Here is a 71,875-nt window from a genome sequence, read left to right on the forward strand (position 1 = left end):
CTTGCTACTATTGAGAAAAGAAAAACGTCCAAGACCGAGATAGCCAGAAAGCCCCACAACTCTAGTCTCATGGTTATGGTATCTACCTGAAAGAACACTCCCAGCACTGATCAGAAATTCAATCCTGGAGCTGTTTGCCACAAACACAGGCCCATCTGCAGGAGCTGGCACTTCGGTTTTGGTGCAGTCCTTTGGTTTCCACAGATGGGTGAAAAACCGAGAAGCAGCACTTCATGTTACAAACACTCAAACCTCCTGATTACAAAGGAAAGATAAAAGCTCCTCAGCTTTCTAAGTCACAGCAACAGCACGGTGACACACCAGACACTGCCCAGATGAGGCCTAGGGGCCGCTCTCCTGGGGCGCGCTGGCCTGGCCGCTACCGCACCCACTGAGGCCCAGCCTGGCGAGCCTGCCCCTCTGCCTAGGCCAGGTTCCTCACCGGCTGCTGCTGATGGAAAAGCGCCCCGGAACCTCGCCATCGGAGCTCGGCTCGGAACGGAGCCCGACCCTCTACTGCAGGCTACCGCCCAGCGCACGGCCCGCTCCTACAGAAAAGGCGGAAATGGCCGCGCCCCTCTGGGTGGGGCCGCCGCCTGACCCGACTTCCCGGCTCCCATTGGCTAACTGGCCGTTATCCCCTCTCCGTATTGGTCAGCGCTTCCACCTCGCTGTGTTGCGGTTGGCCGCGCCCGATGCCTTTCCCCTCTGCCGCTGTTAGTCCCTCCTCCCGGGCAGCCTGCGCCGCAGTGGGGCGATCGGGCGATGCGGTGACGTCGGTGCTGGTGGGCGCTGCCATTGGCGGCGGCGGGGTGACAGGCGATGTGGCGCGTGCTGCAGAGGGCCGTTACCGCCGGCCGTTACCGCGGAGCCCCCGTCCCTCAGGGGCGTCGCTGCTTCCGCCGCCACCAGTCGCTCCCGTCCGCCGCCGGCCTGTGCGGGGGGAAGGCCTGGGCCGAGAGGTGAGGGGACGGGGATAGGGAGAGAGGGAGCGGGGCAGCCGCGGAGGGAGCGGGCCCGGCGGGGAAGGGGGCGGTGGGAGCTGAGGGGGGCGCACCCACGGCAGGCAGAGGCCGCCACCACAGGGTTTGGGGGGTGTTTTGGAAGTGCTTGGGCAGGGAATCCTCGTTACTTAGTTCTTACTGATGGGGAGGGAAGTACACGTGCTGTCTGGCAGTGTATATGCTGTGGGATCGGGCAGGGTGGTATCTGTTCTGTGTGGAATATGGAATTGGATTTCTTATACTATCAGTCCATCAAAATGTTACACTTGGCACGCCTGGCCTGCAGCAGCCACTCCACTGCATGGAGTTTCAGAGGAACAAAAAGAAAACTTTTAGGCACCTACACATCACATTGCAACATTTGGTATCATGGGTAGGAAGTTTCAGAAATCCAAAAGCATGTAAAACCCCAGAAATATAATTGGTGCACAATTTACACAGTGTTGGAAAACCCAAAAATACAGTTGGTGCATAATTTACACCATGTCGGAATACCTAGCCATTTGATTATTTCTCACACTCTACCCAGAAAGAACCTTATAGATGTTACTATTACTGAATGACTCTTCTTCTTGTTTATTTCAGTAGAAGGTGTGCTACCCTCACGATGCCTGAAGTAAACACCGACCACCTGGATGAGCAGCAGGTGCAGCTCTTGGCAGAGATGTGCATCCTTATTGATGAAAACGATAATAAGATTGGAGCGGATACCAAGAAAAACTGTCACTTGAATGAAAATATTGACAAAGGTACAGCTTGCTTACTTTCTCAATGAACCATTAAGTTAATAGAATATTTCCAGAAATATAGTCATGATTAATTTAAAGCCTTAATCTCAGGTGGGTGTTGGATCAAACCAGAGCAAGTTCTTCTGCACACACCCCACCTCCTCCCAGCATACAATATCTAATTTCAAAAATACCGCGATATGGAGGAATACACAGTTGGAGGCAGTAGCAAAGGGGAGAAATGTGGGATTGTGGATGTAAGCTGTATGTCTTGATAAATATTTTTTGAAGCACATTTTGATGATAAAATAGTGCTATATTTCTATTACAGATACCTGATTCTATGTAGCTTTTTTTAAAGCATGACACTTGCTTCTTTGCCAAGTTCTTTTCAAGTAGAAGAGACTTTGATTTTTAAGTAGTTCACACAGAGTTCTTCTTCAAATACTGCTAATAGGAAAGGGATTTTGCTGTTGCTGTCATTCGATTGATTGTGGAGTTTATTTGAGGTTGGTCAGATTCGTGAATCTCTCACAGTAGTTTGTAACCTCCTTTTCCGTACTCATGGGAAGCATCTTCCTGAAGAGTGAGGAATAACAAACTCAAAAGTTGCAGAAAACAGCAGTTTTACTGTTTTTAAGGGATTTTGTACTTCTTCAATTCCTGAAGCTCTTGAAATTCCATACAATTTTTTAGGGCTTTTTGAGTCATCTCTTTTTGATAAGAAATTATGGATGCTGAGCCGTCCTTAGAAGCTTGCTCAAATGTGCATCTTCAGAACAGTGAACTGACCGAGTTTAGTAGAACTCCTCTGTTGCATTGTTGTTCTTAGCTCTTTTCTAATTGCATAATGTTTTGCACAAGCTGACAGAGAAACCTAAATAACTCTGAGATTTTTATCAAATCCTTGTTTTTTAAGATGTATGAATTTTAAATTTAGGTTATGCAAAAATTAGGGCATTCTAAGCACTTAAACTCTGTCTTCATATGTTCTGGGTTTTTCTCCTTTTAAATAGCTCTCCGTATTTTGTTTTGTTTTGTTTTTAGGTTTACTGCACCGAGCTTTCAGTGTTTTCTTATTTAATACAGAAAATAAACTGTTGCTGCAGCAGAGGTCAAATGCAAAAATTACATTTCCAGGTTAGTACTGAAATACATTGCATTTATAAAAATGCTTTGTTTAAATCAATATTTTTAAAATGTGCCAGTCTAATTTTACAATGTGACTTATTCTGAGTTTTTAGAATTTACTTCTTTGGAGAGAAGACACTTTTAAGAGTTTGGGATGTACTTACCTGATGGATGGAGAAAGATAATGGGAACACTAGCTTATTGTTACACATACTCCTGGGAAATGATTGTTCCCTGACTCGTTTGATCGTGTTTGTGCAAGTGCAGAGCGTGCGTTGTTTACCTCCTTTGCTGCAAGACCTATTTAGTGGAGTTGAAGCAATTGCTGTAGTAGCTGTGGAGTGTGTTCTGGTTCCACTGGTAAAGACACGTAGTTGCCATATAGTGGAGCCCCACTGCTTGGAAGCAGTTGTGCTGTGTGGAGTTGTTTCAGTGAGATCTGCAGACCTTTATCTGCATAGGTATTAACAAACGCTTTTTTAACTATAGAAAAAGTGAGGCTGTGCGGTCAAAGTACATAGTGTGTGCTCTCTGAAGACTCCTGAACTATTCCTATCAAATGCAAATGGAGAGGCATAAAAATAAGAAGTGGAATGCAAGAGAAATAGCTTACGCAAGGTGTGTTTGAGGAAGCATAAAGCTCTCTGTTTTAGGATTCCAGCTGGAAAACAAATTCGAGTGTTTCTAACCCTCTTCAACTCAGAGAAGAAAGACCTTTTTTTTCCTTCCAAGGGAATCTTTAGTGATTTTTTTTTTTTTCCTGTGAATGCTAACTAATCAAAATGCTCAGGTGTAGTTTGTAGGTAATCTGACTCTATTTTAGGTAGACTCTTAGGGATAAAAGGCTGGCCAGAGTTATTCTACATTACTGCAAAATAATTTTTTAATACCCTTGAAACAGAGAGTATAGACCATCTGTTCTTTAAACACAAGCATAAACTGCTTATTTACTTCTACTTACTGTCAGCTGGTCTTGAAGCTCTGGGAGTATTTTCAATAAACTGTTGCATATAAATTCCCAAAAGTAATTTTAATTAGTGTTTGGAAGATAAACAAACGCTTTTGAAACTGTCTCTCTTAAGTAGATGGTGTCTTGAGTATGGAGTGTATGTGCTCATGTGTATCAAACACTAACCTGCAAAGTAAGGCTTGGTACAGACAAATCTTGCTGCAGAATACGGAAAGAAAAATAAGAAATGAAAACATCCTCCTTCCTCTCTGACCCTTCTCTACAAAAAGAGAAACAAAGCTGTGATATGTTGAATAACTGTCCTAACTTTTAGGGTTTTTCTGGTGGTGGGTGGTTGATTTGGGGTGGGGGTTGGGTTTGGTTTTTTTTTTGCAATGCGTTATACATGTCAGAAATGTACTGATACAAACTTCTTGCAGATTGTTTCACCAACACTTGTTGCAGTCACCCTCTAAGCCACCCACTAGAACTGGAAGAGAATAATGCCATTGGTGTTCGGAGAGCAGCACAGAGACGTCTGAAAGCAGAGTTAGGAATTCCCATGGAGCAGGTAAAGGAAGGAAGGAGAAATAGGAATTCTTGACATTGTTTGCCCGTTTACAGGCTAACTGCATCTGGTAGACAGGGTCAGCCTGAAACCTAAAAATGACTTTAACTTTGGAGATGTAGAGAACTTAGTGATTTTGAGACTTCTTCATCTGTACTCCAGAGTCTCAAAAGCTGGTATCGCTAAATGGTATTTTGGAATATTCCACTGCTCAAACTAAATATGACCCAAAGACTAAATGGCACAGTAATGAAGGATTGCGTTGCTTCAGGCCTGACTATGGGTGCCTGTGTGTTTTCCAGCTGGGCGGGCTGTCCTGCTTCCCCGGGGGAAGGCAACGTGCCCTCCTTCCTCCAGACCGATGGCAGCGTGCTGTACGGCTGCTGCTCCTGGAGGGCATCGCTGGGAGCTGCTGCCAGCATCCCGGTACAAGTTCCTCTGCAATCCCCAGTTTCCTATGGGAAGCAGGATGCCCTGGGCACTCGGTGTTTCTTCCAGAGCAGTCACACAGCCCTGGTACCTTCCTTTCTGGTGGGGGTTTGGGAATGCAGAGGGAGCAGGGTGAAGCTGGCCGGATTACACTTGTGGCCGAAATCTCTTTCCACATTTTTGTAGCTAATGACGTTTGTGTTGTGGGACTCAGGAGAAACAGTGTGTCACTGGGAAACCCCATGGTTCGGTTGTCCCCAGAATTAATTACCTGGTCTGCCACTAGCACAGATCCCTGATAGATCAGGGCTATGTGTGGTCTGTCAGTTCACAGTTCTGGCCTTGGCTCCAAGTAGCTGCCAGGTCTTTTCCTTGGGAGGCAGGTGCCAGTGCTTGTGTTCATCGGTGCTTCGGTAAGTGTGGGTTAAGGTCTGGTAAAGGTTATTTAATAATTACTGTATAGAAGAAATCCACTCAAAATGTCACAGGGTGAGTCTGACGAGAGAAATGCTGTGTAATTCATGTCATCAAAGTACAACAAATTTTTTTTTTCCTAGTAATTCTTTGTGAAGAAGTGCATTGCAGTTGTACACTTGGGGGAAAAATAATTTTAAGAGGGCAACAGTCGATAATTCTTCGGTGATGCCGAACAGCGCTGATTACTCTGCTTTGGCACCGGTTCTGACAAGTGTTTTGGTTGTAGGTAACTCCAGAAGAAATCTCCTACCTGACACGAATCCACTACAAGGCCAAGTCTGATGGGATCTGGGGTGAACACGAGATAGATTACATCTTATTTGTACGGAAGGACGTAACGCTGAATCCCGACCCTAATGAGATCCAGAGCTACTGCTACGTGACACAGAAAGAACTGAAACAGCTCTTGGAGAAAGCCTCCAAGAATGAAGTTAAGATTACTCCGTGGTTTAAACTAATTGCAGAGACCTTTCTTTTTAAGTGGTGGGATAACTTACCTAACTTGAACAAATTTGTTGATCATGAAAAAATACACAGAATGTAAATAGCCGGGGTAGAAGATGCTGAAGGCTACAGTGATGTGCTGTCTTGGTAACTGCTGACTATTGGGTGCAGAAAAGTGATCTGCCTGGAGCATGTTTAACAAATAGCTTTATACAGAGATGGCTATAACCAGTGGTTTTTTTCTTCTCTTCCCCTCCTCTTCCCCCCAGCCCCGTTCCTCCTGGGCGAGTTAAGCTTCATCTCATGTAAAAATGGGTGACGGTAACATAAGAACCCCCCTGGGTTCATCTTTCTCCATTGCCTGGTGTGACATGAAAGACCCTCAGCCCGTGTGTGCCCAGCTGCTGTTAGGTCCCGGCACAGGGACAGGGACTGCAGGGGAGGTGGGCGCCTCCTCTCCAGCTCCTTGGGTGGAGCTGGCACCTTCCCAACCGAACGTGACGCCGCCTTCCAAAATAGTGATTGCAAAAGAGCTTGAGTTCTGCATTGCTGTTGAGAAGGTTAGCTGTCTGAAGAAAACGCAATTAATTCAAAGTAATCAGGATTATTTTTAATTGCAGAAAGCAAATCTCTTCAGCTACTGTACTCTATAATTAACCAAACACATAAAAGCGTAAGTAATTGGATTGTCTGCATGGACTGAGTTTCACTTTGAAGTCCTGCAATACGTGTCATAGCTCTGGGTAATAACACTGCGGGGTTGGTGGTTGGTTTTTTTTTCCCCACCAACCTTTCCTGGTTAGTTGGTGGCTGAGTAAGGGCATCTCTTAAAAAAAAAAAAAAAAAAAAAAAAAAAAAGAAAAAGGAGGGGGGGTGTTAATTAATTACACCAAATGTAAATGCAGCCTATCTAATATAGGAAGTAGCCTGTGTCTGCAAGAGGGACACACATTCAATGACTCTGCTCCATCTTCCAGAAAACAAAGGCCTCTTGATACAAGTTTTTTTTTTCCCTGCAACATCTGCTGGAATAGTCATTCCCGGAAAACTCAAACCCCTTGAACTCCAAAATTCAAGATTGACAATTTATAGGCTCACATCAGGTCTTCATTTCAGTTAATCAGAAATTGTACCAGAGGGCAAGAGCTAATCCTTTTTGTTCCTGCGGTCAGTTGCTGGTAACGAGGAAAAGGGAAGGCTTTTTATAGTAAGACAAATAATCAAGGGTATCTCAATTTGAATTAAAGATTTTTGTGTTTGGGTTTTTTTTCCCAAAAGAAAAGCTTAGTTGTGGTTTTGTTTTTCTGTTAGCAGACTACTCAATCTAGGTTTCTTAAATTACCTTCTCCCAGAAGTGTCTCGATGAGGGAGGATGTTGTTCATGCCACTTTGTGCATGTAAAACGTGGCTTTAACTGGTCTCGTGTCTGGTTTCGAGGTGTAACTTAACTTTTCCAACGGTTAACGTTCCTCTTTGGCACCGCAGTTGTGGCTGCAGCGCTGACGCTTCCCTGTGCCGGCATCTCCCGTGGTTCAACACCTGACGGGTTTCAGAGCCCAGTTTGTTGGATGTCGCCCTGAACTGATGTATCTATCGTCTTGAAGCAAGTAACAGCGGGTGAGGGAGCGGCGTCACAGCTCTCCCACACTCAGTGTGATCAGCCACACCACCTAGTATATTAGAGGACTTCTCAAATACTTAAAATACTTTTTAAATAAAATTGTGTCTTAAAAGATAAGATGATGATTAAAGTACCTAACCTGAAACCGTGGACTGGTGTTTTCATTCCAGACTTTGAGCCCCACGGGGAATAATCTCTGTGGTGACTACGTTATAAACAAGAGCGTGCCCGTGACACGCCACCGGAGCATAGAATCATAGAATCGTCCAGGTTGGAAGAGACCCTTGGGATCATCGAGTCCAACCATCTACCCTACTCTACAAAGTTCTCCCCTATATCATATCCCCCAACGCCACATCTAAACGTCTCTTAAACACATCCAGGGATGGTGACTCAACCCCCTCCCTGGGCAGCCTATTCCAATGCCCGACCACTCTTTCTGTGAAAAATTCTTTCCTAATGTTCAGTCTAAACCTACCCTGCTGGAGCTTGAAGCCATTCCCTCTCATTCTGTCATTAGTTACCTGTGCGAAGAGACCAGCACCAACCTCTCTACAGTGTCCTTTCAAGTAGTTGAAGAGAGTGATGAGGTCTCCCCTCAGCCTCCTTCAGACTAAACAGTCCCAGCTCCTTCAACCACTCTTCATATGATTTGTTTTCCAGGCCCTTCACCAGCTTCGTTGCCCTCCTCTGCACTTGCTCCAGCACCTCGATATCTCTCCTGTATTGAGGTGCCCAAAACCGGACACAATACTCGAGGTGTGGCCTCACCAGTGCTGAGTACAGGGGCACAATCACCTCCCTACTTCTGCTGGTCACGCTGTTTCTAATACAAGCCAGGATGCCGTTGGCTTTCTTGGCCACCTGGGCACACTGCCGGCTCATATTCAGCCGCTTGGCAATTAGAACCCCCAGGTCTCTTTCTTCCAGGCAGCTTTCCAGCCACACTTCCCCAAGCCTGTAGCGCTGCTTGGGGTTATTTTAATTTACAGTGGGGTGTAAATTAATTTTAATTTACGGTGGGGAGCAGTGGGGTGGGGGGACTGGGGCATGAATTTATTTTAGCAAAAAGTTCTGCTTTTCTAGTTGAGGTGTCCAGCTTGGAGCCAAAGCTGACAAAGCACACCCTGAAGTAGAAAAAGTGCGTAAGGAGGCCTAAAGCTAAGTTTTGTTAAGCAGTTCTTCAAAATCCCTTAAAAGTTTTGACATTGAAGTTTTTCTTGACGCTGAACTTCTTTGCAGTGTTACAGTAGGTTTTTAACACCCAATTTATTACACAAAGTAGATGAGGGAAATACGGATTTACACATAATGCTCCAATATGCCAAAGTTGACATCTGCACACTCTTCACAGTCTTCTTACCCTTTGTATTTAAAAAATAATTATTTAAATATTCTTTCCTTTTACCTTTTTGGGTTTATCTAACACTCGTATTTCATTGGATTCCCATTTAATCTTTAAAACTGTGCATTTTAAGTGTATTGTTCAGGCAACACATTACGATGTGCAATTTTACTAACCTCTAGATAATTCCTATCATGTTCTTGACCATCTAGGGACAAAAAATGGAGTATTTTGCGTTTGACAATATATTTTGCCTTGAACAGATACAGAATTTTTGTCTTCCTAAGAAAATGTCTTCCAAAGCGGAGGATGACAGTAGCGTAATCCATGTGCACTCAGGACAGAATTTCAGTGTGATCCTCATTTTTTCCATACCTGAGATGTTAATCCGAAATATTAAAAGCTGTAAGTTGTGACTCTCCCTGCCCAGGCGGTTTGAGGTTATTGCAGGTGGCAGGTCAGCTCCAGAACTGCAGTTACTCCTCCAGCTCCGGTCCCTGATGGGCTTGGCAAAGGAGCAGCGTTTCTCCCACTCACTCAAAACCGGCTCAGCGCACACACGCTACCTTTGTGCGGTACGTGTCGGTGTCCCGTCACTCCCCCACCCATTCCAGCCTTAACCTACACCACAAACTCATCCTTCCCACGCATCACAGAATTAACTTGCAGACAGGAAACCAAACCTGACTGATGCCGCACCTCATGAAGCTGTGCATTTTTAGTTCTGTTTGATCCATTAACAAATACTTCACATTTCTAGATGTAACCTTGTTTTAAATCTACTTTTACACAGAACTTTAAATGCTTTACTGCTACATGGAAGTCAGTAGTAAGAAAATGGCATAAAGTGGTATTTTTTTATGTCTATTTATAAATGGTTTCTGCCACGGGTATCGACAAATTTGTTAGGATATTGGAACTGCAAGATCAAGATATCGGAACTTTTCCTCTGAGCTTCAGGTATCTTAACCACTAACACAAACCACGTACTTTTTAAACGCCTCATATGACTAAAAAGGAAGACAGGACTAGAAATTAGTTTTAATAAACTTAGTTTTAATTAGTTTTAATTCAGAAGACTGCTTATCTTCTCTGTGTTTTCCCAGATTTTCTCTTTCCAGCCAGCAGATGCTTTGGCTTCAAGTCAAATATGTGTCTGTCCGACTCCCCTTTCCTGCCCAAGCGATTCATTTTCTTTTGAGCCTTCTTTGCCATAGTCTTGACCTTCTTCACCATCTATTTAAAAACAAACAGACAGACATAGAATCATAGAATGGTTAGAGTTGGAAGGGACCTTAAAGATCATCGAGTTCCAACCCCCCTGCCATGGGCAGGGACACCTCCCACTAGACCACGTTGCTCAAAGCCCCATGGAATCTGGTCTTGAACAGTTCCAGGGATGGGGCATCCACAGCTTCCCTGGGCAACCTGTTCCAGTGCTTCACCACCCTCACAGTAAAGAATTTCCTCCTAATATCTAATCTAAATCTCCCCTCTTCCAATTTAAAACCATTACCCCTCGTCCTGTCACTACACTTCCTGACAAAGAGTCCCTCTCTGGCTCTCCTGTAGGCTCCCTTCAGATATTGGAAGGCTGAGCATGCAGAGTAACAGCCTCAGTAACTCAGGTCACTGGTTTTACCTTCTAAACAACTAAGCCAGACGATTTTAACAAGGACGGTAACTATCGCCCAACATACGGCACCGTCTGCAGCTCTGGATCAGTATCGCTGCAACCAACACCGATCCTCCGCAGCGAAACTCTTCTTTCTCCACTACACTAACAACGTGACCACACTGTCCCTAGCATTCCTAACTTCCTAACAGTGGAACCCCACAGTTTGTAGAACTCTTCTGTCAGACTTGCATTTAGAGACAAAAATTTAAAATGCACTTTCTTAGTCAGTCATTACAACTTATTTTTAAGAACAAACTAGGCATTTTTGAAGTACAGAGTGTTCAAACAAACAGAAGACGAAGCTGGAAGAAGAAGATGAACTGACTAACACAACCAGCCTGGTAGGAAGTTTCCCAGAAGCTGGTTTAAGTCCAGTCATGCTGTTTTAATTGCTATAAAGGTAAATAACTTCCAACAAACCTTTTCATCACGAAGACCAGAAACATCCCGTGGTGTGCGAGAGGAGCTGCGACTGCGTGCCACAGACTTGGGGGTTTCAGACTCATCCCGTTTACGTTTCCTCGTAACACTACGGGACCTTCTCACATAATGGGCCTGAAATTCAAAACATCACTTTAATTATTAAAAACAGAAACGATCAGCTCAGACATGCTCCATTTCTAATTAAACTAATATGAAAAACCAAGGCGTGGACTGCTGTGATATTATTTTGGTTATTCCACAGTAACACAAAGACCTTGTCAACCGCTGGTCACTGCCTTTCTGTCCTACAGTAATAATGGATAAAAAGACACAGACAATTAATGGATAGCAACACTGAAGCAATTTTTCAACAGCAAAAAAGCAATGAAGAAACCTACCCTGATTTGCATCCTCTTTACAGGACAAAGCCCTAAGGAATTTCCAACATGAAGACTTACCATCCTACAGCACAAGTATTAAATTCCTCCTCACTGAGGTCGCTCCTAAGTCAATACGGCAAGTCAGCTCTGAGAAGCATAAATGCTCACTTCAGACCCGTAGTGCTGACATTCCTTGTTTCCTAACTCCTTGTTTAGTTAAAGAATTTGAGGTCTCAAGACCTAGATAGCCATAATACTGCTGCATTTGCTGTACAAAATGGGTATTTTTTTAATTTCTGATAAAATGAAATCTGTTTGAAGTACTTTAGCTGCTTTACATCTAAAGACGCCAGTTGCCCTCAAAAACTTCAATTAAAACTCACAGCATTAATGAACTGTAGAAAGGTAAGTTGATCTGTCATTATTACTATTTCTGACATAGTAGTATCTCATCCAACAAAGCAGACTTGAAAATTAAGAAGTACATTTAGCCAAACCCCCTTCTTGAATCCTATACATATTCCAGAAGAGTTCAAATAGAAAGCAGTACATATATATATATATATATATATATATATATATGTGATTCTTGATAAATGTTGTTATTTTTTCAGCCTATCCAAAACATTTTGATCATGTCACTCAAAAGTTCAGGTATTGACTGCCTCATCTGGGTTTCCCATTTTCTCCTGCAGCGATCTCACCTCTCTCTTGTGCCAACTGTAATACACATTTCAAATGGGCTCAAAGAAATTTAGCATGTATTGAAATTGATCTCTTTTAGATAAACATTGTGTTTACTTAGCAAAAACTTACATCATCTTTATTAGTCATGTCGAGTCCAAGATCAGTCATTTCTTTCTCTAACACCTTCCGCTGGACCTGTAAAGACAGTTAAGAAAACATCTTTCTTTCAAAGAAGTATGGTTCCATCTTATTTTTTGTCTTAATATACCACCATAAGTCCATTTATATTCACTACATATTTATTCCGTTGACACAACCCACAAGCAGATAATGAAAGTCATAGCTTCACATTTCATTTATTGCAACTTAATTCTCTTAACCCATAAATCCTTCTTCACAGGACTGCAGTGTCCCAGCATTCACTGAATTTCACTGAATTTTTTTAGAGTTGGAAGGGACCGTATAGATCATCTAGTCCAACTCCCCTGCTGAAGCAGGATTGCTTAGAGAATGCTACTCAGGACTGCATCCAGGTCTTGAAAATCTCCAAAGAAGGGGACTCCACAACCTCCCTGGGCAGCCTGTTCCAGGGCTCTGTCACCCTCACCGTGAAGAAATTCTTTCTCATATTCGAGTGGAACCTCTTATGTTCCAACTTGTGCCCGTTGCCCCTCGTCCTCTCACTGGCAACCACTGAAAAGAGTCTGGCTCCCTCCTCCTTCAACCCACCCTTGAGATACTTATAGGCATTAATAAGGTCTCCCCTCAGCCTTCTCTTCTCCAGACTAGAGTCCCAGCTCTCTCAGCCTTTCCTCATAAGGGGAAATTCCCTAAAGACCTTTCAAATAGTTTGCCTTTTTGGGGGAAGGCGACAAAGAGAGGTATTTTAGTCAGAAACGTTTCCTTCTCCCAAAAGGCACACACTTTGGGGGGATAAAAAATACTGGATGCAAAATCAGCAAGATTCATTTTATCAAAATGTCTAGTTATGAGTTTGTTATTCTGCAATCACCTTGGACTGGCCACGAGAGATTCCGACACTAGAAAGTGTGATACCTAGCTTCCAAAAAGAAATATATATCATCTTTTCCAGCATAGGGAGGGCTCCGCAAGAAATTTTACATCATTTTAAGTATGTAATTCTCCTAATTATTTGCATTTAAATAAATGCATAATAATAAAAATAATACAATGCAGTAATCCAGTTAAATGAACTGAATTGTATTCTTCGAAACTTTTTCTGCAATATATATGGAATCTTACAAAAGACTCAGTTGTGTGACACAAAACAAAAAGGGCTACTATCACTCCTCTGGTTTGGCCTCTGTAACCAAGTAGCGCCCAGAACTCCGAGGGCAGAAGGAGGCAAGAAGCAAGGGAGAGGGCCACACATGAGATAGAGTGATCAGTTCCACTGCCCAATATTGTTGTATGTTTTCACAAAGCTATTACACATCAGCAAGATTTTACTACAGAATGTGTTCTACACTTGCCTTTTTAGCTGTTCTAGGCATCCTCGGACCTCGAGTATCTTTTTCCTTTGACTGCAGGATTTTCAGTTTCTTCTTTTCTCGGATCTGTTTTGCCAACTGTCGGATTTCCATCATTTCTTCATCTTCGCTTTCTGGTTCACTGTCATATTCTCCAGCAGCTTCTCTCAGCTCTTCCTCCTTCTCTAATTCTTCCAGTTTCTGAGATTTTGAAGAGACGAAATGAAAATCAAGACGCTCATAAAATCCTTGACTTACAATCCTCAACATTATATCTTTGCACGGCCCAGGGCCATGACAGCATGGAGACCCTTCAATGGAATGGCGTTACTTGATAATGACCCCTCCAGCCACACTTAACGCAGCTGGTGATATAGATTACCTTGAACCTATGGGGCACATTGCTATGCAGACTGACTTGATCACATCACATTACAGTTTGGCTGTATTTGTGTGACTTCCCCAAAGCTGCTCACTGTGTGAATGCAGACGGACTATACTGTGAACTGTCCAAGCTGTGCAGCTTCTGGAAACATGCTCTGGAAAAAACCTTCTCTTTCTACATGTAACATGAGTCTGGAACACCAGCAATTCACATGAACCCACTGTACAACCAGCGGGCTCCGCAGTCTGCACTCACCACTTCTCCTTAACAACCAGCAAGAAATAAGAGCAGTGCTCGTTATTCAATAAAAATGTTATAAATTGAGAACTGAGTTCTGTTTACTCCAATAGACACAAATTTGATGGGTGAATTACATATTATTAATAATACGTATTATTAATAATATATAAAAGTTTGATAGCTACATTCCTTCTGGCTATAGTCAAAGAATGAAGAAATACAACTTCTCCTGAAAACCTCATATTTTAAGACGGAAAAGATAAGATCACCATCATTCTGACAAGCTAAGGCAATTTTCCATTCTTCCGTCCTTGATCATTCAGAAAACGGTATCTTTTCCCATGGCAAATGCAGACAATGTAAAAGAACTTGTTCTCATGACATACTGTTTTTAATCTAATGAATACAGTCATTTACACTAAACAAATAAAGGGATAGAAAGGCAAGGTAAGCGTAAAAAAGAACGGAAAACTCACTCTCATTATATCCGGATCAATGTAGTCAAGTATATTATGACCTTCCCATATCTCTGGTATCTTATCATATTTTTCAGATGAATTCATTAAGTCCCAGTATTCTTAAAAAAAAAAAGTTAACAGAAGCTAATAAAGAGACAAAAATAACTTCAAAGAATGTTTAATGACAGAAAACAACACTCAGATCACAATAAAAAAACCCAACATATCCCTAAGTGGCAAGAATTTCTGAGTGACATTATGAAAAACGAACAGTGACTGCAGATCACCAGCTCTGGAACAGAATTAAAGGACGGTATGCAATAAAATGGTGGCATTGGTACTTCGTTGAAAGGAGTCAGGTTTAGGTATTGTCTCTTAAGACTGAAATAGTCAACTTTACTGCTTAATAATAATAATGAGTGCTATAGAATACTTACTCTGAAGATCCAAAACATAATCATCTCCCATTTCAACTTCAAGATCTCTCTCCTGCAAAGACATACATGTCCTTATATACCTTCTAATTTTAAAACTGTGTGCTATCCTATTCAAGTGATGCCACTTACCAATTTCCTCCTGGGTGTGTCTACTTCCATGCGTTTCTTACGTGCTACTGCTCCCTCAGGTATAAAAGGCAGCCGCTCCTGAAATTAATGCAACAATCCACCCCAATAAAAAATGGAAAAAATGTTTGAGTAAATTTTTTTATAAGTTTATATATAATCAGCATTGCAGACTCATCTATTTCTAAAGCATACGAAATGCCAAGCTGGCTCTCCCACCAGCAAAGGTGGTTATAGATAAAAAATACGTAAATTGCACCATATTAATCAGTTCACATGTCAATAGGACAGAATTCTTATCCTACTTAAGAAGTACTAGGAAATACATTAAAAAGTGTAAACACGTAGCCTACCTTGTTATCTCTTTTGGTTGGCATGGCCAAATGTAATCTATTCAATACTTCATTCACTTTATTTCCTTTCATTTTGGTATCAACACGATGGGCCAACAGTCTGTCACAGGCCTGAAAGTGCACATGGCAACATTAGGTAAGGAATGAAGCCTTCCTGATACAAGAAATGGCACAGTAGGCTTTCAATCCCAAACATGTAGCTTCACATCTCATCTTCTGTCTAACCTCTTATCTCTCTAGCTCTCAAGAAAGCACTGAATTATTTTATATAAAAAGTATCATGGGAAGATGCATATGATCCTTTTTTCCTTTTTATTTTTTTTTTTTTTTTACAATAAGAGAAGGCAACAGGATTCAGAAAAAATTCCCCAAATGTTTTAAAATTATGATTTGTATTAGATATAATTTTCCATTTGCACCCAAATCCACTGAGGCTCAACAGGCTATAGGATCACATGCTTAAAATTTATCACTATAATGGAGAGTGTAACTGAGATTAAGTTCATACAAATGAGGCAAAATGCTAGCTGTTCATTTGGAATGAAACTGAGAGGAAGGAGACCTACCTCTGTTTTAACTTGGATTACACCTTCTTCTGTTAGAGTACTTGTCTCTATTACAGAAAATCCTTCTGCTTCAAAAGTTTCAAATATTTTCTGAAATAGAAACATTATCCCAAAGAATTATATTCTGCTCATTGCTCAATACACCAATACATTAAGAATAGAAATCTTAATCCAGTATCAATACATCCAACTTGTTACTATTTTATTAGAATGAGTTTCTAAAAAGATTACAGAAACTTTACAAATACAGTTCTATTTAATCTGTTTCTTTTTTTATAAGCAAATAACTACTTTCTATAAGGCATCTATAAATGACCCACTACTTTCTACAAGACACCGATAAATGACTATTTTCTATAAAGCACCTATAAATGACTGACTATTTTTTATAAAGCACCTATAAATGACCCATAAGGAAAAAAAAAAAAAAAGATAAAAAAGAGTGAAAGAAACACAAATTCTGTGTCCTTGGACTTGTAGATACTAAAGAATTAGCCCTGTATATATACAACATGCTGCCCAGCGGGACCTTCTACTGCAACTGTTCAACACCACCTCTCAGTCTAGGGCTCAGTCTCTGAACTCTTATGGAAATGATTATTAAGCAAAGCTATTTGGTCTTACTTCCAACAACAGTAGTAATTGAAAGTTTTCATGTCAGAGATTTCTGACACCACTAAGGACTTGCTTTCTGTTTGGTATTTATGACATTCAGGTAAGGATATACATTAGACAATACTTAAGAAAGTTATGGGACAAGACCTGGAAAGCTACTTTCCATTACACTACGAAACAGTCAGAAATAGAAATGATCATGTAAAAGTCTTTGCCCAAGCCATCCATGACACTTAGTATTTTTGTAAATGTCAGAACACAGAGATAGAGGTGGGAGATGCAGTCTGACCTGACTCTCTTCAGGAAGCTCTGCAATCCTCTTCACATCACATTTGTTTGCAACAATTATAAGTGGCTAATAAAAAGAAAAAAAAAAAGAATCATAATTCAAGTAATCATGTTATAAAAACCTGGGGTTTATCCATAATGTAAAGCAAACCTACCTTGTTAGCAAACAATGGCTTAATATTTCTGAAGAGCTCTACTTGCTCCTCCAGGCTGTGCCCACACTGCTCAGACACATCCATCACGTAAAGCACAGCAGCACGAAGATGTGCAAGTGCAGTTATAGCCTGCATCTCGATGGTGTTCCTATCCTCCAAAGGATGATCCAAAATACCAGGAGTATCTACTACCTAGAAGTAACATAATTAAGTCAGGCCTTATTACAGGATTAAGACGCTATTTAACAATATGTGCTTTCTGGTCTTTTTTAAGACAGTGACATGCTTCCCTTTCAGTCATAAATAAGACTGTAAACTCAACCAAACTGAGAATCTGAATATGGAGTAATGGAAGAACGAGGATTCAGAATAAGCAACACTCCAAGTACTGAAAAAGTAGGGAAAGCCCTGCCCCAACCTGGCCCAGAATTTGACAGTGATTAAAAGTGAGCTGGCAGTAATTCCATTTCCATTCTTCCCTCAGACTAAAAACACACCCATATATGTACCTTTTGAGAATAGATTTTGACTACTTCCCTGATTTGGCACACTGTACCTTGCACAGCAGCTCTCGGACATAGCGTGTCTCATGAAGATACAAAAATGCAACTCACGTTGCAAAACGGCAAACCAGATTATAAACAGTTAAGTCTTCAAAGAAAATACAAAATAATAACAGTTCTTACCTGCCAACGCAGATACTTATAATCCATGTGACCCACAAAGAGAGATTTGGTAGTAAAGGCATAAGGCTGCACTTCTACATCTGCTCTTGTAACCTTAAAACAAGATTTATTCACACACATTTACTGAAAATTTCCTGAAGTTCCAAGCAGTGTATCGTAATTATAATACACTTCCTTTGCTACAAAAACGGTTATTCTGGCAGAATTTATCAGAAAATATGTTAATGAGATACATGCTATTTTGGAAAATAGAATGATTTCTAAGAGTGAAATCTATCATAATTTCCCATTTATCTCTCCAGGAATTTCATTCAACCTCTACTTGCACGTTTGAATTTGCTAGTGCTCATATGAGACAGTACCATAATGATATCAAGTTGTTTAAATGTTACCTTATATTAATTAAATGGTATCTCAGTATTATTTTTGAAAAAAAAAACAAAACAAACAACATTCACATACCTTATTTATAAAGCTAGATTTCCCAACATTTGGGTAGCCACACAACAGAAGAGTTCGTGTATTGGGATCAATGGTTGGCAAACGAGACAAATGTTGTCGCACTGAAATGGTAAAAATTTTTGTAAGTAATTTAAGTTTTACTGAAATGGAATAAAAATTCATATGCTGAATTGTTTATACACAAATTAATAACTTTTCTGAAATTATAAATTCATTGATCATTTATGAAAATGTATAATAGCTTGTAAACTCCCCAAGTATCTACATACAACAAAAAAAGAAACTTAGTAAGTATTTAAAAAATGAAGACCACTGTCTTTGAGCTATAATGACCCCATCAAATCAGGCAACATGACCTGAAGGAATAATAAGCATGAAGTAAGGAGTAATGTTTGGAAAATGTTTAGCACTACTTTTCAAAGATATGTAAGTAAAAGTAACAATAAATAAAACCATGGCTGTGATTTTCAAGCAAATAAAAACATTTTACAATCATTAGTAATACCATAAAATTTAAATAATTTTCAAAGAGAAAACCATTTAGTTAAAAAATAAATTTTAAGTATTTGGGGTTTTTGAAACTATTTCTATGTTTCCTGTGTCAATATGCTACATTAAACACATTCTTCTAACTGTTCACACCTTATTTTAGCCTATTTATAACACAAACCTTGCTCCAAATATTCCAAGCTTTGTTTCTGTCTTTTGATAATCGTGCACATTCGTCCCAGAGCAGCACGTTTCAGCTGTTTGCAGCGGTAAAGAGAATCACCGTATTTCATCAGCCGCACATAGTCTTTACCAACACTATGGAGACAAGAAATAAGAATTTAGCCAACTATCAACCAGGCAGGTACAAAATCAAATAAATTAATGTCCCTTACTTGTCAATCAAATTCTTGGCAATATTAATCTGTCCCAAAGCCAGCTTGTAGTGATCTTTGTCATAGAGAACATTCATCAAATCTGCGTAAAAAGGATGAATATCCTAAAACAAAAGCATAACATAAAATTAAGCCTCATATTTTCTTTAAGATGACTATTTCTTGGCAACTATGTAAGGTAGCAATACAGCAACACATGACGATACAAGCCAAACTACTTTCATTACTATCTTACATAAGAAAAATAATCTGCTTAGTCATTAAATGCATAAATCTTAATTTGAATTTCTTCTGCAAACACATCCTGGGCTCATTCATACAGAGTTCCCATTTCATCTTTTGCTTTGTAAAATACTTTGTATTACAACTCTGAATGCATATTTTTTAAAAAGAAACTGCAAGAAGCCCACAGAAGTAGCTTCTATAAGCAAATTCATACTATACCAGAAACAAAGCAACAATATTAATTTCTCCCTTCTTCTGAGTGTTACATTAAGTTCTGTGTAAGACTGGATATGAAGCGTTTCTTTAATGCCCAAATAAATCCTCCAGATTTCCAAGAAAGCAGCATCTTCGGTTCAAATCTCTTAAAATATTTCAGCTACTTATGTATTTATTTGTAGAAATTTCATCATGTGATGTTAAACAAAATACAAAAGATATTTACGGGAATTCTGCAGTAATACTCACTGGATATGAAAACATCAGGAAAAAAATACGGTCGCAGGTCAACAATTTAAGCATAAGCGGAAAACTGCCTATACGAAAGCTCCACTGGACACATGGATCCAGCTGAAGTTATTAGGAAGTTAAGACTATGTGCATCTTGTCAAAGTGTGTTTCCAACGCTATCCTTTACGGGGCCAAGAAAAATGTCAAACTAACTTCTGACGAATGGAAAATGGGAAGCAATGTATTCTAGTTGGATATTTCTTACTTCCTGCAAATGTTTTCTAAGGAAGACTAACCATAAGCACAATTTACATACACATACACAAAGAAGAAAAAAGCAGACAAAACATACTTAAGAAACCCCACACTTTCTTTCTCTTCATTGAACAGCAACTTCTGGCAAACACATCTGATCAGCTAAAACCTTGTAAAATTAATCCTCCAATGACCATCCATAGGCACAATTTAGACTTCCTTTCTTAGTAAGAACATACTATTTTTGCAGAACAAGTTTGCCTAAAATTACTCCCAGCAAAATCTACTGGGAATCAGTAAAAATCGTCTAACACACTAAATCAGCAAGATGTTGCTCAGGCCAAAATAAACTCCAATAAAATCAACATGCTGTTGAAAAAGTATTCCTGGTGCAGTGGAAGCAAAGTTCCTTTACGACCAAACAACAGAACACTTACATCTAATTTAGGGAAATCTGTTAAGATCTGAGTGAGTCTGTCATGGTAATTTTGTTGAGTATATTTGACTTTTCGCATGTAAAAATGCCGGATCCGATGGATTTGATAATGTTTATGAATAACAGTTGGAGTCTTCCGCTGAGTCTTTGACAATGTCAAATCTATGAAGTCCTGCAATCAAGGAAACATTATTAATTATACAAATTGTCACGTTCTAAAGCCATCAATTTTATTTTGGTGGTGCAGATTAGTTAAGCACACCCACGCCACGCATGGTGTATGTTTTAGGATAGAACACCTGAACCACGGGTTCCCACCTCCGGGTAGTAAGAAGCAGTTTGCACATTCCCTCCCCAGCTTTCCTATCATTTCATTAACCGAGGGCTGGCCTCCCGCCCACGGCCGCCACAGCAGCTCCTCAGGAAGCGACCCCGGCTCCACCGAGGCGTGGGGGAGCCGGCAGGCCCGTCCCAGGGCGGAAGAACAGCAGGCCCAAACCCCGCGAACCAAGCTTTTAACTGAACTTTTCAGTGGGGAGCCATGAGGCTAAACATGACACGGGACGGATTTTTGTGGGGCCACCCCGACACCCCCGCGGGGCAGAAGCGAAGAGCGGCCCCAGCACCCCGCTCTGACAGGACCCCAACCCTCTCTGACAGGACCCCCCCGCCCCCGTAACATGGCACAGGCCGCCAGGCCCAGCAGCACTAGCCCAGGGCGAGTCCACGGGTCCCACGGGGGGGGGGGAGGAGGCGAAGGCCGATGCCACGCCGGCAACGGGGATGGCGGGGAGGAGAGAGGAGCGCTCTCCTCAGGCGGAGCAGGAGCCGCCGCCCGGCGGCGGGAGGGGCTCGCCCCGCGCTGAGGGACGCTGAGGGCCGGGGAAGGGGGAGCGGTGCCCGTACCTTGGCGGAGGGCACCACCGTAATCTTCTTGAAGTTGTAGAGCGCCATGCCGGCCGCCCGAGCCCAGCCGCACGCCGCCGGAAGAGGGAGAAGGGTCGTTCCTCTCGCGAGAGCCCGGCGCTTCCGCCCCGGGGAGGCGGGGCGGCGGCCGCTGGATGGCGGCTGGAGGGGCTGTGGGGCAGCCCACAACCCCCGGGCCGGCTCTACGGCTGGGCAGCCCCGGTGCCGCTCCGCTTGGGGCCCTCCCGGGCTGCCTGAGCCCGGGGTGCTGCGCGGCCTGTGGCGGGGCCGCTGGGGCCCGGGCGGGCCGCGGGGTGGCCGAAAGGGCTTCTGACATGGGGAGTGACACGGGGGTTGAGTTGGGGGTTTGCCGGGGAAACACCAGACCGTCTGCAGGGGTTCACGCCATGGCCTGTTGGCATGACTTGCTGCACGTTTTGTGCCCTGTAGGACCGTGAAGGCAAAATATTATCCTCAGCCTGTTCAGTTATGTGATCGGCACACAGGAAAGGCGAACAACGATGGGGGAAGGCACCCCAATAGCCTGATGAGGGTGCTCTGCCCCAGCTCCTTCCCAGGCCGTCACAGCAAGCAATTGGCTCTGTGGCCCTGAAGTGCCATCCGTCGTCGGATGGGTCAACAGGAGCTGCTGCCTGGGTCACCCTGCAGACCAGGGGTTACTGCCTTCCAGGGTGCGGGACTTTTTATGGGATGCCAGGAAGAGCATTTTGGGATTGTACAAGACATGCTGGATGTTTAGAGAAAGGACCAAAGCTGGGAAATGGGAAGGATTGAGGTGGGTAAGGGAGGAAAAAACAGGGAAAATGTAGATAAAAGGGAGTAAAAGAGGCCAGTAGTACATCAACAGGCTGGCCAGTATGCTTGTGTGGCGGTGGTCTGCACACCCAACACCACAGTCTGTCCTGCCTTATTAAACTCCATTTCTAACCATTTTCCTGGTTGAGGGGGCTGTCTGTTCTGTGCATGTGCTTATGGAACCAAGGGTCTGCCACAGGAAAAGGGGTAAAGCTTCACAGAAGCCATGTGTCTGGAGTGCCAGGAACTAGAGGGACTGCAGTGCATCCATGCTGTATGTCAGTGTATGTATATATGCACACACATATGTGTGTGTAATGTGTGTGCAACTGGGAGACCAGGGGATCCAGGGGCCAGCTCCTGGATAATCTGAGTGCCAAGGGTCTGTGTGGCTGGCCGTGTGCACAAGCGTATCTGCTCTGTGCGTGTGTGTTCCCACTGTGGGTACAAACCCGGTCGTCCTTCAGCTGGGCCTGGGGCTGTGGAGCTGCAGCAGCCTCACCTCTGTCAGGCTACTAGATTCCCAGCCCCAAGCACACACTCTTACTTCCCTTTTTCTTTCTTTTTTTTTTTTTCCCCTTTTTTTAATATTAACCTTTGTTGGCTTGTCTCATAGTAAATTGTAAATTCTTTCAGATAAAGGCAAAGCCCGAGTGAATTCTGGAGCAGTTTATGATCTTGACTGTACCCTGTGCATTGTTTTTTTGTGTATTATTTCCAGCAAATGTGAGATCCAAACAAAGACCTAAGACAAACTTGGAAGACATCCCAATGTAGGCAGGTACTGCAGTCTGCATGTCTATCCCTTTTTTCTACTTGACACTAAGTGGGCATGCACTGAAATAGATCAGGTTTAAATAAATTACAAATTACCTGATATACTTTGGAAGGCAAGTTTGATTAAAAATTAAGAATTCCCTTGGCTTCCACCCTTTTTTTTTTCCCTCTCTCCACACAAGGCGTGACGTTTTCCACTTGAGAGAATTTAGTCATGTATTACTCTGTCATCGCCCATTTTTCTACAGTACTAGAAATTTAAATGCATAACTCCTTCCACATTTCCTTTATTTCATTGCACTCCCGGTTTTGCTGAAATGCTCCAAACAGCTGTCCAATGCGCTGGAAATTTGTAAGGTATTTGAAAAGTAAGAATTAGCCTTTAATCAGCAAGCCAGTAGCTAATCCTTTCCAGAAATTAATTTCAGTAATGACTGTCTGAGCACTATTCAATCATAAACATGCTGTTAGAGCCATCCCTGCTTCTATAGTCTCTCGGCGGTGCTGCAGCTGCCCAATTATGAAGGGGTGTGCTGCTTCCTAAACATTTTGATAGGACCACTTCAGGCTGCTTTCTTGAAGTGTTCTTGAGTAGTGAGATTTGACTTCACACTTTTATTTATGCTGTGTTTTGCCTGCAAAAACATTGTTTTCTAGAGCAGAAGGAGCTCGTCTCTAAGCATATGCCCACACCTCCCCAGTTTCTGGAAAGATCCCTCCAGTAGCTGGTCTAGGACACTCGGGCTGCCCAGCAACTGGGCCCAGCATCCCCAGTACCCACCAGTCTGGCACTCTTAGGTATGAGCCTCTGAGGCCGCAGCCCGCCGCTGCTACTCAAAAGCTCTCTCACACTCAGACTTGCCCCATGCACCCCTCCACAGAAGTCACCTCGACAAAGAAGTCACCTTGATTATCCAGTAGCTGGCCCTGGGGCTACTGGCCTCACACTGCACATATGTTACTACTTCCTTGAGCAGTTTTCAAGAGAACTAATTCCTTCCAAGGCAAAATTTAGGTACTGTTCCGGGTATTGTGTCCTCTGGAGGCTTATTCTAGGAACTAGGAGAGGTAAGGCTGTGTCAAGTTATGTTTCTTTTGGTCCACACAGTTCCTTATCCCACGTGGTTTTCTGCTCTTGGACACTCTCATTCGTATTATTTATGACAAACTCCAGGCATGTAACATATTCTCCATTTCATGTTTTAAAAACATCATTCCAGTAGACTATAACTCATATCACTTTGAAATTAAAAACAACACAAAATTATTCTTATGCCTCGTACAAGCAACTGACGGCACCCAGCGAGCCTTAGACCACCATGTGCTGTGCTGATCGTCCAGAGAGGCCTGGGGAAAACGGGCATGAGAAGGGACATTGTCCAGGAGCCACCCAGGCATCCCTCTGTAACGAAAGCTTCTGCAGGATACATGTGGCGTTTGCATTATGCCTAGATATGGCATTGGCTTAATAGCCGTAGTTTCTCTAAAGTGTTAGCTGAAAATTCCAAAAGTAGCCTCAGATTTGGGGTATCCAGTCTGAATGTGATTTGAGCAGGGGTTGATGGACTTGGACATACTTAGCAAATTGGTGTATTTCAATGAGATAGATGAAATCATCGCCTCCCAGTCCCACAAAATGAAAACACCTGTTCACGTAGGAGTCTTCCATCTGTAAGTGCATTATTCTGTAGAATTTCACCCAAATTCAGCTAAAGTCTAAATCAAGATTGTCTGCCATTTCAACAATCTGCTATTGTAAAGCTGTTTGCACTATTCCGTCCTTATGTATATATGCGCTAAAGTTTTAAAGTTATTTTATCAAGCAAACAGTGCACATAATGGACCTTGCCTAAGTGAAAAGCTCAGCTTCCTGTTTCCTTAACACAAAAAGCTTTTGAGGTGGGTTTATTTGATAACCTGTTGGTCTGGCAGCAATATACGATCCCTCTCACCTTTTGATTTCAGCAGTGTAAGTCTAACTAACAGGCTGGTGAGAAAATAATAATTCTGAAGGCAATTTTGCTTCAGTTTGGTTTCTTGGGTTTAAAAAGTTGTTCCATGTCAGTAGCCAAGTTGCAGAAAAATAGTCCCATTCTGGACATGACAACAGAGAGATAAGGGCCTGAACAGACCTGGCAGCTTCCCTCACCTCTTGCTCTGTAGGTTGGATGTAAAAGGTTGGGGCCAAGGGACATTGGTAGACGGCAAATACGGAAACTACTGCTTCTTCTCTAGCAACTTCTCCAGACTTAATCAGAGAACATCAATCTCTGAACTGCCAACCCAGCAGCATTGCGTTAATTAAATACAGGAAATAAAGCTATAAACAGGCAATAGTGCTTACACATACCTGCAGTATCTGAAATATCAAGAGCATAATTTTATTTTGAAACGGTGCCAGTTCATATCAGCACACAAAAGGCAGATAAGGGGAACTTCCAAAATTGAATTATTAAGAATCAGACTCTCTTACTAAATTATCATTACAAAGGGCAGGCACGGTGATGGATCAAAGAGCTTTGGAGAACAACAATACTGCTACAGATGAGTAATGCCTTCTCATGTGTCTTGGTAACATGGGTGAGACATGCTTAGGAACACTCTCTGGAATGCTGTATATGCATGTTAATAGTTGTAGTTACTGTGTAGTCCTGGGAAAACTTTCAAGTTGTTAAAGGAAGTACACTAAAGACATATTGTGTTATGTCTTTCCCAGCTGCTCCTCTTTACATTTGTTGGAGGAAGGAGACAGCTCAACCAAAGTGGAGATGGGGGAGTACATCCTTTTGTTACGTGATTTGCGTGTGATTTGCCGGAGCACCACAAAGCAGTGATGGCAAGTGGAGGATTTGCCCTGTGCCTGGCAGCTGCCCCTGCTGGAGTCTAGAGGGGGTCGCCTTATGGAAGGAGCCCCTCACCCTCTGCATCAGGGTAAGCAGGGGCACATCTGTGCTGCAGGTCAGAGTCACGCTGGCAGGGAACGGGTCATGAAGAGCTGCTGTCTCCTGTGCCCACTCCTCTGCAGGCATTCCACCAAGAACACAGGCTGTGAGAATCCTCCAGAAGCCTTAAAGAGCCCCAAGAGGAGCTTCTGAAACATCTTGGTCTCACCCACCTTCCCTGAGGAGTCAACAGCCAAACTGAAAGAGCGGAGAGCCCCAGCAGATCACCTCCTGGCACTTACTGCACCATACATTCCTGAGATTAAAACAATTTCCTCTGGACCCATCTGCAATCTGGTGATTATTATGGTCAGGAAAGAGTTGCTTTGCTAATCTTTCTGAATATGGACGCTCAGTCTTAGGGCTGGCAGAGTTTCATCATGCTTTAAGGAATAGGTAATTCATCTGCAAAAATAGTGCCTCATGTCAGCCCCGTCAGCGCTCTGGCCCCGAAGGAGCGGCATCAGTGGGTTACGTTGTCAAAAGGAGCCACATCCAGCCTTGCTTTGCTGGGAGAAGGTGCTCACAATGTGCAGCACAAGGCAATGTGCCTTGGGCAGCTCTCTAGGACACCTGACCATCATGGTGGGCTATTGCCTATCTCTTAGGTCCAAAAAAGGGTGTTTATGCTCACTTTCTAATATTGAATTAGTACCCTAATTTTAAATTACTTTACATCCTAGGTTGCTGACCCGTCCATGACTCGCTGTAGCTCCATGGAAAATGGAGTGTTGGCAGAGACAGCACTGAGACTGCTTGTGATCAGAGGCTCTTGACAGAGAGGCCCAAGGTGTGGAATTCATTGGCACTAATGACTGAACTGCACTCTCAAAAGGCTAATCACTTCTGCGAGCCTTCCTTCCCTGAATGGTGACGGGAGGAATCAGCCCAGGAAAATTTTCCATGTGAGAGAGAGAGAGAGGAAAAGGAGAGAAAAGACAGAGGGATAAAAAAAGATCAAAGAGTAACAGCAGTGTTGGGAAGTAACATAGAGGAGGGCCATATTAATATTTTATTTAATTATGATTTTATTTGTCCTTGTTTAAGACTTAAAAGCTTTTAAGATCCAGGAGTGTAAATATCAGAAGGCTCCGAGATTACTGAGTTGATATCCCTTAAAAGTACAAAAGCAGGATGTGCTTTCTACTCATAATAGATGTTCATGTTCTACTTTTCTCAAACTTCACGTGTTTGGAACTGATTTCGAGTGTTCTCAGATTTTCGCACTTGAGAACATCTGCAGGTGTAATTTTTGCTGGCATATGGAATTGCAGGCACATTTTGTTGTACTTAGATGCTGATTTTGTTTTGTCTGGAAAGCGAGCGGTTTGGCATCTGAATGCCCCTGCAATCAGCCATGACATAAACTCTACAGGTTTTATTCTTGACATAAAATTGGAAATTAAGCTGATGTCCTTTCCAAAAGTAATGTCCTCATCCTCACATTGCCAGGCTGAAGGTAGTAGGTTTCAGGTTTTATAATAATACTAAATCTTTGTCAGCATATAGTTAAAAGGTATTAGCGATGACATTTTAAAAATATCACCCTGATATTGCTAAACCCATTGAAATAGTCAAGTAGCTGTGAGGAGATAAAACAATATTTGATGAAGATGGCAGTTTGGGAAGTTCTGCTACTGTGTGGAGAGTCAGCAGGTGGTGCTTTTGAGTCATGGCGTGGCCACACTGCTGAAAGCAACCCTTCTGATTCTCCTGCTGGTTTCAAAGAAGATTTATGGCATTCTGCAGGATCATTTGGTTGTAGCGTAAGGCACAGTAGTAGTAATTTTGCCAAGTACTGTATTGTGAGCTATTGATATTGTTACAATTTGCCCTAACCACTCTGCACGGACCTAACTTCCGTAGGTGGTCCCAGGGTCTCACGTGCTTCTAACCACTGTGCATCTGGGTAGCAATTGCTGGAACAGTCAGTTGTGTTCCCTGGTGCAGGTCCCACCACAGGATCATCAGAGCTTCTGCCAGCACCACTGGGTTTTTGCCCTGCAAGCCTCTCTACCATGTCAGGCCATCAGTGGTCTGAAGACCGAGCATAGTTGCCATAATCAAGAACATGAAAAGGTTGGCTGCAGCCTGGTTTTTAGCCAGCCAGCAATATTTCTGCAGTTCCCTATTCTTGCAGCCACAGAGGCAAGAGAAAAGACAGAACATTTCTCCTGAGATGAAGCAGAGACTTCTCAGATGCCAGGAGCTTCCCCTCCTCGGAACACAAGGCCACCAAAGCAGTCTGCGTTCCACAATTTTAATTTTGTATTTTCTTTACTTTCTGCTCACTGACCTCCCTCTCTCACAGCCCTTCAGCTGCCAGTCTCTCCACCCATCACAAACCCCTTCTTTCCACATCTTTCATTCCTGGCTCTGCAGATCCATATATCATTCACACCAGCATTGACCTTTTCAATCACAAAAATGCTGACTGGTGTTCTTTCTGAAGAAAAACTAAAAATACCTGCTAATGATGTGGCTGTAGAATCACTCCTTGTTTTATGAATTAATTTCTTTCATTTTTTGTTTAACCTTTCATTGATTCTCTTTCAGTGTGAAAGTCCTTGCAGTATTTTTTTCTCAGCCATTAAATCAACACAACTCCCTGAGACATAAATGTGAATTGGTACTCAGCATTTCGGGCTTTCCTTTGCTGTCGCTTTTCCTGTATTTGCATATGGCACCACAAACACACTGTACTCTGAAAAGATGGCATTTGTATCACAGTGGGATGGAGGAAAGAAAAAAACCTTCCTTACCAGTTTCTGTCTGGGTTTGTATAAGGTCACCTTGTCACCGAGCTGTTACAGAGCCTTTCACAAGTACCTGAGTGTCTTCACAGTTTCTTTAAATAATAGTGGGTGAAATCCAGGAGGGCCTCCGGGAGCAAACTATGATGAGGACTGATTTAATGTGTATAATTTACTATATAATATCCTATTTGCCATGAATCATTGCTGCTAAGGTAGTGTCAGAAACACAGGAGTTGTGGACGTAAAGGGACCTGCATATTTTTCCTGGGGGGATGGATTACCACAGCGTCATCTGTGAAGAATTACTAAAACTTCCCTTCATCATATTGTCCCCAGGCATATATACATACATATACATATATATACACATACATGCATGTATAAGTAGGTGGGTATGTATATATGTATACACACACGAGGGGTAATGGTTTTAAACTGAAAGAGGGTAGATTAGATGTAGCAGGAAGAAATTCTTTACTGTGAGGGTGGTGAGGCACTGGAACAGGTTGCCCAGAGAAGTTGTGGATGCCCCATCCCTGGAAGTGTTCAAGGCCAGGTTGGATGGGGCTTTGAACAACCTGGTCTAGTAGGAGGTGTCCCTGCCCATGGCAGGGGGTTGGAACTAGGTGATCTTTAAGAGTCTTTCCAACCCAAACCATTCTATGATTGTATGATTCTATGAAATATATATATTATTATATATTGTATATTATATATATACTTATATAATGCCAAAACAGTCCTTGTCTTTAGAATTTACTTTACACATTGTTTATTGAACTATTACTCTTAATTGAAATTTGTGTGGTACAGGTTAGGAAGTTAAAGCTGCAAAGAATATCAGAAAAAAACCCAAGGTTGTGAACCATTTGCCCAAGCCACACCACCATTACTCTATAACACTTAATAATACTTAGGCACACTTAGATAGCACTTTTCATTTTCTCAACTTAAAAAAAACCCCAAAACTAATTAATTAATCTTTGCAACATTCCTGCATAGTAAGTGCTATTCTCAAATAATACCTTAATTAGCAGATTTCCAAACAGCCCAAAAGGAGATGGAGCTGTAGTGGTCGCAGAGCAGTGCTGCTGTGTGCCCGTGGTCTGACCCAGACCGTGTGCTCCCCGAGACTGCAAAGTGCAAACAGAGTAGTAATGAGTGTTTAATTACTCCTAGTCTCAATGTATTAACACTAATGATTGGGAAGTACTTCTACCCTGTGCATGTGACACAGAGAAATGATCCTGAAACATTCGGTCACGGGCATTTTGTTGAAAATAAAACAACTGATGTGCAAGTTACCGATACAGAAGAACTCTTCCACTTGGCCAGTAGGCGAGTGCCATGCTGCTGATCCCAGACCTCCTGGGTTACAAAGCCTGGGTTGCCATCTGCTCCCAGTTAATTTCCTGTGAGCTCTCATTCCTTACACCATTTCCAGTGGTTTTCCACATGTTGTTTTCCACAGGCTCTACAGGTAGGTGTTGAGCAGACCCTCCCTCCTCTGTTCAGCCACCCCTTTTTGCTGCTTTTAGGAAATTAGCTTCTGTAGGAGCAGAGCCCTCTGGCAAATTCGCTTTAAGCTGACCAACAGACATCTTTCATTGGAGGGTCTGGGAGAGACAGACAGGCAGCATGTGGTTGCAAAGACCTGCTATCTTTATGAAACTAGGCTTTTTAGGGATTCAGCTTCACTGCCTCTGTCTGCCTCAGTGTCCACTTTGTTCTCCTCAGCCGGAAAAGGACAATCCTAGTAGCTGCCGACATTGCACGCTCAAGCCAGATATCACCCACCACGCCAGGGAAGGTGCAGCAGATGGATGCTATCGCAGTCAGAGTAACAGCATCTTCAAACACTCGAGGTGACAAGAAGGAACTTGAGGCCTCATCTGCACTGTACTTTGAGAGCAATCTCAAGCCCTTGTGTGAAGCCCTTGTTCTCTGAATATCCACTCCATGTACCCTCAGGAACTGGGGCTACGATTAGGGCAAACCCAGACAGATACACAAAAGATAAACAGTGTGCTTTAGGGTGTGCAGAAAGGCCTGCAGTCACTTCCAGAAGGGCTCTGACAGCAGCTAGAAGCACAGCCTGATGGCGATTGACTGAGGCTGCTTCTGAGCTCTTCTGGCAATCTCGGGGTGAGCTCTGGTACCTCAGACACATGTCTTCTGGTACTACAAACAGAAAGCCAGAACCTCAAAGGGGAGCACATGGAGCAGGCTTCAGCAGCTTCCTCCCCAGAAACCACAGGTGTGGGATGCTCCTCCAAAGTACAGTGCTTTTTCAGAGCTCCCAAAGAGTCAGCCAGGCTGTAATGACGGTGTTCACACCTCTAGTGTGAGCAACAAGATGTGCCAGACAACTAAAAATCAGTTGATGTCTCCATTAACCATAACAGTTTGCAGGTGACCCAAAAGCTAGTGAGATCGTAATTAATAAGGTCAGCTCCCATGAGTGATGTGGTGATCACGGAAACTAAGGCTCACCTCAACAGCAGGCACTGTAAGGAAGTTAAAGGCAAGGTCATATGTGTATGAAACAAAAATGTAGGTCATAGTTATAGATCGGTACTAGGAAAAGAATGATTTAGAAAATAATTGTGAAGGTCTGATGAGTCACTAAGAGCACATGAGCTCCCAGTGTGTTGCAGCAGCCAAAAAGCAAAATGTGAGGTATAAACAATGTCATTTCCACTGAAAGCAACGGTACTGATCAGATTATTGGCTCCTCGCTTCTCATTTCCATTTCTTAAAGAATGTTGGCAAGTGTAAAAGGGTTGAGGAGAAGTCTATAATAATTATTTGAGATCTGAATAATTTCTTTCAATGAGAAGTCAAATGAGCTCAATCTCAACAAAGAGAAGATCCTATAAATACCTGTACAAAGAGACACCTGGCAGTAGAAAACTCTAAGCTAACAGGGAAAAGCCTAGAAGCTGAAAGTGTCAAATTCAGACTAAAAGTAGAGTTCATTGAGGGTACGTAACTAGAGATTTCTAGTTGGGGAATTCTTTCCAAATGAGTAATGAGTAACTTTTCATGACATATAGTTTAGTTCTGGAAGAAGCTGCAAGCCTGAGGAAGCCTGAACTTGATGAAACAGTGCAGTCCATGCTATGCAGGACATCAGAGCAGATCACTGCAATGTCTTGCTGGGGCATTTCCATCTCATGCAAGGTGTCAGCTTGCCAGATTGTCTGACCTGCACATATACTACTAGTTCACATCCAGTCTTATTCTGAAGAGAAGTAAGTTGTCTCCTGACCAGGGAACTCAGACATAGATTAGAGAGCACAAAAATCCCATCCTTGCAGTTTGTGTTCATCTCAAAATAACTCCTATTGACTTTTCGTATCTGCTATATGCCATCTTAAGCAAGCCTCATAGTGTCCCATGCCTCTACCTAAGCTCATATACACTATACCATTATCTACATGCTTCACATTCAGAGTTACACTGCAAAAAGCCACATCTAGCTGGCTGGGAAGCAGCTGTGCCTGTGGTCAACATCTGCAAGGACCATGTTTGCACCCACAGCTTCTTCAGTAAGAAGATTTGCCAACAGCAATATGAAGAAACAGCCGACATATAAAGTACAGACAGCTTTTTACAACTGAGCAGTGCTGTTTTGCATTAAAGACGCTGGAAGCTGTATACAGACATGGAAGGTCAGAAACCAGTCTGGCTGCAGGCAGGAATGGCCAGTTTTTGAGCCAAAATACATGTGATACTTGGGAGACCGTGTTGGTATCTCATGTGGTCAGCAACATTTTGCAGTCAAGGCTGTGTGCCAGAGCTTGACAAATGACAAACATCCTCCATTTCAGACCCTTCACTCACTATAGCAGCTGAAAAGAGAAAGATAGAGAGAGGGAGAGGAAGAGAGAGGACCAGGCAGGCCCTGTCTCCCTCCTCCCCACCATCCTTGGAAGCAGCCTTGGAGAAATTAGCTAAGAGCGCATGTCCAACTTATGGGGCAGACCTCTAGCTTCAGCACACTCTTCATGAGGATGAACTCTCCATGTTACTGTAGGATAAAAAGGGAGTGAGAAGAGGACATGTGAGTTGTGCTTAATGAGGCAGCTCCTGACAGCCAGAGGATGAGAATCTTCAAGGCCAGGCTGGATGGGGCTTTGAGCAACCTGGTCTAGTGGGAGGTGTCCCTGCCCATGGCAGAGGGGTTGGAACTCAATGATCTTTAAGGTCCCTTCCAACCTGAACCATTCAATGATTCTATGAATCAGCTGCCTCTAGTGCCCCAGGAGTACCTTCCAAAAGTACTTCACCTTGTCCTGAACTTGCCATCACACACAGAAAGAGAACTGCTGTCTATTCACAGGGGTGGTCTCCTGCCTTGTTTGCTTGCAAATGGTGGTAATGATTTAATACTGCTGTTTGTTGATCTTGCTCATTTTTAACAACTTCTTTTCTTCAGAATAAACAGAATTGAATGGTTGTGTCCTCCACCCTGGTCTTGTACCTCACAGCTACCATCAAATGAGGATAGACCTGCCATAATCCATAGGATGACTTCTACCCTCTGGGATATAGAACATGAGATCCTCACAGGAAGTGCTAATCTTCTGGGAAGGTGGTTGCTGGAAGGTAGTACTTCTCACTCCAGCCACAGACTTGGCAGATATTTGGCAGCATCCTGGAAGGGACAGATCTGACCTTCCTTATTGTTCAGGACAAGGTAGAGGTCTGTTATCCAAAGCACCTTCTCACCTACCACTGGTTGTTGTGTGCCATCCCATAAGATAGGGATCACACTAACGAAACCGATATTCACCTCAGTGACCATCAGCAGTAGGAGCTGGTACAATGAGCAGCAGGTACAGAGGAGAGGCCTTGATTTTTGTGTTGATCGTGTTGGCCATGAATATGATCATGACAAGGCAGATGTCAAGGGCACAGAGCAAACACCCTTGTGTCTTCAAAGTGCAATGTGCAAGAGCAGCTTTTTCACCACAGAGTACTCCTCCCACAGAGACTATAGTTGTACTATTAAACTGAACATTCCTAGCACCCTTCTCAGGCATGGACTGGCCCATCTCCTTGTGATTAAAAGCTCCTTAATCCCCAGAACATAGGCAGTCACAGGTCACCTCTTTGGTATGTGCCCTGTCCCTTACCTGCTTCTGAACTACACCTGGAAGTTGGTTGGGAGATGACTGCTTTGCATGTCCATGTCTAAAACATGCTTTGGGCCATCCATTGTAAGCAGTGTAGGTGCAGTGCCTGCGTACGTTCCCTAGCACTGTTCAGTGTACTAGTACAAACATACCCAATGTGTGTCACCAGCAGGCATCAGGAGCTCAACGCTATGACCACAGCCAGGTCCACACATTGTCCAGCACGTGGCCTTGGCACTGCAGGGTGCATGCCATGGGCCCTCTAACAATAATATGGGCACATCCAAGGGATATCTCCTGCTGGCCCAGGCTCTGTATAAGCACACAGGTGGAAACCAGGACACTGGTTTTACCCCCAAAACCCTAATGGCTTTGGATTTGGTTACCTCAGAAATGTCTGTCTACACATGAGTGGGAGTTCTGTGTAAGGAAGGCACTACTGATGGGCTGTGCTGTCGAAGGGGCTTGGATGTGGGGGTTCACTGTCCTTTACCCACCTCCTCGGAGTTACCACAGCCCAGACATGCATTTCTGGCTGCTTCAGCATTTCTTCCTTTTCCCACCCAAGCCAGAGAGTGGGCAGGACCGGAGCCCCTCTTTGTGAGAGCCAGCATGGGCAATGCACTCAGGAAAACCAGGCTCTCTTGTTAACCCCGGATAAGTCCATTTATGTGTCTATACCCTTCCCTACCCTGCAGTAAAGCTGCTGGGCAGAAGGTCTTGCCATGTCTGGTAGTACCAAGCTCAGCTTGCTTGGGCCCTCAGGTGCTGCACAGTGCAAGCAATCATAGCTTCAGTGAGCTACCCAGTGCTGGTGGCTGTATCAACAGTTAGGTGCCTACTGGTGGTCTTTGTACATCTGGAGACATAAATACAATAAGGCCACCTAAGGATAGAATCGCAGGGCATATAAACCCCTCAGCTTTGTGGTGGATCAGACTGTGTTCCCAAGGTCTGAAGGGATCCGGTATGTCACATCAGTGGTGGCAGTCCCCAAGGCAGCCAGTCACACAGTCCTGTCTATGAGGGATGATGGAGTCTGGTGTATAACAATACCATGTAAGACGGGCTTTGAAGAGGTGGTCTAGCAAACTGTATACAGTTTTATTTTCTTTTCAATAAAGGCACTTTACAATTGTACTGAGGAAACATCTGATCAGATGTTAATTCTTTCTTTGTATTATCAAAATTGAAAAAATATATTAAGCTTCTCTAGGAAACAACTGAAATAAAGCAAAGATTATTATATGTCAAATTATAACTTGCAGTAATCTTTCATCTCCACATTATGAATTCATAAAAACAGTTGCAGCATGTTTTTAATTATTAACTACCACATAATGGAGTAGGCAATACAAGATACTGGAGGGGGTTTTTTTGGTTGGGTGTTTTTTTTTTTTTTTTTTTTTTCCATATGGGAGATCTGAATTTAAATTCTGGGTATGGTCACAAGTTAAAGCAAATTCTCAAATTTCAGTCTCACCTTTCACTATCCACACAACAAAAGCCCAATTAAAAGCAACTCCTCCAGGAACAATTAGGCCTGGGACAGCGGTGCTGATGCTATACAGTTTCAAGTGCAGATCAACAGATCCGTGTGAAGGGATCTTGCACAATTCTTGCATATTAATGTCAGCAACATCACATCACTCATCCAGAAAAAAATAAAAGGAAATCTGATTACATCATTCATCTTCCCTGTCAAGTGACCCACAATGCCTAAATAAATGGGTATTTCATAACAGATACTTGTAACTAGCAATCAGAAACAGCTGGAGTGATGAGTACAATGTTTTCCAACACTGGAGTCTACTGGCTGTGTATTGTAAATTCTGTACGGGTTGAATACATTCCCTGCTCAATTACCTCTAAGTAGGATGGACATTGGATGGGTATGACTATCAGTTAAAATAAAGTTATTTTTTTATGACACTCTATTAAAGGAATCCGGGAGTGAAGGAAGATGAATCTCTCGTGATGCTCTCTGCTCTGAGGACCTTCTGCAGCACAGGGAGGACCTGCACCAGCTTTGCTGCCAGCTTGTCCCACAGAGCTCAGCTGTGGTTCAGGCGTGTGGTGCAACTGCTGAGGACACACCGTGAGCAAGGCACTGTCCTCCAGCCCTAAAGCCAGTCCCTTGCTCCACGCCGTGGAAGGCTGGGTGAGATGGGCATCAGATGACAGCGGTGTATCTGGTCATTTCTGCATTAGAAAAGAAAGACATATTTATTTTCCTACTGTTTGTTTATAGGTAAAATCCAGTTTGAGTGTTTTACATCAGTGGTGCTCAGTGCCTCTTGACATGTTACGACAGCAGAGGGGTAGAGGTTGGCTCTGTCTCTAGTGAAAAAGAGAGACTGGAGCAAGAGTAAGCCAGCCTGCCCTCATCCCCCACCTTCCACCACTGGGATCTACCCTCCAGAGGTGGAGGACTAATATCTAACAATTACATCTCCTTTAATCAAAGAAGAACATGCTGTATTCAGTCCATCATACCCTTTTTGAGAGCCCAGGTTTAGGAAGCTGGGCTGGGTGCTTCAGCCTCAGCACTAAAACCCAGCTGGCAGCAGCTCTGCCTCCGCGCCGAGTATGAGCCTGGCTCTTCTCTCAGGAACCCACAGGGTGAAAACTCAACTCAGTGCAAGAACCAAAAAAGAAATGCAGCCAGAGTACATGAATAGAAGTTGGTACTTAATGACACTTCAGATCTCATGATGTTTTTACTGTGTTTTTACACTGAAAGACAAGTTTCTGGGTGTCTGCAGATAGGATGAGATCAACTTTATGGACCACAGAGTTCTCTTCAGAAGGTTATCTTCAACAGAAGGTTATCTTCAACAGAAACAAAATAGTGACAAAACAAGCTATGCTGATAACCAGATGAATCTTTAGAAATATCATAGTGGTGCCCTCACATCAATCTCACAAAACCTAGAGGTTCACCACCACCACCATTAATTTTGCTTTTTGCACACTAGGAAATAGATTTTAGCAGGACATTGCTGCCCTACCCCTGTGGCCCTGACAAAACCAGTATGGTTAAAAGCCCTTTTCTCAGGATTTAGGTAAATTATAACTCAAGAGAAACTCACAGAGTTAAGGTGAAATGCTGGTTCTACTGGATTCAAGGGCTAGGTCCTCTTCTAGAAGGAACTCTGTATATCCACATACATGATTAGGGACTCCTGAGTACTCAGGTACTAATAAATAAACAAATGTAGTGATTTTGGCTGATTTCAACAGAGGAAGGATTTTACCTGACCTTCTATATACATTCATCTATTCACAAATATATCAATATGTATTGTATATTCGCACTGAGACATTAATGCAATTTTTCTAGGAGTGTCACTGAATAAAGAACATTTTCAGTAACATAGCTAGTCCCTATCTGTAGACCCCGCTGCTGTGGCTAAAAGGAATTAAAAATCTATTTTAAAGTCTGAGATTTGAGATGGCAGGGGTATACGGAATAGCTACTCCATCGCTCTTGGGCACACAAGGGAATTCTGACTGCGTGTGTCTTAGCACTTTTTCAGGTGCGGCTATTAAGTGGTGCATAGAAAAGGTCTCCCGTGCATGGCCAATGCTCCTCCACAGTCCTGCTCATCTCACTGTAAGAAAACCTTCGTGGACATCCCCCTGTTCCTTTCCTCTGCTTTGTCCTACCTCTTACATACCTTATAGTGGAAACTTTGTCATTCATTTTTGCCAATACACCCCTGTGAGTCCTGCACCAGCCAAGGGGCTAACAGTCAGCTCACGGGAGTCTCTGGCCATGGCTCTGTCCCCTTCAGAGAACAGACACCCAAGTAGCTCCAGGCTCTCTCCTTTTTCTTCACTTTGTGGGCACCAGGACTTGATTTAGGAAAGAAATGGAGTTTGCTGGCTGGGCTTAGCATAGCTGTGATTTATCTCTGCTATTTCTGAGGAAGGTGCCTGAGAACACTAAATTCTGTATTAAATTTCCAGAGAACTGACACATCTCAAGGGCACAAGCGTGAATCCCTCCAGTCATTTTCACTGTAGTTTACCAAGAAAGAGTTTTCCTTAATGAATTTTCGCTTGTGAACTTGTTGTGCTCTGATACAGCTAGTGAATTATTATCCCTCTTAATGGTAATTCTTGAGGGCTAAGTTCTGAGATATTAATGATTATGCCCAGGATCACTTGTTTTTTAAAAGTTTGCTATGGTATTACAGTGTACTACCATTTTTTTACTCCAATTTTCTTGTACATACTGTATTTTACATGACTTCTCAAGCATTAAGATGTGTTGTACAGTTTTAAACCTGCCTAAAGATGCATTCTAGTACTTAGGCAGGTCATTAGGTTTTTTTCATACAGGAAACGTATTTGTTACCTAAGCAGCTGAAATCTTACCCCATGCTTTAGAAGTTAGCTAGATGGGAAAGAGAGTGCCCGTATACTCAGTCAGACTGAGTATCTCAGGAGAGCTTCTTCCAATATGGTATGAGTGTGCTGCAAAGAGCATCATGGTAGGACCTAAGCAAATGTACGATCTAAGACCTGGGGGTGTGGACTTCTCTCCCATCCATGTGTGCTGAAATCCACCCAGCGCTTTGTTAGTTCAAACCAAAAACATGGGCTATTCCTTTCAGCATGAAGAATGTCTTTTGTGTCCCCCTGACCATGCATCCTCACATGCTCAGATAAACCAAGTGCAGAGACCCATACCATCAGGTATAAAGGACTCAGAGAACAAAGAGCATGGTTGGGCCATAATGCATACAGGACCTCCAGGTGCAGCATCAAACTTAGTAAAAGCAGCACGTCTAGAGTGACTTTTTTTTTTTTTTTAAAGAAAACTGCCAGACAAAGCAATAAAGAACATTTCCTATCTTTTACAACCTAATGTGATGGCAGTGGCTGTCGTTCAGCTGGTGGTATGATGGGCTGGCTGGAATTCACCTCTCCAGGGTCAGAAGGTACCAGCGCTCCCCCGCTTCATCCAGCCTGCCCCCTCAAAGGGGCTGGTAGGGTCTGCAGCTCCCATCGGCAGGGCAGAGGTTAATGGAGGAACTCATTTCCTTTACAGCAGAGTGCTGTCAGAATTCAAAATTTAATAGGAGAGCCTAATGCTAGGAGAAGAGAAAAAGTGTCAGTGAGTCAGTCCCCTGCTCACTCAGAGGAACCAGCTGCTGGGGAAGGCAAAAGGAAAGGGAGGGAAGGCTGGAGAAGTAGCCCCCCAGGTCTGATTTTACAAGAATAATCAGTAGTGCCAGGAACAGACCAGACACACCAGCCTGAGAGGGGCAGAAATGTTTAATTCCAATTTATTCCGTTTGAATTTTCTGAAGGCAAGAAGCCCTGAATCTTGCTCATCTAAAATGTGTCAGCAGCTGATATTCAGACCCAGTGTTGCAAGGGACAGTATTTATTTGGGATTTTCAGGGTGGTAGGCTTGTCTGGAAGTGTAGCTGGAGATCTGGCATATGGAGGAACCTGCTTCTTCAGGTCGAGAGAAGCTGGCAGTGGCAGCGCCCAGGAAAGGTAAATGTGATGCTAAACCTACCTGAGGTGGGTTGCTGGTCTCCCAGGGACCTGCATTTGCACTGACTGATGTCCCAACACCACCACATCGCTGGCCTGTCGATCAGTATAAAAGCAGCACACTGACATGCCAGACCCGAGCTGTGCATGAAACCGGAGGGGTGCAAATTAATTGACAATAATTTGCTCAGCCAGAAATAATTACCTTTCATTGCACTTGTGCACGGAGGGCAGGCAGGAGCCAGAGGCGGTGGGAGCCAGGCTGGCGCAGGCGGAGATGCTCTGCCCCGGGTGGGCTGCAGATGGCTCTGTGGGAGGTGGGCACTGGTCCCCGGCGCTGCTGCCCCACCAGATCCCAGGGACAGGCCTGGTAGCCTGTGCCTTCAGGCGTCACCGCTAGCAAACTGCCTCTCTTTGTCCTTTTTCTGCATTACATGCTGCTTCATTCGATGCCGCAGCTGCTATAAACACAACACTACAGTGTCATTTCTCCTATCAGTGAAAAGCCCATCCAGCCTGGCAGCCAGACGCAATTTCTGTAGGAAATACAGATCGGTTGCTCTCCTGGTAGAAAACATTCAAAGAAAGGAAGAAACGCAGGTGCAGGGCTTATCAGCAAAGGCTGCTATGCTTCACAGCACCAGGCACTACTGCTAAGAGGGCAGCAGAATATAAAGAACAGGCTTCAGAGAGGCGAGATCCTTGGTAAAAAGAGAGCTGCTTCTCTTCAGCACAGAATGAATCAGTTGGGAGGTGCTTCTGACTGAGAGGAGAGACAACCAGGTTCTCCTGCCAGCACGAAGACCTCTCCTGCGTCTCAGAGGAAACTTGGTTCATCACAACAAGAGCTCACTATAAAGGGAAAGGACTTCTTTAGGGAAGAGCTTGGGTTGTGGGCTTTCATTTTCCCACCCGGGAAGTGAGAAGGGCACCCCATGTTGGTGGTGGAAACCACCGATCAGCACAATTCTCACAATTGGAGGTCTTTTAAAATCAGACTGTTTTAACATTAGATGGAGTGAGAGGCTTGGCCAGCATTGCTGCAAGGAGGGTAAGATCTCTGCACAGACCGAGTAGTGGAGGTTGGTTTGATCTTGGCGGGTACCCAGACTTTTTGTTAACTGCCTTGTTGATCTTCTTCAATGAAAGAGGGCGTTTTTCCTGACACTGCTCTACAACCTCTCCTCTCTACTTCTGCTGTGTCTGCTCCACATCCCCCCACTGTGAACCCTGTACGAAGGATGTGCTCTGAGCTTGCCCAGCCAGATCAAACTAAAAAGGAGTAGCTGTTACCATTTTACTCAGAAAGATGCCATGCTCACTTCACAGGCCAAACGGCGCAATGTGTGCTTACAAGTATCACTGTCGGCAGCCTGTTCCTCACCCACTGTGGACAGCCTGAGAGCCAACTGTATCCTGGGCTGCATCAAAAGAAGCATGGCCAGCAGGTCGAGGGAGGTGATTCTGCCCCTCTACTCCGCTCTGGTGAGACCTCACCTGGAATACTGTGTCCAGCTCTGGAGCCCTCAGCACAGGAAAGACATGACCTGTTGGAGTGGGTCCAGAGGAGGGCCCCAAAGATGATCAGAGGGCTGGAGCACCTCTCCCGTGACGACAGTCTGAGAGAGTTGGGGTTGTTCAGCCTGGAGGAGAGAAGGCTCTGGGGAGACCTTATTGCAGCTTTTCAGTACCTAAAGCGGGCTTATAGGAAAGCTGTGGACAAACTTTTTTAGCAGGGCCTGTTGTGACTGGACAAGGGGTAATGGCTTTAAACTAAAAGAGGGAAGATTTAAACTAGATATAAAGAAGAAAATTTTTACAATGAGGGTGGTGAGGCACTGGAACAGGTTGCCCAGAGAGGTGGTAGATGACCCATCCCTGGAAACATTCAAGGTCAGGTTGGATGGGGCTCTGAACAACCTGATCTAGTTGAAGATGTCCCTCCTCATTGCAGGGGGTTGGACTAGGTGACCTTTAAAGGTCCCTTCCAACCTAAACTATTCTATGATTCTATGACCCTGGCACTAAATATCTTCACTCTAAGTCCAGTCTAATGAAGTCAATAGAGTATTTAATGTTTCCAGTTTAATATGAAATTCAACTTACTTTGCATTGGCTCCTAATTTGTCTTGTGGGATGATACTAAGATGAGTACCATGGCTAAGCTCAGCTGTGCTACAGTGTGTACAGCTCCAGTGACTCATGCTGATAATTACAGTGCATATCACATCAGCAACTGCATCTCTCTCTGCCTCCAAGGAATGTCACCTTGCACATGCCTCGGTAGTGGGCTTCAGCCTGCTCCTCTGCAGAAACAATGATCAGGGGAGAGCTAGTAAAGCTCACGAGGTTGGTCAGCTGGGAAGACTGAGAAAGCGAGGCCATGAGCTTTCCTCTGCCAGGCAGTACGAAGTGACACTTGTGCCCATCAATGATTTCAGCAGCCAGATTCCCATGGTGGCTCTGAGTGCTGGAGCCTGCAAAATACTGCAGATGGGCAAGTCTGCCTTAGTTTACACTCTTATTTCCTTCACTTATTACCTAGACACAACTGTGACAGAGAAGGAAATGATCTTCAGCATGAACCAAAAGTTTGGAGTGAGGAGAAATTATGCCTTGGCAGAAAGGGAACCCCCTCTCTAAAGCTGATCTCCCTCCATTGACACTGTTAATTCACTGCCTGGATTCCTCTCAGCTGTCCTCACTCTATGCACTCAGGGTTATGACTGGAACTTCATCATGCTGAAATGTCCCTACGCTTTGAGGTGTTTTTATATTTAAAACTTGTTCCTCCTGTCTCAGTTTGGCACCCCACGATGATAAATTCAGAGATGTTTCTGGGAAAGCAGCCAGTGCTGTCGAAGCCCAAGAAAAATCAATCTTCAACAAAGAAATAAATTAAATTCTGTCATTATCTATCAATATTTGCCTCTGACTCCACATAACAATTATATGAAAATGGACTGTTTGCTTTAAATATGGAAAAGAAGGGAATGACACACAGATATGCTTTGGAAAAAAAAAAAGTATTTTGCAGCAGAGAGCTATTCCCAACATACCATATTATCTCCTCGTAATGGACACTGCAGAAAGTCAATCCCAAAGAAATATAGTACCGTCACCTTCAAAGTCTTCACACCTATAGAAATAATCCTCTCAATTTTTCAGTGTTACATTTTATAAAAAATTCATATTGACTCTATAGCCTAGATAAAGTGAAAATATAGCACATGCCACTTAACTAGGACAGCAACACTAGGGGGGCATCTCTTAGTGAGTTGGCACAGCTGCACGCTAGTGAACAGCATGGATTCATGCTCCATGAGAACAGACTCAGCCCAGTGTCCATGAGCAAGTGCTAAACGTAAAGATACTACCTCTGGCTCAGGAAGTCCCCGAGCCACAGATTGCTGGAGGCTGGGCTACAATATATTCGATTCAGGGAGGTAAGACTACATGTTGTCTTGTTCTCATACACTTTTCTGGAGATCTGCTGTAAGCCAGTAAAAGAGGCAGAATACAAGGTTAGACAGAGCTTTAGTCTGACCCAAGTGCCCACGCTCATCTTCCTCAAAGAGATACTGCACTTGAAGAGGTGTTCACTCCTGTACCGGCCCCTTGAGCCATGGGGAAGCTGAATTTTACAAATACACCCAAGTTCTGAGGGCTTTCCACTGGCTATATACATATTACTTCTACTACTGTTCGTATTTGCATGTTTAAATTACCTTTCCCCCATTAAAATATATATCTAAATTATCTGAAACCTTCTTCCTTTCTATGCATTTTCGGGTACAAGTTTCATCACTCATCTGATCTCCAAACTGAGAAAAATGTGTTTTTCCTCAGGAGAAGATTAGCAGATAGGTCCTCCAGTGTCCCTGACCTAGATCTGTGACCACGTCTATCCATTGTTCTGTCTTTTCTCTGCTTCTTCTGGGCTTTTTTTCTCATTCTTGAGGGAAGAGGGGATGTATGTAAGGGCTGTATATAAGGGCTGCTTCCACACCTATGTTGGAGCTACAACAGAACATGCAGATGTAAGGGGGAGCATAGATCCTTTTATTTGACCATAAACCAAATAACTTACCCTACTGCTGGAATAAATACAAATGCTCCCCTGAGCTGTTATATGATTTCACCATAACAACCAGATAGACCTTTGTTACCGTTCAATTACTAAACAATTCAGCTGCCAGGAAAGAGAGGGATGGAGAGGGAACTGGTAGAGTTCTGGTAGAGGTCTCGTATCTCAGACCTGTAACACATTCTGGCTTATGTGAATTTCTTCTTCACAGAACATCTGACAAAACACAGCCTGAGGTAATCCTCATCCCCTTTCTGTATTCTGTAGCACCAATCAGCATTTTCAGTAAGATGTTTTTCCATAGCACTACAGTCAGCGCTACATCCAAGGCTGCTCCCTGTTGCATTATATAGTCTGGGCAAGAGTGCAGAGCCAGGTATCTCTCTCCCGTCCCTCCCAGTCCCCTGTTTATTGTGTTATCATGGCTGACTGGGAAATCTAGATACAAAAATAAATAATTTCTCACTGTCCAAAAATAGGTCAAGAAAACCACTGGGCGTGCATAAGAGAGAGACAACTTTAAAGCACTGACTAAAAGTGATGAGGCTCCAAAGTCATGTGGTTGTAATTCTTGATGCAAGCAATGGTGACAGTAATTATAACCACAGTCCTTCAAACGCAGTCAGGTCTCCGGGCGAGCCTGCCAGCACGCTCAGTCACTGGGCCTGCTTTCGTGCAGAGTCTTTATTCAAATTTTACCATGAAAATTCAGGCTTCCTCTGACATGCCCCCGCTCCCCCTCCTGAGGTGAGCCTCCCCAGACGGGGGGGACGCTGGCTCCTCAGTACTGCAGAGGGAAGTTGTGCCATTAAAAAAATGACTCCTAGGTGGGCTTGTTTAGGGGACACAAAGTGGTTCAAACTATAATCTAGATGCTTTCCTTTATTATTTGGCTATATGTGTTACCATCTCCACCAGCACGCTTTTTAGCTGTGTTATTCCGGTTTTCCTCTGGAGCTGAATCCCATCAGCCCACACCAGTTATGTCCCCATAGCAAGCTGTACCCCTGTAGCCCCCAACCTCCTGCGACTCTACCGAAGGCAGCTGTTATCAACAGCCAACGATTAGCAAAAAGTTAGCGATGCAATGGTCAAATGTATTGGCCATTAGTATTTGTGACAGATATAACAGGAGGCTGGGTGGTTCTGGCTGAAGGCTCCAGGCTCCACTGTAGTGTAAATGAAACGCATGGCTACTCATCCAAATGAAGATGAGTGCTAATCACGAACCACCACATCCCTGCCTATTGAGCTTGGTGTGATCAGCCACCAGGAGGAGCCAGTGTAATTTATTTCCCGGCTAATTAAGGCAAGAGCTTTCAGGTCACATAATTAGTTTGAAGGGGGTGGAGCAGGGGGAGATGCTGCCTGGCTTTTGCCTCCTTCTCCCTCGGAGCACCTCGCAGACTGGTTTTGTTTTAAGCACTCGCTGAGGGTTTCATGTTAGAGACCTGCCGTTCTCCGATGGCAACGCTTCCCAGCCTTCTAAACAAGAGCGCATCAGTTCTTGGGTACCAACTGTAATTTGGGTGTTCAGAAGTATTCGTCACACGCACACCGTGATGCAAACAAGCTCAGGAGCTAACATTGGATGATGAATCAAGGCCACCTCATTTGAAGTGTCTCAACCTTTTCCTTTTTTGTACTCAAAGAAAAAATGCGTACCTAAATCCGGGTCTTGGCCTAACCTTATTTTCTTCACACACTTTATATGGATATAAAATTGTAGTGTATGAGAACAGGATACTGTTGTTATAAATACCTTGAGCATTCTAGAGATGATTCTGGACATTTTGGGGGCTACCAGAAACTCTGGTAGCAGCAGAATATTGAACAACAATATTTACACATTGGCAAATTCAGTTAACGCAGTATTTGAGGTCCAGCCATGCCCCTGTGTCTCCTTTATACTTTTGGTTGAAGAGGGATAAGAACTAATGAGGACAATTTCCCTACTTCATGTTACTCGTTGCCAGCTACAGAGTAAGTTTTCTTGGCTGCGGCAGAGCGGTACAGCGGGAATGGCTCCAGTTCCCCCAGCAGCACTTCTGATGTTTGCTCCAAGCCCTGTGCTGATACGACGCTCCTCCATTCGCATACACGGGAGTTCCACCAAGGATCTCGGTTTTGGAGAGGAATCAGATTTTTACTGGTTTATTTGTTTTCAGGTTTCAACCTCATGTGGATAAACAACCATGAGTGAGAGCTCGGCACAGGCTGAATTGTACAGAGGTTGGTGGGGTGTCAGTGGCTCTGGCCACGCGTGGCCTCCAGGCACTGAGGAGCAGCCAGGACCTATCCTGATCCAAAGCCTTCAGCACTTTCTGAAACAACGTGACTTAGGTATGTGCTTTAAGAAGTAAAAGGTTGTGTTTATTTTTAAGTATTTCACTCTAGGGAACTTCGGGGATATTTTTCTTTCTCAAAATGTGTTTTATGACACTGCAGCGTAGCTGGCATGATCAAAACGCTGAAGAACAAGGAAACGTATGACTCCATGGGATTATTTTTAGATGCTGAGTTACATTAATTGTTTTAAAGACAAAGATGCCACTTGTGGTTTAAGGAGACCTAAGCTTCAGATGGCTTAAAGCTGGAATATTGTATGGGAACGCTGCTGTTGGAAGATCATATCGGGTACTGGCTGCTGTCAGGAAGGATACCAAAAAAGCCACCGGTGTGTATGTATATTCCTCGATGTGTCAGGACTTCCATCCCATAAGGACCTTCCTTTTCCCTGTGCTGTTGGGTTGCCCTCTTGATTGACTAGACAGACCAGTCCTACAAATCCTATTTTTATTGTGCTTAATCCTCTTTAATGAGAGTTCTGCATTTGGAAATCACACAGGACCTATATTCAAAACTGAAGTGACCAGCCACAGATCCCAGCCAGGCTGGCTCCTGAGAAGGGAGCTGGGAAGGAGGTGGAAATTACGCCTAGAGTGGTCATACCCTGGCGGGTATGGTGGAGGGCTTGCAGAGCAGAGTCATCTCTGACCACAAATCTGCCTAAATCCAGCATTGACTCATACTGTTGTCCTGGGTCTCAATTTGGGAGGAGGCAGAAAAAGAAATTTTGTAACTGAATACAAACAGAAGACATATTTTGCAGAAATTTCACGCTTACATCCTTGTCCATGAAAAGCCAGCGTGGTGCCTCTGCTCCCTGCGAGGAAGCAGGGCAGGTGAGGGGCAGAGGGGGCAGCCCCAGCCCTGGGCATCAGGCGGCTCCCTGGGGACGGGGCCAGGCTGAGGCCAGGCCACGACATCAGCCCCAGCACCTGCAGGACCTTGTTGCGGTGGCAGGAACACCACAACAGACTCAGCCGGCATCCCCCATCTTTTCATAGCTGCTAGGATTTTATTAATATAGTTGCTGCATCTCTTCTAATTTCACAGTGCCAATTAATGTGTGTATATATGATTATTTGTGTAAAAGCAGTAAGATGCTTTCTGAATCACATCAGAGGAGAGCTGAGGAATTATCAATATCATATCCCTAAGAAATACTGCTCAGGGGATACGTAGGTAAAAGTCTGGGGCTTCTGCCCAGAGCAAGGCTTATCCCTGAAGCATCACCTTGCAGAATACCCAAGAGGCAGAGAAACCTGGTGCCTGGAGCTCACCTCCATCCTGGCCTGGCCAGGGGGACCAGCGCTGCATCTCTTGAAAGGGAGAAAAAGGATTTCCTCAATGCTCAGATGAGAGAAACCCCATCTGCCCTGTCCTAATCATGTTGTCTTAATCACATTGCCCTCTTCACCTTCTCCAATGCAGCGGAGGTTTTAATGAGCTAAAGTGGAGTCAAGTGAATACTAAATGAAATGTTTAGCTTGCTCAGGTTTAAAATAGATTAGTGCTTATTATTTGAAAGCTTTGTGCAGAAGCAATCATTAAATGAAACATATTGTGGTTTTGGTCTGTTGTGCTGAGTTGAAAAAGCAGGTCTGTCCCTTTGTAAACAGCATGTAACTCACTCACGGGGTCACTTCCCAGTGTTTAAAACACCCTTATGGTGCACCCATGAGAGAGAAATCATCCTGGCTTTACAGCGAAGGGGAAAAGGAGTTGATTACATGGCATCATCTTTACAAGCACTGCATACGGCCCTGGTAGAAGTCTCCCCAGAAGAGCAGGAGAACATACTCTGATGAATGAAGTGACACCATTTGCTCCAATGCCACAAATACTCCCGTATGAGTGTGGCTGCAATGCACGTACTCACAATTTAGGAAGTCCCTATTGCAGGCCAGTTCTGACACATATTCCTTTGGGAATGCAGAGTGTTCCAGCACAGCTGGCAGCTGGATGCCAGTTTTGGAACTTCCTTGCAAACCGTCTGGGCACAGTGGTGGACCTTGGCCCTAAGCAGCGCGATGTGTGCAGCTGTGGGGGAGTCCGTAGCTGGGGTTCACACGCTGTTCCTGCAGATGTTCCCATAAGCTGCGTCCTCCTATATGAATGTATTGATGTCCAAGTCCTTGGCTGGGCTGGGTCGTGCAAAGGCTCAGCCGGTTTCCAGCTATTGGCCTAGTCATGCTTTAGTAAGAACCACTCTACTTCCTCTTAGACCGCAACCTAAAAAGAAATGGGCCATTGTTTGGATAATATTTTATTCGTGATGCAGCTGGGTTTGGTGATGGAGTATGACAGAGTGGTCTGCCTGGAGCAGGATCTTCCTGACCCCGGCTCAGAGTGAGAACGTTCCCCATCTTCAGAGGTGTGGGACTGCCACGTCTTTGCCCGAGACACCTGGTCGTCCCTCCGACTCCCTCAGACTTCTCATATTTACAGTTGTTGTTGCCATTTATCTAGGTTTGCAGATGTTTACTGCCAAATACTGAAGGTGAACAAGACAGAGGGAAGAAAGTGGAGCAAATGGAAGTTTTTAGGAGCTAGTACAGAACCCTGGTCTGCCTGGTGTCACTATCCACTGCCTTTGAGAAAGTGATACACAGCTTTTGAGTGCTGTGCCGCACAAGTTCTGACATTCTTAAAAATAGAATGAAGATGATATAATAATTAAAATACAATCATTTTAAATTGTCCTTTTCAACAAATTAACATTCTTTTATTGCTGGAAGATAGTTATCTTAAGTAATTACCCTGTTATCCTAGTGACAGACTGATGGTGACCTTTATACTGCAAGTGAATTATGCAAATTGGTATTTTCATTAAACATTAAATAACTCCCTTGGGAGGAAAAAATGTTACTTACTGTTCGTTGGCTATTAAAGTCTAATGATATGATTTACCACAACTTTGTTTTCCACCTCCAAGGGCTCCAGAGGAGAATGGATTAAAGCTTGGTTTGGAATTTGAGGCTTAGACGTGCGTAGACAGGTCAAATGACGATTAAAAAAAACCAACAAAACCGATCCCAGTTACTTCATACCATGTTCAAAGCATGTGTTCTCTCTAACGGAACATCAGCGTGTCAGTAAAAGTTCTCCAGGCCCGCACTTTCTAGTCCCCTGAGCACCTCAGAGCCAAGGGGTAGCCTTCCCATTAACTTAGCCTACTTCTCACCTCCCATCCTTACTACATACCAACTTATCAGCACGCCACAAACTTTAAACCGTGGCTAGTTCTCCTGCTTTCAGCAGTCCACGTGGACCACACACGGTCTCAAAACCAGCCTTGTGCCACTCAGGCTGAATCAGGCTCAGAGGCAACAAAATGCTGATAAGTAAAGCCTATGGGAAAACTAAATTCACCTGATGGACAGATGGAATGGGAACACTGGAGAGCACGCTTCCAGCACAGTGGGAGTGATGGAAGTTTACAGAGTTATGTCAAAAGTCATTAAGAATAAGGCCAATAATACAGGCTTTAGGAATAAGGATTATTCTGTTTATTTTTAATGGTTCCTGTTGTACAAAATGGCCCTCGGTAGCAGCAGAAGCTATGTAGAGAGTGAAGCAGACTTTGTCAGGGGTGCAGACAGGCTCAGCCCTTCAGTGTTGCCACTCCTATAGATTTTTACAGTTTAAACGTTTTTTTGGAATCTTCTGCCATTGCATTAAAAGGAATCTCAGTAGCAATACACTTTATTAAAGATATCCCGACATCCGTACTGAGAAAAGCAAAAGTAGGCAGGCTTCTGGGAAGCACCATGAGCTACACACAAGGGAGCTACAACTGCATCCTGAAAGAGCTGACTTATTCCTCCCGGCACCTGTCTTAGGATGTGTTGGACCATACTGCAGTGCTTCACGTGAAAAAACAAAACATTGGCTCTATATTATTTGGTGCTTTGTGCTGAAGATAAACCAGTAAACAGATTTCTCTGAAATGTTTCTGTTAATGCGGTCATGGTCTCATCCCAAATGAGAAAATCTGGGTGCCTGTGTATATGTGCACTGTATATTAACACGGGAGAGTTAATTTAATTTGCTTTTCAAAATACTAAAGTACCAACAGTCTGAACAGCGGATGCTGATGGAACAGATTTAGAAAGCATATTCAACTGTTAATCATTTTTTATTTTGAAACAGCGAAGTCTCCTGGCCCATTAAACTACAGTTAATATAAATAAACACACACACATTATTTTAATTACTTAACACCTCTCTAGTGGGCCGTAGGAAAAATTCCACTTTTAAAAATTTTGTGACAGTTACTACAACCCACCATTTAAACAGTTTATTTTAAATGTATGAGGCTGTTAGTACAGAGTTACCGCTGTGTGCAGCCCCTTTAGAAGACTGAGCTAAGCAGGTAGGGCTGCACCCATTGAATCGAAGGGAGAAATGCTGAAGCCTTGGTCACCAAAAGCGTATTTATATTACAGTGGCATCCAGTCTGCTTAATTTAGGGAAGTTCTTGTAGACACTACCTCTGAAAAACCATTAGTTATCTAAGTTAATCTAAATTATTATTTGTTTTCCTTTTAGAGACAACGAAGAGAGGTAATTGCCAATGGTGATTAGGGAACTGTGTTAGGAGAAGAGGAAAGTTTGGCGTTCCTGTTTTTGCCCCCAGGACAGGTCCCCCCCAACCCCAGATCTCCCTCAGCCTGATGGAGTGGTTCAGATACAAGACTATTACAGAAAAGGCCACCATCACCTGGACATTCAAGTGCCTGTTCTGAAGACAAAAAGTAATGGAGAAGGCACCATTGACATTGGGTAATCTGTTCTAATCTTCTTTGCATGTGTTGTTAAAATAGTATTCATTGCTAATAAGGCTTTAACTCTTAGCCTTTCTTCCATGTTATTCTTGTCTTTGCTAGGTTAAACAGCTCTTTGTTTCCAGTGGTTTGTTCCTCTGATAATGCTTATATACTGTAATCAAGTCATCTCTCAAAGTAGGGATAAACCAAACAGCTCCCTGTAAATCTCAGTAGACTGAAATAACTTGTAAGGCAGGAACAAATGATGCACCAGAAACTCATGCTTGTCTCACAAAGAAAAAAGGCAAAACATAAAACTGAGCTTTTGCAACATTTTCAGGTTTATTCAGCATTAACAAAAGCTGGTTTTTATCAATAATATTATTATTATTACTACTACTATTATTGTTGTTAAGCATATAGACTGGTAATTTCTTGATCGATCCTATCACCTATCAATAGCTCATTCCAGAATAAATATATTCTAGAAAATATTATTCAGTCTGGAAATGCTAAAAAGGAGTCTTAAAATACAAATATGCATTTTCCAAATAAATGTTAGTTCATGATGTTTTCATGTAATGAACTTGTACTTTGAAGAAATATAATTGCTTTGATTGCTTTTTCCTAAATAACCTCATTTAACTTCTGTTTTCAGGCAAAGCTATAATAATCCTTTATTGTTATTATGTGTCCAAAATTCTTAATAGAGAGGGAAGATTCCCGCCAGTGCCTGGCACTTTGTCAAGAAACAGTCGGTCTAAACTTAAACTCCGGAAAATGGAAGAAGAGTATTTGTACCAGGGCTACCGTTCTTCCCACTAGGCAGCTAACATCTCTTTGTCCACTGAGGTGGCACAAAAGGAGCGGAGGGGACCGGCACAGCGGTGGCTGGGCTCTGCTAACAGCAGCAGAGTTTCAGGTAGTTCTTTAGCAGAAGAAACGGGCTGGCCCGTGGAACTGGCCCCTGTACCTGCCATGCGCCCTCCATTTTCAGCGTATGTGGTGCGCATCTCTGCCCTTCCATTTCATGTTGTGGGAGGCTCCTTTTGAAAGTTTTGCTTCAAGATCTGGGCAATCTATTTCCAGATTCAAGAGAAAGAATTAATTCTAAATTTAAGTAATGTTAACTTAAATTCCTAGAGTTTAAATGTCTTTCTGGAAACTTCTGACATTGCATTAAAAGAAACCTCAGTAGAAACATATTTTATTAAAGATATCCCATCATCTGTACTGAGAAAAGCAAGGGTACTCAGGCTTCTGGGAAGCACCATGAATGGTGCACAACAAGGGAGATAACAGCAATTGCACTTGACTAACAATTGATTTAAGTAATTTTAACTTGAATCTACAGGTGGGCCATGGTTGTCCCTGGAAGTAATATAAAGGACTAATTAGGCAGAGCTAAGGTAAAAGCATTTGCCTGGTGTGGTAGCACCTCATGTATGACCCATGGCCTTCATCCGCTCCATGAACCAAGGCACTGCAAGTGGACGAGGGCAAGGAGCATCATGTGGTGAGATGAGGCTCACAGTGGGCTCGTGGCCAGAGCTTCCCTGCTGCCAGCCTGGCGCCGTCTTCCCATTCCTGTTTTCCAGTCAGTCCTGTCCCCACCTCATGCTCTCTTGATGATCTTTAAGGTCCCTTCCAACTCTAACCATTCTATGATTCCCCTTAAGCATGCCAACTCAACTGACATGGCTGGGTTTCCAAATACCACTTTTTTGTGAAAGGAACCACTTTCCATTTTTAGAAGGACAGGATTTCATGGGGTGTTACACCCAGCAAAGCCAATAAGCTGGAGCAGGCCTGGAAGCAGGTTCCTTGTCTGGGGCTGGTGATCATAGGAAAGGCTGTACTTATATAACCTGATAACAAAGTGCCTAAGACCTGGCCACATGCCCGGTAAAAACTTTGGATTCCAGAGGAGATACAATAACAATTAAAATACAAATACAAGTAAATACAAAAATGAAACCAGGAAAGGCTCAGAAAGGCAGTTATTCCTCACATGGCCTGGTGATGGCCTGAGTCCTGCAGACAACACCTACTGGAAGAGGTGCTGGCTAGTGGCAATCTCCTCTTTCTCCACGGTGGCTTTATCTGGGACAGCAGTTCAGTCATCAGTGTTGGGCATTCCCTCTTTCTCACCAGCAGTGAGAGCCTCCAGGGATCACAATGTCCAGCCATGGAGTATCTGCTACACTCTGGAACAGGGCAGACATCCCAGCTCATGATGCCACCAACTCATTCTAGGACAGATGGACACCTTACTGTCCCTACAGTCCATACTCCTGTACATCTCTGTGTTCAAACATCAATATGGAAATGAGATACAGGCTGTGTCACTATGTGTACTGCTGCTGGGGGAACTGCTACAGGGTGGCTTTTCCTCATAAAACCAGTAGGCCCGGTACCTCCGCCCAGCTCCAATTTGGATGACAGTAAAAAGAATGAGGCAAATCCAAACAATGTGTAAATGAGCTACCATGAACATGACTCTCACCTGTGGCCCTGGTTAGGCAACTACATTTTTTGAACAAATGCAATCTGTCAGCAGGGCTTTATCCCAGATCAACATCGTGGAGTGCTTGCATATTTTTTTGACCTGGTCCTGGGATTCTGCAAGGTAAGTGCCTACCAGAGCCTCGTAGAGAACAAGTATTTAAGATGAACAAGCCACTGAGGATATCCTGAAACCTACTCTGCTGATGATTAAAAGGTAAAATCCCTTCTGCTCACCCCAGGAGACATCCAGGGCTTGATTCAGTTGCCTAAACACAAGTGTGTTGTGCCATTGGAAACACCATGGGACACCTGAGATATTCACATAGATACGACACAGGACCTATGATAGATACATGTCCTTCTGAACTGACATCCGAAGGGCAGGTTGGATACACCAGATTATCCCAAAAGTTGTTGATTATATCCACCTGCTTGGTTGGTGAATTGTCAAAAAGCTAGGTCATCTAGTAGCTGGTCAGCTGCATCGCTCTTCGTGAATTGTATTGACTAGGGGGCATGATTCAGTTGCCATCACACAAATATGTGAAGCCATTTGAGATGCTCTGGAATATCTTCCTCAAGTTAATTATTCAGATGAATGTAGGTCTTCTATGGACTCTAGAAATGTTGATTGGAAGGGACCTTGTGAGGTCATCTGATCCAGCCTGAACATCCCAAGCCACAATTTGTGGCCCATGTCTCTTGTTGTATTATCTGGTACTAGTGAAGCTAAGAGAGAAAGAGCAACGATTCTCCTACAACACCACTTCTCCCTGGAGCAATGGCCTAACAGCACAGCCTCTAGCAGACAGCCTGTGAAATGCTGCCTAACTCTCTTGGAACAGAGCACATGGACTTTATATGTTGTCTAAACCTTTTTTGATGTGGTAAAAACAGATTTAGCTTAGGCATAGCAAATACAGCTGTCTGTCTAAGCTACATTTAAACACTGCACCTACAGGGACCATAAACTTCACAAACTGCTGTCCTCCCCTCAGCTTTGCCAAAAAGATTAAGGATTTATTCTGCGATATTTTCTTCCCATACCTATCACTACTCCCTGGAGACCAATGACTTGAACCCCATACAGTGCTGGAAATCCCCATGCCACCTATACTGTCATAATGGATAACAGTCAGCGCTGCAGAGGCCTAAGAACATAAAAATGGCCACACAGGTCAGGCCAGATCCGTCTGGTGCAGTATTTCCTCTCTGATATGTGGCCAAAAGTGGATGTCTAGGGAAACATTCGCAGAATATATAAAAATAATAAATAGTCGTGTCTTCTCAGAATAAATGCCCAGTCTGCCACCACTGGTGGCCTAGGAACTTCCTGAGCCAGGGAGGTGGGTTTGGGTATAATACTAGCCCATTACTCTTTATGGACAATTTACACTTAAATCCATGCACATCTAGATACCTCTGATCCAGGCTGGTTAGAGCTGAAAAGTGTGATTGTCCTGGTTTGAGGTAAAACAAAACCAATTTTCTTTTCAGTAATTTTACTTTTCAGTTAAGCCTTCTGTAACTCACTGAACTCTCTGAAATTAACAGCATATATGTCAGACACTGTGCACTTCTAGCAGAGGTAAGGCCTGACGTTTGTGTTAATGCCAAGGAATGGTACGCAGAGAACCTCCTGCTTATACTTACTGCCGTAACAGCCAAGGTCAGCTAACTTTGTTATTTGCCCCATTGGAGTGTGGGAAGCAGGAAAGCGTAGAGGGGTCCCACCTGCAGGGAGGAGCAGACAGGACAGGTGACCCAAAACTGACCAACAGGGTATTCCATCCCATCTGCCCCATGCTCAGTATAAAAGCTGAGGGATCAAAGGGGTCAGCCTCTTTCTTCAATAGCCAGCATCCAAGGAGGACTCTGTTCACCTGCCTTTGATCCCAACCTGTGTGTTCCTGAATCCAGATCTGGAATCCAGTTCTCATCCAGTCTCTGACTTTCCCAGTGCCTGTCGGTGATGTGTTCATCATCCTGGGAGCTTGGTACAATTTTGTATATATTGTATATATTTCATTATTTTCTTTTTATTATTTCATTAATATTTTCATTAAAGTAGTTCAGTTTCTTTTTAAATTCAGATGTCTGTTTTCTGTCTCATGCTTCTCTCCCTGAAAGGAGCTGCTCTCCCTTCTCTGAAGAGGAGAGAAGTAAAAGAGAGCATCTGGTGGTTTTTTTAGCGGCCAGCCCAGCCCAAGCCATGACAGTGATCTTGCAAGTCCCTGCCCAACTACTCCAAGTAATCTCTTCATCGTTCTAGAACAAACGTTAAACCAGGGAGCACACGCAGATGTCACAGTTCAAAGCTCTAGGAAAAATGCAAGCAGTGGCACATTCTTTGAACCCTACCTCACATCTACTCGATGTACATTCACAGATATTGAGGCCAGAATAAATCTGTAGATGATCTAAACTGATTTCCATTCCAAAAAATAACTGTATCCAATAACTGCGCCTATTATTTGGAATGTGGAGTCAGCTTGCAAATTCAAACCCTTTAACGTAGGTTTTTACACCTGAGCTAAGTATTTCAATTTGTGCTACAGTCATTGCCAATGCAGCTCGTACACATCCTGATGTGAAGACCTACATCTGCTGAGCTGAGCAGCATTCCCAGCCCCACCGGTGAAAGGGACGACATTGTCACTACCAAGAATGAGAGCACAGTAAAGCCAGCCCACCTTGGGGAATCTTGGCCTTCCAGGTGAACCAGACTCCTTATGATTGATAAAATCAGCTCCCAGAATGACATCTGAAACTGCCTGGAAGTTCATTTGGTTTTATGCCTGGGTAGCACGTCAGCCTGAAGTTTCAAACTCTACAGCTATTAACTTTTGAAAGGCTGCTTTCCAAAAGGGTTAATGAGTCATATCACTAGCTGATAGAAATGCCAATCAACAGGGATCAGCTGTAGAATAATTAGATGCAGAATGTGAGCATTAGGTATGCACAGAAGTTACAAAACCCAAGAGGATAGTGTAAAATTGCAGTTCCTAGGGAGCTGAATCTCTAGAAATCCTTGGTCAAATTATCCCAAATTTGAAATCCCTTTCCTCTACTTCCACAACAGATAACGGTTTTCAATATAATTAAAATTAGCTTATACTATAAATACTTTTAAGTATTTAGACCCTTAAATAGGCATTCAACATTACCGTAACACAGAATCACTCAATTGAAAATTATTTGATGACTACATCTGGAAAATGCATGTATTTTAGTGGCTGATAACATCTGCAGTCACCTAGCAACATATTTGTGACAGTGAACTTGCAAATTGTTGAATGACATTTTTAACTGTTTAGTCACTAGGCTCAACAGGTTTTTCCCATTTCAGTCAGACCCAGTATTAGATTGCACATATGGAGAAAAAGGGAATTAGGCATATAAATGCACTGAGAGTGAATATTAAATGTTAGAAAAGGCATTGTGGCTTTGGAAAAGTATTTCTGTGATTCCAAGGAAGTAACGCTGAGAAGTTTTCCCCACCTCCCTCTTTTCTCATTCACAGACAAAAATGATTACAGCCATGGATCTGCAATCACCTCACCACGGAACAGCTTTCATCTGCCTTGGTAGCTTAAATTATGTCAGGTATATTGATTATCTGACTTTCAGGCTATCAAGGACACCACAAATCTATTAAAACATAGACTTCAGTTTTGCATGCATTTTCTGTACCTTAGAGAACAGTATTTATTGCTTGCATTTTAGCTAAATAATATTAACATAAAGCATATTAGCATGTAACATGATCTATTAATAGATAACTATTAATATGTATGGATACAGCATGTGGCTCTTTTTGCATGCCTTTATGCTGCATCACTTCAACTTTTTCATATTACATATTGAATAAACTAAATGATGCACTAATCCTGGAAACAGGCATATGAAAAATTCACAAGTTATTGTACCTTCTGAGGCTTAGCTGTAGCAGGTCTGTGCCTTTCAGCTTAAACATAGGGAAATGACCTTTCAGTTACATACAACATGGTTTTCAGCTTTTCATGGTCTGTGAGTTTGCTTCTTTATAGCCTTGCTACAGTGAGCTCAGCAGCAGCAGAGATAAAACTTCCATAAGCACATTGTTACTCTGACTTGCTGACAACACACAACATCTAATGCACAGTTTCAGCTCAACTCACAGGCAGCTGTGTCACTGAACACATATGTCCACCAGCTTAGTAGGCATGGTGGGATTCAGCTCTCCCCAAACTAGACACCAACATTGGTCACCCAACTCGTGCTTTGTGGTCTGCTGCCCACATTGATTAAACTTCCACTGCCTAGAGTGAGTTAAGACGCCTGATGGGTCCTTAGCAAAGGGGAAAGAATAATGAATGCTGAATCATGCATGAATAGTGAATTCATACCCCTCCCCTGGTCTCTTTTAGGTTTCATACAACATACAAAAGGCAAATGTCCCTTCCAGGTCAAAGTCTTAGGAGATTGTTAAACCACAGGTTCCAAGTTGGCTCAATGCACATTTCAACCCACTGCAATTTGTGCATGAATGTTCATTCCTCATTGGAAAAGGAATTCACCCATGAGAAATTATGAATGAACACATAGAGACTGCAAGGTGAAAAACTACTGCCAAAATCTAGCTCACTGGTCAGTGGCAGTGAATGTAAAGCAGGGGTGGGCAGTTGAGATGTTCTAGAACCCCTTGTGAGAAATTTGGATGGACCTTCCCAGAACATCTCAATGAGGAATTGGATTAAAAAAATTTTTTTCTTGTAAATGGTGAGTAATTCCATTGACTAAAACTCTCCTCTTGCAATATAATTGATTCAGTGCCTTTATTTTCTAGACTTAAAAAGACCAGGTTTCATTTTGGTTCAGTCTTGTAGTGCATGTAAAAAGGTATAAATGGGGATGAGTATAGGGAATCTGTGCACAGGAGTCAGGGCCTTATTAAGGCATTACGTGGGCATTAGATGGGAGATCGCAGCACTCAATAAACAGGCAGCACACAGTTTGGATACAACGCAATTAATAGGTGTTACTCTACATTTCATTTCATACTATCTCCTATAAACCTGCATCCATGTGTGGAAAGAGCTTGTCCTGAAAGTAGTCACCACCCAATACCCCTATCATTTCTCTTTACAATCACGTTGTTGCTGTAATGTCCATAAAACTAGCTGACAATGGTTAGGCAGCTGCTGCCATCTGATTGATGCTCGTTACACTAATTATAAGTGTCTCACCAGTGGCTTCTGCTTCCCTGCCTTTAGCTGAGCCGCAGTCTTCTTTTGTCTCTGGAAGTTCTTTGGGGAAGAAACTAACTTCTGAGGAAAATATCCTGTCTTGCACAACAGGACCTTGACCTTTGACTGAAATCTCTGGATACCGCAGCTCATTGTCTAAGAGCACAAACAGCCTGCATATACCTGGACAAAGCCTTCTGGTGAGACAGAACATAGAAAAGAGCTCCCTCCTATGTGTCTGAAACCACTCATAGCAAGAACAAACCATAAAGGATATATGAACATGCAGGATTTGTGCTGTGGCTGTTCATTGACATTTTTTGGCTGAATTTATCAAAAAGACAGGAAATCTTTACCCAATAAAGTTAAAATTCACCTAGAAGAGAGGCTTATTGGCCTTCTTCAAAATGAAGAAATTGATGAGGAGGATATTCCAGACAAAGCCTCTTTAATTTTGATGTTTCCTATCCATATATCTTGACCTTTCTAGCAACAACCTCTCCCACTTCCTTCCCCCCCGGCCCCTTTCCCTTCCCTCCTCCAGCATCGCTTTTAGACTTTCACGTGTATATTGGCTATGGCAGCTTTTCCCCATCCACTTGCTGAAACCCCCATGAGGACTCCTCAGGATCCTCTTGCAAACAGGACAAGGCAAGGGCTTCCAGCATTCCACCCTGCATGGCAGCAGGCCTGGGCCACAGCTCTTTGGGAGAGTCATATCCCAGTATGATTCATAAAAGCATGTTTTGGTGAGCTGCCATAACGTCAGCGAGCCACAAGCGATGGAGCTGCCTCTGTGCTCAGAGCAGGCAGCTGCACGCCAGCTTGCCCACGCTCTGTGTGGCAGGAGCACAACCTGGCTGCATGTCAGAAGCTTTGCAGAAGAGACAGGTGACATCCCGCAGGGTTGTGACTCTGAAAGGAGCCAGTACCCAACACCACCACAGTTATTAGGCACTAATAATACCTGTGGGGCTAGTAGTACTACCTGTAATACCAGCCACTTGTCCTAGTCGGCAGTGCTGAGAGTGGCCCTGCTCTGAGCCACCTTGATGGCACGGTTCCTCCCTCTTGTGCTCCTCTGTGGGGACATGCAAACTGTCTTTCCCTCCAACGCTTCCTGCTTCCTTACCAGCAGCGTTCCTCCCTTTCTTTAATACACAGAAGGAATCAGAGGAGCCCAAAATGGCTGTGGGTCAGGATGACTGATGAATTCGAGTCCCCACACAAGGAAATGGAAGGGTCAGAAGGCAAGAGGTTCCTCCTGTCCCCTGTGACATCTTCTGCTATGGCTTCCCATGATGCAGTCTCCAAGGAACAGACTGTGTGTCCCAGCAAGATGAGATTAGCTAATGAGCAGAGGGTTTGGTGAGGAAGGAGAGCTTTCTATTGATGCCTCCAGCCCCAAAGGCTTACTAGCATTTAGCACTATTAGTATCCCTATAATTAAAGACGCACGGCCATAGAGTTGCAAGAGCAGCAGCAACCATGCGGTGCTACTGAGTTCAACTCAAAAGCAGGATGAGCACAGGCACAGTGACAATACAGCAATATCCCATCTCTTCAGAGCATGAACAGAGGTAGTGCATGACTGCACAAAATTCATGTGCCTCGAGTCCTCTCCTGGTTCAGTTCTGCAGAGGATTTTATGCATCTGTCGTAGGTGAACTGGAGCAAACCCTGAACCAAAAAACCTCAGAACTGAGCATTCCCAAACTCTGACAGGTCCAGATGAATTTGCCTGGCCCAAAAATCCCAAATCAAATCTTCTACAGATTTTTGATCTGGAGATCTAGTCAGAGCTGTACTTCGTGGCTTGGTTCCATCTTTAGTATACAGAGAAAAAAATATGTCTTGCATGACTGCCTTTCTGATTTCAGGACTGCAGTGATGACTAAAGACATGGTTGTTACTAACTTGACCTCTCCCAGCAGAGGCATCTTCTTACCTACATGTTTCTTTGGGAGGCAATTATTTTCTTCCTGCTTCTGAGGTTTGCAATTTTGGAGCTAGTGCTTTCTTTCAAGCTCCCACAACCCCCTCAGGAGCCTCTCCAGGTAAAAGCAAATGTTATCTCAAAGGGGTACTGAGGCTTTTATTACATCCTGACTTCACTTCTGTAACTCGTTATTTGCTGATCTGCCCATCATTTCCCTGAGGCATTTGCAGCTCACGTTGAACTTCACTGTTGAAACCTGGATTTCTGAGCATTTTGCTTCTTTCCTGAGAGAACTTCTCTGATTTCATCCTGGTAAAGTGGTAGGTTCAGACTGAAATTAATTTTCTACTTACCAGCTTTCAATAGGTTCTTTCCACTTCTCATCCTTTTATTTTCCTGTTACTTCATTTGCTGTGTCTCATCTAGTAGTGATGACAGCCTTCTCCTCTCAAGTTGTTTTTCCTCTCCTTTCTCTTTCAGAATCAGTTTTACTGGTGAACATACAGAAAACTCCCAAAGCTCCATACTGTGAGCAGGTCTCCCAGTGACTGAGTGCCCTCCCTGACCAGTTCAGGTTACCCAATGTAGAACTTGGCAAAGAAGGGGATTGACAGGGACTGGTTCCAGCCTATCCTTCAGTTCTTCTGACAGGTTCTTCTTGCCTTTTCCCTCCTTTCTCTCTTTGTCTGTGATGAACACCTGTACAAAACCCAAGCACATGCCTTACTTGTCACGCTGCTGGTATGACAGACAATTTCTGCTTCGGTTCTGCCCAAAGGCACAGATATAACAAACTGTGAAAGACATAAAGGCAAAGTCCATCATACGGACTCTCTAGCAATAGCTGGAGAATCTAAGAAGCCTCATTCAGGGAGACAATACTTATGTAAGGGTAGCTGTTTTGTTGCACACTGAGATTTGCTACAAGCTAATAAACAAAGTTTAGAAAACCTTGCAAAAGACTGCATATTTCTGTGTAAGCTACATACATAAGGTCAAAGTTTACCCCCAGTTCCACTTCCTTTGTGTGGGTCCTCTCAAACTTCAAAGGGAAAAGAGCACTGACTTTGGTCTGTCTAGGGGAGTAGTCAGGAGAATGGTCAAAAAACTAGTGTTGCCTGCCTCAGTCCCTCAGCCACACTGAGCAGGTGGGTGCACCTGGTGGTGACCCTTGTCTGGGACATCCTCCCAGTTGGTGACCAAGGCTGTTCTGAAACTTCCTCTACTCTGCCCCTGGGGGTGAATGGTGGTGGGAAATCAGCTGTGCCCTACTTTTTGAGCATGCTGAACTCACTTCAGCAGTGCTTACAGATGATTTAGCTTCTGGAAGGCATTCAAACAGTCCGGATATGTCTGCTCTCACACGTCTCCACCTGAGAAGCAGAGTAACTCCACTGTCACAGAGACAGATCCACAACACCCCTGTTGAACAACCTGAGGCACGTCAGGTCACCCACTGCAATCCAGCAGGGTGTCGCCAGACTGTGACAGCGGTGCTGAGCACACGTTCCATAGTGCTGAGCGTGGTATAAAAACCTAGTTGGAGACAGTGGAAGGGAGTGGGAAAACTCAGGATGCCATTCCTTAAGCAGGCATATCCACACCATTCTTCAAAGAGGCCTGAAGGGTTTCCAGCCGCTGCCCAGAAATGGGGCCCAGGGTAGTCAGACCTGCCATCTGCTCCAACTTGCCAGAATGCTAAATATGAGCATTTGGAAACCACAGCAGTTTGCTTCTAACCCTACAGGCAGCTGCTTCCCAAGCACAGACCAAAACCACCCAGGCCATTCATTGTGCCTCCCCAGTGCAAACCCATTTGGCACTTTCTTCACCTCGGTTGTGCCTCTGTGAGTGTGGATGCCCACACCCTCCCACAGGACTGCACAAACATCTACCCCTGCCTGGCTTGTTTTGCCTCCATCTCAGGATAAATCTTGCCCACATCTCCCTTTCCTCCCAAACCCCAGACATCTGATTTCATTCCTATTGCCTGGTCCTTGTTGCCAGCACTGCTGAGTTCTGCCTTTTCCCATACTTGCTCCCAAATTAGAGGGGCAGCCTGACTATGGAGACTGCACTGAGCACATCTCCAGATCACAGACCCAGAGGAACAAGCAGGGGCATCTCTTCTGCTGCTCCCTAAGAGAAGTGCGGACCACAGCACGCCACAAGCATCTACCCCAGCATGCCCTGACAGCCAAACGGAGAAACCATGTGAGATGATCATTCTGCACCAGGGGGCTGGCAGGATTCCTTAGCTGTTATTTCCAGATTTTGTAAAATTTGGATGGCTTAGTGAAGACAGTGAAAGTCTGATTTCAAAATCTGGCTGGATTCCACAGGAAAACACTTTTTAAATCAGATTTTTTTAAAGGTGCTTTCACATTTCAGTAGCTGCTGTATTGGTAGCAGCTGGGTTTAGCACCTAACTCCTGACTTGGTTTGAATAAACAGAACGGTTACTGATCACTCCGCTTTCCATCTTTACATGGAAGCAAAATACAAAAATGAATGGTAAAAGGTATACACAAAAGCTTTTTGGGCTTTGCCTTGATTACAGCAACGACGGAATCCATTTGTATTAATATTTTCAAATTTTAGCACTTAGGCATAACATTTAAAAAAAATATGTAGGTCAGATCCGGGTCTCAGTTAAAGTCAGCTTTTCTACTAATTCTGATGAAATTAAAGTTCGATGCATTATCACTGGTGTATCAGTATCCTCCAACACGTATCCAGCATTGGCATTGCTAATAATTTTATGGTGAATGTTATGATCTATAAAAGGATTTTTACATTCAACCCAGAGGGTGGTGGTAAATAGCTTTTTCAAACTGGCAGCCAGTCACATGGGGAGACCACCAGGGATAGATACTGAACCCAATGCTGTTTAATATCTTCATAAGTGATCTGGATAACGGGATCAAGTGTACCCCGATGAAGTTTGCTGATGACACCAAACTGAGTGAGGAAGTGGACACTACGGAAGGGAGAGCCACCCTGCAGGAAGACCTAGACAGGCTGGAAGAGTGGGCTAACATGAACCTTCTTAAGTTCAACAAGACAAGTGTAAGGTCTTGCACCTTGGAAAACATAATCCCAGAGTGCAGCACAGGTTGGCATCTACCCATCTGGAGAGCAGCTCTGTGGAAAAGGACCTGGAGGTCCTGGTGGACAACAAGCTCAACGTGAGTGAACACTGTGCTGCTGTGGCAAGGAAAGCCAACAGGATGCTCAGTCGCATCAAGGGCACCACCAGCAGAGCCAAAGAAGTTATTACCCCACTCTACTCAATGCTTGTCAGGCCACATCTGAAATCCTGTGTTCAGTTTTGGTCCCTGCTATACAAAGAAGATGTGGACAGGCTGGAGAGGGTCCAAGGAAGGGCCACAAAGATATCAAAGGACTGGGAAGCCCGCCATGTGAAGAAAGGCTGAGAGAATTGGGTTTGTTCAGCCTTGAGAAAAGAAGGCTTAGGGGAGACCTTACCACTGTGTTCCAGTATTTAAAGGGTGGCTACAAAGAAGACAGAGACTCCCTTTTTACGAGGAGTCACATGGAAAAGACGAGGGGTAATGGGTACAGGTTACTTCTGGGGAGATTCCAATTGGACTCAAGCGGAAGAATTTTCCCAATGAGCACAATCATCCATTGGAATAATCTCCCCAGGGAAGTGGTGGATTCCCCATCATTGGACACTTGTAAGATTCAGCTGGACAGGGTGCTGGGCCATCTTGTCTAGACTGTGCTTTTGCCAAGAAAGGTTGGGCCAGATGATCCTTGAGGCCTTTCCCACCTCTATTCTATGATTCCATGATTTGACTTACTACCAGAATATGACATTTTAAAATGTTTCTAGCTGATACATGTACAGGTAAGGTCTCGAAAGTGTGAACCCTCCATATTTTAATGCAGAATACAAATAACAACCCAAAGGTAATATTTTCATATTTCACTCCTTAACCCAGTCTTGGCCTATTTTGGGTTCCATTCACAATTTTTAAAAGCCCTTATTTGGCAGAACAGCTGATCTTTGTTGTGAACAATTGGAATCATTACTCCAACACCAGGAAGTCATCATTCATTAGCTCAGACTTTTTTAGTTGATTTTCATTTTCATTTCATGGGTCCCTGATATAAACAGACTTGATGACACATCAGTAGTATCCTAAATTTTAGGCAGGCCTACCACTCTCCTCCCAAAACCAGGCAGTTCAAGAAGTCTGACAATCCTGCCCCCAGCTTCTCTTTCCCTTTTGCCGCTAGAGGCCACCTGCTCAGCAGACATCTGCACTTGGTACCTACAGTACCCAGTCATCCTGGTGTGCTCTGAGCCAGGCAAGACATCCAAGGGGTCTGACCCAGGCACGTATTTCACACAGCAGATTACTAATCCCAACAACCAACAAAGAAAGGAAAAAGCAAACGAGAAATGCAGCCTGGGAAGGAAGCCCCTTGTAATGCTGTGGTTTTTACACCTATTTCTGTACCATCTGTTGGTCAGGGTTGTGCCCACAAGAACAGACTAGCATTTCATTTGAATGGGCTTGAAAAAGCGGAGTGGAGGGATGGTAAAGCAGCGGTGGAGAACACAGGCATCATTTTTTGCAGTGTGACGCAACAGCAACTTGGTATCTTACTGCATTTATTCATTCATTCATTCATTCATTCATTGTAAGGGGAATTTTTCAGCCATTTTTTCCTTCCTGTCTGCAGTGTGAACCACAGCACCGTTCCGCAGGCATCTAACGAAAGCTTTGCAGATCTCACCATGGATACCCATTTATATAGAGAAGTCACAGGACAGTTGCTATTTGTGTGCCTGAATGGAAGTCTATTGTGTTATTTTTTTTGCTCCAGTGAAGCAGAACAAACCCTTCTTTTTCTTTGTTTATATGAGGTGAAAAAACATACTGGTACTGACTTCCAGATAAAAACTCTTAGTGGTAGTCAGTTCCTGCTCATTTTGAGAACATCTGGGAATACAGAGACAGTCAGTCCATCTGTCCTGCTCTGACACTTAGGCAACATACCTGTGAGGTTAAATATCCTTCTCATTTCCTTTGCTGATTACCCCTCATGCTGTAGTCCCTTGTGGTCACGAACTGTTTCTTTTCTCTATTTTCCTATATCTAGAAAAAAGAGCAACTTTCAGGCACGACCCAAATACCAATTTTTGATATATAATATCATGCATAGAAAGCAATATTTTTATAGTTGAAGTATTGAATCAAACCTCAGAAGACCTCAGCCTTGTCTCAGAGGGCCTGTGTCATCTTTGGCACATAACCTCTCTCTGCACTTTGGCTTTCTATCTGTATTTTTAATTTGTTTTGCCACTGTGGCCTTGTCAGAGACTAGATGCTCCTTGTGTTTGTGTTGTATATAAACATAAAAAGATAGTTGTTGCTGCAATATGTTCACATACTCAGAAAGAAACACTTTCTGAGAAAAAAAAAAGTAAAATCAAGGCGAAAGAAAGGAAAAAGAAGTCTGGAGATGTATCATGCATTTTCAGCAACATCTGAGAAGATGCATTCTCTGTAGAGCCTTCTGCACAAGTCAGTGCACGATGCAAGGCCAGTGGTTCTTCACGTGAGCTAGTTCTGCCCTGCCTCCCTTCATGCCCGGTGAGCCTGCCCGATACTACACAAACACCACCAGACTGCTGCTGGTGCCGAGCCAGCTCCCGTGTCTCTACACAACATGCGCGGGCTTTATTCATCTGTTTGAAGAGGGCACGCTTACCCTGGGCAGATCTGAAGCCTACATTCTCACAGGCAACTTTGGCTCATTTTAAGACCTCTGTTTTCTAAAAGGAGGTTAAAGCATTTTCACAATGTTAGTATCAATCAATTTTTTATATATTATCTTAAAGAAGACCCAGATGTATCTTGTTCTGAGGCACATCTTAAAGGACACTAAGGTTCACCTTGCAGATTAAGACACCTGATAGGTATCCACATGTGAACTGCATGCCCAAGCATTTGTTACAGCCAGTGTAGTCCAAAGATCCGCTCACTTCACCCTAAAGTAGATCTCTCGGCACACAAACCAGTTGGGTAAGCTTAGATGTCCAGTGCCAGCTTCACCTGTGGTATCCAAGACAGTTATGCAGAATTTCCAAATATTAAACATAACCTTTCTCCTGCCGAAGTGGCAGTTAGAAGTTATAGAATCATAGAATCATCTAGGTTGGAAGGGACCTTTATTGAGTCAAATCATCAACCTAATGCTGCCAAAACCCTCAGCACCTGCCATGTCCCTCAGCACCACATCTACCCATCTTTTAAGTACCTCCAGGGATGGTGATTCCACCACTTCCCTGGGCAGCCTGTTGGAGCCTATTACAGGGCATCTCAAATGGCACTAGACAAAAATACATGGGCAACTGAATCAGTCAGCTGGGTAGCTCTCCAGATTTCACTGCCTATGCTGGGAGTTTGGATCTATCTCATGCACAGACATTTAGTCCATGAGATAAATGCCACCCTCAATGTCACATAAGAAGAGGACTGTCTATCAATTTTTTCCTTCCCAAAGGGCAGGAAGTTTGGTTCCAAGTTTCAAATCAGCTTCTCCCCAGAGCATCTTTCCTCCCAGAGGACATCATGGGGCTCACCCAGCTCTTCATGAGTTTCTGTACCTCCAAGCAGTACCCAGCCTGCCTTTAGCCAATGCACTGGCATGGTTTTGTGTATGGTTAGAATTAATTTAACTATAATGTAAACTGCTGGAAAGGAACAGTGTTTATCCAGGACTCAGCACCTCTCAGGCTTTCTCATTATTTACATAGTGTTTATATTGCTCAGTGGTGCCAATCAGGGTAAGTATTTATTGCTGCAGGGTGTTGACTGCTCCATATCTGAATATAGCTTCTGCCCTGAGGAGCTTACAATTTAATTATAAAACAAGATGTCAGGAGTTTAAAGGAAGACAGAAAGTTGATGAGCAAAAGAAGCAACAGTACTAGTCACAAAGTCAGGAGAAGCAAAATATTTTTTATCCCACTCTTTGTTTATTTTTAAAAATTATATGCTTTTCAATTTTAAAAAAATACCTGTGTGCCTCATTTCTCGGAAGTTTTTCCCCTCCCTGGTTCTCAATGCAATTTATATTTCTCAGTAGAAAGATTGCACTTCAAATAATTTTAAGTTTCCATTTAATCCTATTTAAGATTCTTTTTCACATTTATAATTTCTATCTACTTACATACCACTGGTTCAGGTCTGTCTCTCACAAGCTGGGGGCTGGATTACCAGCAGGGACGTTCAAGCAGGGACATTCATTCTTTCCCTGGTGGTCTATGAAGCAAGGCAGTTCCCATTCATCTATTTTGCCTCAGTCCGCCTTGGTTTATTTGCCTGCCTGTGATCCAGCCTCCAGGCTGGACCATGGATCAACATGTAGGTTTCCTCTGGATTTCCTGGGACTACCAGTCCTGCTGTGCTGCCTTGGCACACCACCCACCATTATCGCCCACGCTCCTCCTCACTGAGCTCCCGCTCACCTCTGCCTGCCACCCAACTCCCTTCATAGGTTCCAAGGACACATTTCCTCAGAAACAGGACCACTTTCATCATTAATTTAAAAAGATAATTTGCATTATCTCTGCAGGATACCCCCCACTTATTACTCAATCAGAAATGCAGGACTACAAATATTACCCATATTACAGCAGTCACCAAAATGTGCAACATATACTGTGCAACATACAGGAGACAAGGTGCTACAAATGCAAAGGGCATTAAAGGCAGCATTAAGCTTTTTCAAAAATCATTGTGTATTGAAAATTAGGGTTTAGATGTACACCTCATGCATTTGCACAGTTCATGCGCTATTCAAATTTCATAGTCGTGCTCTCAGAGTTCTCCTCTCTCCAGACACAGAGGAGGTACAAAAGGTTGGAGGGAAATGTTTTGCTTATGTGCCAGAAAACTGGCTGTGAAGAAAACGTCTCTTAGATGCATAGGTCATATAGCATTTGTGTCTCACCGGGGCTCATCTTTTCACTGCCAGTCATTGGCCTTTGCCGGGGAGCCTGGCAGTGAGGCAGAATATTTTCTGACACATGTATTTGTCCTGTAAACACTGAACCACCCGCACATTTCACAGAAGATACCGCATATGGTCCCAGCCCCACAGACCTAACCATATTGAGGAGAGAAAAAACAGTATAAACATGTATTTTTCACTACTGGGTAGCTCTCGTGGTGATTTTATCCATCTATACCAAAAGGATGAATGATATGAAGTTTGCGTCCAAAGCCAGTGTTAGCTGAGCATCCCAGTAACAACAATCATGGCTGCCTGCCATCAGGAGAAAAAAGCTATGTTATTTCCCTGACACACTGAATTTTCCATGTTGCATTTAGCTTAGTAAACAGCCAGCTGGAGCTTGCTATTCATGGTTCCTGTAGTATAAACAGGTTTTGCTTTTGCTTTTAAACCAGATTTCTATTTCTTCTCTTACACTGAAGGGGAAGTTAGAATTGAGATTGCACAAAACCTGTGCATACATGATACTGTCTTTGTGTACCTTGAAGTGCACAGTGACTTCCACACTGAGCTAAGGATACCCAGTTTAGTTGTCTAACATGTGTCAGTAGTTTCCTAAAATGAGACGTCTGTAGGAGTCACCATTTGTGGGGGTTTCCTCTGCTCTTTTTACAGGTCATTCCACTCCCAAAGCCTGGCACACATGATCCACTCAGGGGTGGCCACAGCTCTCAGCCTGGTGCACCCCGATAGATGTACTTTCATCTCAGTATATCTTTTCTAATTTATTGTAGCTCAGTTTTGCTTTATCTTGATGCACTGGGCTGAAAACTGTGGAAACTCATTCTCTTATAAGCAGATCAGACGTCCTTGTTTCATGGGCAGCAATGACTGTTAGGGCAGTCTGGGCACCAGCGGAGCTCCAGAGTTAGTCTACTGCCACCAACTGCTTGGCCCTGCTCAACCTGTGGATGATTTAAAAATGTCTATTTCTTGCTGGGTGGTTCCATTAACCGGGCAGGAGCTACAAATACTAATCAAACAGCCAACACTCTTTTCTGCCTGCTTGGAGCCATGTACTGTGATAAAGCATGACAGAGACTTAGCAGGGAGAAGAAAGGCATGGATTAAAGAAAGGACCCACCAATATGATTGAAAAAAACACCACAAGATCCTAGAAGGGGGAAACTTCTAGAACGGAAGCAAGTTTTTGAGTAAACCAGCTGCCATTAAGTGTTACCATCACAGTCTGGAAGAGGAGAGGGTTGGTGTTGATGCTGGCATCGCAGCTGAGTCAAGGAAGCACTAGGAAGATGGGAGGAATAAACACTAACCTACTGCCTCCTTAGAAAAGTGGCTTCAGCAAGAGCTCTTTTTGAGAACCTTGAAGCAGCCAGCAGCCTGAGCAGAAGGCTCTGTCGTAGATGAGGGAACAGATCAGTCAGAAACTTTTATGAGAGCAACAGCAATTTATATATATGCTTCCTCTGAAAAATGCCCTGAGGATCTGTTTAGGAAACACGTTTGAGATGCCAAGACCGCTACCTGAAGCTCAAACTGAGAAGAAAGCACTGTGACTTCTCAAATAAGATTTAACTGTCTATCTTTCTGAGCGTTAGAAAACAACAGGTGTGGAAACTCTCCCTCTTACTGGAATCTTTCTGCTGGCTGAAACCCAGAAATGAATCCCTGTGTCATGGAAAAGGGCTCTGCAACAGGGAAAAAGGAGTCATAAGGCTGTATTGAATAGATCATCTCAACAATTTCTAGAATTCTGCAGCATGAAGTGATTTTCCCACAGGCCTCCAGAGAGTAACCGTCTTATCAGACTGAGGGGGAAGAGGTGTAAAGAACAATCAGACGTGACTTTACAGACTACCAAGAGCTAACGGTCTTTTCTTGTGGAATCATTGCTTTTTCCTCTGAGGCCCTGCCCGCTTTTGCAGAGCACAAGAGACCCATCAAAGAACCCGATCAGAGTGTGTATATGTTATAGTGTATCTGTAAATTATGGGCATAAAATATCTGATGGCAGGGCAGCAGAGGTTTTTTTAACATAGATAAACCCTAAGTAACTACGATGTATGGCAATTTAGAAGTATTTACCAGCAAAGCTAGCCAAGTGCAAGACACAAAGCTACTGATCACAGCTCTGCCCCTCCACCCCAGCTGACAAGGGTAGAGATCCTCTTAAAAAGAAGCTCAGAGACAACCATTTTTCCCGTTTCCTTAGAATTATAAGGAAATTTGTGTGGGTTTATCAGAGAGCAGGCAGAGGCTAACGGGCATCTCTGGACCAAAAAAAAAAATCTATCTTGAAATATATGTGCAACTGCAGGTAAAATTAATGGTAAAATTAATTTCATTCATTAATTAGAAATATTTAAAAATGACCTGTAGATTTTCAGGACTGAATGTTTCTGGTTCCCATTGACTACAGACCCTGCTTTCATGTGATTCACATTTGTGATGCATAAGTTGGCTATCTATTTTTATTTATATAGCATGTATATTCTACAATAGAATTAGCTTTTAGACATTTCAACATGTCAAGAATGACACTTTTTTTTCGACTTATCTAATAACCACCTTGAGCTCTGTGGCTTTAGGAGCATTTCAAAATTCAAAAGCATATGTGAAAAGAAACAAACCAAAAAGGCCTCCAGTCCTGACGGATGAATACAACTGAGGTACCTTTGCTGCTATCCTCCCTAATCACCTCTTCTACACATCACTGAGAAAGATGTAACTTCATAATCCAGCCATAAGGTGTAAAACTCGCAAAAGAATCCTTTTTGTTGGGTATGTTTAATTATAAGCAGTAGGGTGAATCAGTCCTGAAGCTGTGAAAAAAAACATCAAGGTCAGGAACAGTAAACTTAGGGGATGCTGAAATGAAGTGTCAGGCACTGTACATCCAGTACTTTGAAAAAGGGTACATGGTCTCCTTGTTCGGACCGAGCAGTTTTGGTGCATCTGAAGAAGAGCATTAGAACAGTTGCTTGGAGCCAGTTTTGCAATTCCACTGTTCTTGGTATGGTCTGAGCAGCCCCTTCCCAACTACACCAGCTGCTGGTGGTCTCAAAGGACTGTGACAGCAGCTGAGAATCACTAACACTGAAAGGGTGTTTTGGGCACACTCCTTTCTATCCTGAGCTGCAATGCCCCTAAAATGTAGTAGTGTCAAAGACATCACTGCACCCACTATGCCCTTAGGAACTGATAAAAAGGACTATCCAGCTTGCTGACATTAAAGCATCTCTCATACCCTACAACTATCCCACAGTATTTCAAAGTATTTTTTAAACTATTAGTAATATTCACTGTTTTATGGCATTTGAAACACTAAACTGAGCCTGAATTTTTTGCATATTTACCACAGCCTCCATCAAGTGCAGGTTACACGAGCAAAGGACAATGTAGCTCTTCACTTCCTCTGCCAGGACAGTCTTGCCTGTCTGCTAAGGAACCAGACTGCACTGTCACCATGCTGCAAGTATGACCTCCTAGAAATGTCAAAGTCCAACCCTTACAGCTTTGTTACAAAAATCACTCATGCCCAGCTTCATAATCCATCCATAGCCCAATTTGACAGGAAAAAAAATCGCCTTCTGCCCTATACTAATGCAGATACTTGTGTGTAATACAGGTGTGAGTAGGATGCACACCCAGCACAGATCTAGCGACGCACCTATCATCTGAAAACATCCACTTCTGTAAAAGACAAGGTGAGGGCTCCCAATTTCCCTGTCAACACTGTTCAGTCATTTATACAA

General features: G+C 43.5%; 2 protein-coding genes across 2 annotated transcripts; one reads left to right on the forward strand and one right to left on the reverse strand.

Moving 5' to 3' along the window:
• The first annotated feature begins 741 nt into the window (after positions 1-741).
• On the forward strand, positions 742-7,493 carry IDI1 (isopentenyl-diphosphate delta isomerase 1). Its single transcript, XM_074157140.1, has 5 exons — positions 742-962; positions 1,590-1,753; positions 2,780-2,872; positions 4,253-4,383; positions 5,513-7,493. Exons 1-5 carry the CDS (start codon positions 823-825, stop codon positions 5,828-5,830), a joined length of 846 nt encoding a protein of 281 aa, XP_074013241.1. The 5' UTR covers positions 742-822; the 3' UTR covers positions 5,831-7,493.
• Positions 7,494-9,733: 2,240 nt separating this feature from the next.
• GTPBP4 (GTP binding protein 4) lies at positions 9,734-21,358 on the reverse strand. The gene is made up of 17 exons (XM_074156931.1): positions 21,279-21,358; positions 20,374-20,544; positions 19,010-19,113; positions 18,796-18,932; positions 18,126-18,226; positions 17,664-17,756; positions 16,978-17,169; positions 16,824-16,889; positions 15,920-16,009; positions 15,354-15,464; positions 15,004-15,081; positions 14,875-14,926; positions 14,456-14,556; positions 13,358-13,555; positions 11,994-12,059; positions 10,795-10,929; positions 9,734-9,932 (listed from the first exon to the last, which is right to left on the reverse strand). Exons 1-17 carry the CDS (start codon positions 21,324-21,326, stop codon positions 9,780-9,782), a joined length of 1,896 nt encoding a protein of 631 aa, XP_074013032.1. The 5' UTR covers positions 21,327-21,358; the 3' UTR covers positions 9,734-9,779.
• Positions 21,359-71,875: the final 50,517 nt, after the last annotated feature.

Source organism: Numenius arquata, chromosome 12 (assembly GCF_964106895.1).
Source record: "Numenius arquata chromosome 12, bNumArq3.hap1.1, whole genome shotgun sequence".
NCBI lineage: Eukaryota > Metazoa > Chordata > Aves > Charadriiformes > Scolopacidae > Numenius > Numenius arquata.

What these genes read in the sequence shown, in the direction of transcription:
- GTPBP4 (XM_074156931.1), bottom strand. Translation starts at nt 21,326, where the DNA reads ATGGCGCTCTACAACTTCAAGAAGATTACGGTGGTGCCCTCCGCCAAG. An exon ending in ACACACCCAGGAGGAAATTG is followed by an intron (nt 14,927 to 15,003) that starts GTAAGTGGCATC and finishes ATGTCTTTGCAG; the next exon opens with GAGAGAGATCTTGAAGTTGA. An exon ending in CTGGTCTTCGTGATGAAAAG is followed by an intron (nt 9,933 to 10,794) that starts GTTTGTTGGAAG and finishes GTTTTTAAATAG; the next exon opens with ATGGTGAAGAAGGTCAAGAC.
- IDI1 (XM_074157140.1), top strand. Translation starts at nt 823, where the DNA reads ATGTGGCGCGTGCTGCAGAGGGCCGTTACCGCCGGCCGTTACCGCGGA. An exon ending in GAATGAAAATATTGACAAAG is followed by an intron (nt 1,754 to 2,779) that starts GTACAGCTTGCT and finishes TTTTGTTTTTAG; the next exon opens with GTTTACTGCACCGAGCTTTC. An exon ending in TAGGAATTCCCATGGAGCAG is followed by an intron (nt 4,384 to 5,512) that starts GTAAAGGAAGGA and finishes TTTTGGTTGTAG; the next exon opens with GTAACTCCAGAAGAAATCTC.